A 66,283-nucleotide genomic window follows, 5' to 3' on the forward strand; every position below is an offset into this window, starting at 1 on the left:
ATGACATAAGCGTAATCTAATTTACGGAATTACTGGTAAACTTCCATCAGCCTGCAGTGAGTTACTATTATAAGATCAAGGTCAATATTATACATATATTGTATATATCTTCAGTTTATATGCGTGTGTACTACTCAATTTTTTTTTAATTGCCCCCTTCAGGGTGATCTATGACTGTTTTTTGTTTTGTGGTGGTTGTTCATGAGACCCTTGTTTGTTCTGAACAGTTAAACTGAGCACTGTTCTGCAGAAAAATCCTACAGGTCCTGCAGATTCTTCAGTTTTCCAGAATCTTTTGCATATTTGAACCCTATCCAGCAGTGACTGTATGATTTTGAGATCCATCTTTTTACAGAGGTCAATTGAGGGACTCAAACACGATGCATTAAGAGCCAGAGGGTGCAAATGTTTTGAATTTAAAGATCAAGGTCAATTGTACTTAATTTGTCTTCTGGGATACATGCAAGTATCTTCTGTTGCTTCCAAAGGGCAGTACTAAATGGAAAAAAAACGATTTCAACAAAATAGGAAACATTTGGACATTTTCATCCTGTTCAAAAGTTTTCACCCCCAGCTCTAAATGCATTGTGCTTTTCTTTCTGGAGCATCACTAAATGTTTGAACCTTTTTAATAGCTGTGTCTGAGTCCCTCAATTGTCCTCAGTGTGAAAAGATGGATCTTAAAATCATATAGTCACTGCTGGAGAGGGTTCAAATATGCAAAAGATGCTGGAAAACTGAAGAATCTGCAGGACCTGGAGAATTTTTCTAAAGAACAGTGCTGTTTAACTGTTCAAAACAAACAAGAGACTCATGAACAACCATTACAAAACAATAAAAAAAACCAGTCGTAGATCATCTAGGTATCCACATAAAGTATTAAGAACCAAGTGTTCCCAAACTTTTGAAGGGTGTTGTTTTTTTGTCTTGTGGACTTTATTTTATGTAAAATATCTTACTCAGGACAGTATTAAATAAAAAAATAACATGCATTTTGTATGATCTCTCTTATTTTTGCACAGATTCTGCAATGGGTTCCCAAACTTTCGCATTCCACTGTATATGATTAAGTTATATATAAAGTTAATCTCACCAAATACTTCACTATCTATCTCAAAACGGACAAATATTACCTGTCACCTGATAAATTGGTTGGTCCTCCAGAAAATTAAGTTAGTGGAGGATACAAATAAATCTCTACCTGCTATGGTTATACAATGCCATGGCTGATCAGCTGAAATTTTAACATAGCATAGAGGATACAAATTCAGTGCACGGACATATTCAGTCTGAGCCATTTCTGGCCTCTCTCTATCGCTCTCTCCCACACACAGGCACATTCTCTTTTAGTACTCACCTTGCTGTGGGAGCAGGACTGATTGAGCAGGGTGATAGACTTGTTGAGTTTCTCTTGCTGTTGGGAGAGGTACTGCTGATAGAGTCCCAGCAGCTCCTGACACTCTCGGTACTGCTGCTGCAGGCCTGTGCTGCGGGTCAAGGGTCAACACGCACTGAATAACTCTCCGCTTTTCCCACTTAGACTAAAACTCTCCCCTCTACAGCCAGACATGGTAATCCATTTCCCCCAATGTAGTGTTGCCAACCTAATGCTGAGTAGGCAGGAGACATTATAGAGAAGGAACAAAATGAAAGAACCTTCCTCAGAGAAGTGCCTCAAAGGTAACCAGTAACAGTAAAACCAAGCTGTATGTCGAGTTAAATACAAAAATATTTTGTGAAATGCCAGCGTTATCCAGCTAGATTTCAGAGGTCTGGGAGTTGACTGGGTGCTTTAAAAATAAATACATAAATAAAATAAAAACTCAAAAAGATACAAATGCAACCGGCCAGATACAAACCTAAACATGCTTAAATAAAAATTTCAAATGAATAAGTATGGTATAACAGTAAAAGCTACAAAGAGAACTTGCATTAAAAATGTCCCCCACTGAAAGCTCAGTCGCCCAGTGTCCTTATATCAAAACCAGACCAGTTGGACTTCTTCTCTGGCTCCTGACATTTGAGTCTCTCTGGCTGAATCCCAGCCACCAATACCTGGAGTCATGTTTGCGACTTTCTGAAAAAGTGCACAGACAGAGAAGAAAGCGAGAAGAGACAGCAGCACTGCTGAGAAGAGATAGAAGTGTTTCTTCGGGGCGAGGGCTTCACACACTCCTCCATCTGGGTCTGGCTGGGCAGGGGTGGGCAGGATGCCAGGCTGTGAGACAGAGAGAGCTGGCACACATGCAGGATTGGGCAGAACTCAACTGATCTGGAGCAGAACCACAGGCACGGCGACTGCGCCGACTGATGACAGCGTGACGTACGCTCGCTTACTCTCCCACGCTCTGCAGAAATCCATTCGGTAGATCTAATTTTCCAACGCGGAAAGCAATAATGGAAAGCGACTTTTTTTGGTCTTTCTTCTTAATAATCAGCCTGGCTGTAGAGGACAAGCGCTAAGCGATCATCATAATACCTCAAGGCCCAGGAACTCGAGAGGGGCAACACAGATCAAACCGACTGAAAGTTAGAACGTTATAGAGATTATTTATAGTCCTCATATCTCCGTTATTACAATGTCAATATGCACTAAATCCAGCCTCTGCTCAACAGCCTCTCAATCCAATACCCATAAGATAAGCGTGGTAAATCTTACCTTAAAACAAAGGCTAGTATTAAACTCTCCAGAACACTGCACAATGGAAAAAGAAATCGGAACTTCACAAATACAAAACTAAGCCACAAGAGGCCATGCTCTAGTGATTTGTACTATGATAAAAGTCGGTCAATGTGAAGTTGTATAATTACAGTGGTTTAATGGTTTAAAAGGGACCCATGATTTCTGCGATGCGGAAAAAGTGACGGAATCGAGGAATCCAGTGATAAAAATGGAATTTACTGTATAACGGGGAATGTCACGGAATTTGCCAAGCTTTGGATGAATAAATCAAAAGTATGTCTAGTAGGACTAGTGTCTGAATGTTAAGCCACAGAAATTCTACATGTTTTGCGTTTCTCTGTGTGAATGAATGGCGCAGACCGTTTCGTTTACTACACACATACTGAAGCACACGTGCCGCTTGCAGTGTTTTTAGCCTCTGCTGCCTCAAAACACGAGTACATGAACACAAACAATCTCCAAAACTGCTCTGAGAGTCACTTGGTGTGCATTTTACCATTTCTTTCGTCATATCATATATAATCAGAAACTTGCAAGTCTTTACAGCAGCCCGTCAAAATAAAAGTTTGGTTTAACTTGAAGAAACTGTTACAGAAATATATTAGTTAATGCAATGATAGCACTACTACTAATAAAATTTAAAATTTAAGGAATATTTACCAAAATTACCAAATAAAATGTAAATGCATAACAGTATTTCTTGAAAATAATATTAATAATAATAATAATAATAATAATAATAATAATAATATATACTGTATATGTGTGTGTGTGTATATATATATAAATTAAAGAGATGCTTTTGATTAATAAAATTGAATAAAATCATTAAAATGGAAACAGAATTTGGTAAAAATAAAACTGAATTTAATAAAATTAATTTCATAGGGTCTTAAAATTTTTATTTGTTAAACTTTTAATAAATTGTTGTTAAATTGTGTACGTTTTATGATTTCGCTTAATTACACATGCTTTTTCATTAATATTTTTTATTCAACCATTAAAACAGAGTCTAGAAAAATTTAAAAGGGGAAAAAAATGAATTTGGGAAAAAACTAAACGGATTTCATAGGGCCCTAGTTTAAAGTGGTCATCGGGTGCAAACCTAACTTTTCCATGTTGTTTGAACATTAATGTGTGTTGGTAGTTTGTGTACACAACCACCCTACAATGATAAAAAAAAATCCACCCAGTAGTATTTTTAAATTTTTTTAAAGTAATATCCCTTTTTTAAAATCAGGTCATTCTCAGCTTCTTGTCGTTGTGACGAAAGTCACGTAACATTTAATTGATTTGTATTTATAGTATTCATAATAAAAAAATGAATAATTTACTACCATTTACTCGCCCATGTTATTTCAGACCTGCATGAACACTAAATATTTTATTTTGTTTTGATGCATGTCACAGCTTGCATCTTAAATTGGTAACATTTTGCTAAATTACACACTACATTCAGTATTCACACATACATGTGAATTTGTATTATTTAAAAAAAAAAAAGATTGACTGATACCACCAATTCAATGCTGTCAGTTTGAATGAGAAGCAAGTCTGTAATTACAATTAGCCATACAATTACTACAAATAACTAACTCTATGTTAATGTTCAGTTTCAGATTATTGAAGTATTAAATATATCCGACTATAAAAAATAAGTTAAGAGCCAAGAGAGTGCGTGGTTCTAATATCACCCAATAAACAGTTTCATATGGTAATTAGAAATGCAATATAAAGGCCTCTGGTGAATTAAATTGGCAAATTCCATCTGATTTTGTTTTACCCTGATATTGGTAACTGAAGCAGTAAAGTTGATTCTGCGCTCTAAACATAAATACACTACCATTCAAATGTTTTAGTTCAGTAAGATTTTTTTTAAAGAACTTTCTATTTTTATTCAGCAAGGATGCATTAAATTGATCTTAAGTAAAGTCATTTATCATTTTCACTTCAAAATAAATGCTGCTTTTTCAAACAACATAAAAAACTAAAATGTTCTTCTAAAATGTCTTTCTTTCTTCAGTCGTAAGGAAATTGTTTTTTGAGGAAAACATTTCAGGATTTCTCTCCATATAATGGGCTTCTATGCAGCTTCAAATGTCTCTAAACGATCGCAGCCAAGGATAGAAGGGTCTTACCTAGCAAAACGATCGGTTATTTTCTAAAAAAAAAAATTACAATTTATATACTTTTTAACCTCAAATGCTCGCCTTGTCTAGCTCTGTGTGTACTCTGTGTAATGATTAAAAAGTATATAAATTGTAAATGTTTTTTTTAGAAAATAACCCATTGTTTCGCTAGATAAGACCCTTCTTCCTCAGCTGGGATCATTTAGAGCCCTGTGAAGCTGCATTTAAACTGCATTTTGGAAGTTCAAACTCGGGGGCACCATAAAAGTCCATTATATGGAGAGAAATCCTAAAATGTTTTCCTCAAAAAACAATTTCTTTACGACTGAAGAAAGAAAGACATGAACATCTTTGATGACAAGGGGGTGAGTACATTATCTGTAAATTTTTGAACAGTAAACAGATCTTTTAAATTCTATTCATATTCGATAACACTACTGTTTTTAATGTATTTTTGATCAAATAAACGCGGCCTATGTAGGTGGAAACATCTAACTTAAATTCATCGGGTTTATTATTGTAGCTTATTCAAGAGCTTGACTGTCCAAAATGAAATGATTCAAGGGGATCTCAAATCCTGAGCTGCCAACAAACACTGTCCTTCATGACAGCTGGATGTCAAAGCACTGTGTAATAGCAGGTATGAAATGAGTAACTGTTCAACAAGAACTCTTACCATAAATAGGCCTCTCATTTGTAATGAGAACGGAGAGCCCGTCTCATAGATAGAGCGCATCGCACGCAGGCATCTACCTCGCAGCTGACGAGAGGCTTCTGATACTCCGATAGACAGGTTGGGCGTAAACACACATATTAATACATTAACAGAAGGGCGTGCGGGAACGCTCAGCGCCTGGTAATCTGGAGCGACTGGAGCGGGACTGATAAGATTCTCTCCCGCTTCCCGCGGCGCAGGCACCTCTGTTGGCTGCCGGCCAATCGGAGCTCATTCCGAGGGCCTACATCAGGAGAAAAGAAAGCTGCAGGCACGGTGTGTCTCCACCCCCCCGTCCAAAAATACACAAAATCAGAGTTTGCATTCGATATTTCAGACAGCCGCTGTCAACATGATTCACTCCCCTGTCAGCCGGCGCAGAAATAAAATAATGAAATCCACCTCGAGGTAGAACAAAATTGCGCCGAGGAGAATATTTTACGGGGCCTCTCGGCCGGATGGTCTGCGTGTGTAGGTTGAGATGTAAATCGATAGGAGGACAGTTCACACGACCGCACGCTTCGATTTAAATAGCAGCCAAAGTGACTCACCAAGCCGCTGATGATTTGATTATTTATATATCGTGAGACTTCATTTGCTGCGAGCATGTGGTTTATTACTTCCAATTATTAGTGTGTCTACAAAACTAATTGGTCATAAACAATACGCGAGCGGCGGGTTTGTGATTAAGTGGCATTTCTGTGAGGGTTTAAACCCTACCTAAGCTCATCCCGCTGGGATGTGCGGATTCGGAACTAGTCAAACAAACTATTACAAAAGGACTCATGCTCCTCTGATCCATCCACGGCGTTCGGAAAAGCGTCCATGCAAACTTCAATAAGATTAATGATACTGATGAATGCATTCAACTTCTCCTTTGTGTCTTCCATGCGTCTTGATGTAAATTCCTTGTGAAGAACAAAGATTGCGAGCTTCTCTGTAATAGAATCTACCGCTCGGAGACGTGGTGTAGAATGCCAAAGACAGGCTTGAGAAAATTCTAATTTCATTCCGTACACGAGCTTCAAATTCTTCCTACGCACAGAATGTAACTTATAATTTTTTCCCCCTCCCACGGAGATATTTCCTCCTGATAATCGCGATTCTGACAGATGAGATGGAGACGATGCGAGCAATTATTCTACGCAGACCCTCGTAACTCAGTTTGTCTTTTTGCGTCCCCCTTAACCTTTAAGAACAGTGGGCCAGCATCTGTCTGATACCTTTAGAGACCTTCCCGTCTCTGCAGGGGGCTTTCATAGAGTTTATCTTGCACTACAATCTCTTTTTAATGGAGTTTTGAATTTTAGTGGAAATGCCAGGCCGTGGAGCCAAAGTGCATTTAATTGAGTTGAGCCCGCCTAATTTCTGAGCTCGCCTGCCAAATCTGCAATTTAGCAGCCTGCGATTGCTCTTCGTATTTCACAGAGTTGCGCGAAACTGATGGTCCGCCATGTCTTTTGACCAGAGCAAGATCACCAAAGCTGGCAGAACCGCAAAGAAAAAAAGGCAGCATCAGAACTGTGCGAAGTTTGTGATGTGCCAGCCGGATGACAGGTTGGCACAAGAAGAAACCCACGCCGTTCCCAGTGGTTCTGCGATTGGTGCCAGCTCTTTCAATTTCAAATGAAAATTAAAAGCAGTTCAACCCAAACCAAGGACGGGTCTGATCCCTGAGCTGGAAAACTGGCATCTAAAAGGGTAAATATTAAACGTAACACAGTGTGAACTGTGAATGCTCTTTGTTGTTTGTCTGTTACATTTCACACCATCATGCTGCAAATAAAGCTTATTTTATCTTCAATGAAAACATTCAACATTAGTATCGCCCAATGTGACACATAACGCCAAAGGAAGTGAATGTTCCCCCTGAATGTAATTCAAAAATCGTCTCAATGACGTCCTGTGGTTATGTTGCCCCTACAGCAGTCACGACGAGGCTGAACACAGATCCAAAGCTTAGGCAACACTGCCCCCTGTCAGTCTAATTTACCAAATAGTCCTTCACTTATCTTGGCCTGTGATATGAGTCAACACTTTAAATTACTCTACCTTTCAAATTACACTACCATTCAAAAGCAGTAGTAAGATTAAAAAAAAAAAAAAAAGAAATTAATAATTTTATCCAAAAAGGATGCATTGAACTGATCAAATGTGACAGCAAAGACATTTATAATGTTACAAAAGATTTCCATTTCAAATAAATGCTGCTCTTTTTAACAATTTTTTATTTATCAAAACATCTTAAAAAAATAATTTAAGGTTTCGACCAAAATGGGACTTATTATACTGAAAATAATAAGAAATGTTTCTCGAGCAGCAAACCAACAATCATTACATTTATTTTAAATTCTAATAATGTTTCATAATAATAATCAAAAAATTGCAGCATTGGTGAACATAAAATGACTTTTGAACAGTAGTTTAATAATCAAATAATTTAAAATACATATGAGCATACTCACATACATGAGTATTATAAACTGAAAAGTTTTTGGACAGTAAGATTTTTAATGTTTTCTGCTCACCAAGCCTGCATCTATTTGAACAAAAACCATAAATATTTTTACTATTTAAAATGACGGTTTTCTATTTAAATATATTTTAAAATGTAATTTATTCCTGTGATTTCAAAACTATTTTTTTAGAATAATTACTCCAGTCACATGATCCTTCAGAAATCATTCTAATATTTGGATTTGCTGCTCAAAAAAACAATTATTATTATGTGGAGCAATAGTAGATTTTTTTTTCAGGTTTCTTTGATGAATAGAGAGTTCAGAAGAACAGCATTTATCTGAAATAGAAATCTTTTGTAACATTATAAATGTCTTTATCATCACTTTTGATCAATTTAAAGCATCCATGCTAAATAAAAGTATTAATTTCAATCATTTCTACAAAATGTACTCAACTGTTTTTTAATATTGATAATAATTATTAAAATTGTTTCTTGAACAGCAAAATCAGCATATTAGAATGATTTCTAAAGGATCATGTCACACTCAAGAGTGGAGTAATGATGCTGAAAATTTAGCTTTGATCACAGGAATAAATTACATTTTAAAATATATTCAAATAGAAAACAGCTATTTCAAATAGTAAAAATATTTCACAATATTAATGCTTTTGCTGTATTTTGGATCAAATAAATGCAGGCTTGCTAAGCAGAAGAGACTTCTTTACAAAAAAAAAAAAACATTTAAAATCTTACTGTCCAAACACTTTTTTTTGACAGAAAAAAAAAAAAGGATTTAATTTACACAAAAGCAAAGCATAAAATTGAAATTCGCCCAAAACATTCTTACCACTTCCTTGCTTGTCATAAAAGGATACCTTCTCTCTCCTGTACAATGAGTTGGTTTTGTTGCTCTAGCTGTTGGATTTTTTTCTCAAACGTCTCCTGTTCATTCCTAAGTTTCTGTACAGATTCCTCTTTTTCTTCACTAACTCTGAAAAGAAACACAAACAAAACAGATCAGATACACAGCTGTATCACCATGCACAGAAAATCACATTGGCTTGAGGGCTACTGTAATCATTCATTCAGTCTAAAAAGTATCAGATCACCATAATGAGAGGGCTTTACCTGGCCAGCTCCTGGATGAGATTGGCAATCCGACGCTTGTCCTCTGGGCAGAGATCCTTCAATGATGGCTTACTTTTGGCTTGAGCAGTGCTGAAGAGAGACTACAGTCCAGAACAGACACTTTTACATTTTATTTCTGCACATCTACAGAACACAAATTTCTGAATATTTTATGTACCTTGTTAGATTCCCAGTACATCCTAAAGAATAACCTTGTGAATTTATGACTGCCAAAAATAATTTGATTTGCATTTCCTTAAGGAAATTTCAGTTCATGCAAGGTGATGTTAGATAGGGACAAATGCATTATACACTATACTATTCAAAAGCTTGGAATCAGTATATTTAACAAAAGTTCAAATAGAAAACTGTATATTTTACTGTTTTGCTGTACTTTGAATCAAATAAATGCAGGCTTGGGGAGCAGAAGAGACTTAAAAAACATTACAAATTTTACTGTTCAAAATACTGTTAGTGTATTTTGGTCACTACATAATTTTCATACTTTCTATTTTACATCATAGTTTTGATAACTTTTGACTGTAGTATACACTATATTGCCAAAAGTATTGGGACACCGCGTTCTAATGAGCAGGTTTGACTACTGTAGTAATTTCCATGGGTTCAAATCCTAATGTTTAAGAATATGATGATATTCTAGGGGATTATGTTGTTCTAATTTGATAGCAACAGCTTTGACAGGATCCTTTTCTATTCTAACATGACAATGCCTCTGTGTATAAGGCAAGGTTAAAAAGAAATTTGATTGATTGATTCTGTCATTGTGGAAGAACTTGACTGGTCTGCAGAAAGCCAAGTCCTAATCCCAGCTGAACATCTCTGGAGTGACTTTAAATGCAGACTTTGAGCGAAAAACTCATCACCAAACACCAGTTGCTTGTAACTATGGGTAAAGCAATTTTTGACACTTCCAAAACAGTTGCAACAGAGATGGAAATACAATTTATAAATACATGAATTGTTTCCATCTTTGTTCCCACAGTTTTGGAAGTGCCTTTTTCTGTTCTAAAGAAGGGGTGTCCCAATATTTTTGTCCATATAGTGAATGTTCAAGACATTGGTGTTTGGTGATGAGTTTTTGGCTCAAGGTCTGCATTTAAAGTCAGATGAGATTAGGCTTTGCTTTCTGCAGTCCAGTCAAATTCTTTAACACTGACTGAATCAATAATTTCTTTTTGAACCTTGCCTTATACACAAAGGCATTGTCATGTCAGAATTGAAGAGGGTCCTGCCATAACTGTTGCTGTAAAAGTAAAAGCACACAATACCCTAGAATATCATTATATGCTTAAACATTAAGATTTGTACCCATAGAAATTAGTAAATTAGTCAAACCTGTTCATTAGAAGGGGGTGTCCCAATACTTTCGGCAATATAGTGTATGTTAAATGATTAGACTTGAATTAACTGCAGACACAGGGATGCAATCTCATCTGGGGTAAAAAAAGATGACAAAGACACAACCACTGTAGAGGGATAGAATTTTTTTTTAAAAATATGGATTTTCATTCAATTTTAGCATGAGTATACAAAAATTCTCTACTTAAGCTGTGTCATACATTAAAGTAGTTGTTTTTATGAAACTTAATCAATATGACCATAGAATAATGACAATGATGATACTGATATTGATAAAAATAATAATGTGTTGGTTGATGGCAGAATCACACCAATTACACATTTTTTTTATTAAAAAATATGATTGAATTGAATTTGTCAATGCTCACCTGAGCTGACGTGAAAGAAGGCAGTTCTGGTTCTGGTGCAAGTGTAGTGATTTTGGATCTGGATACAACCGAAGGTATCTTCTGATCTGAAGCTATACCCACCGCCATCTCAGCACTTTGCATGGCTGAATGCAATCCTGTTTTTTTCCTACTTTTATCCATGCCGCTAGACCTCCTTTTTATCTTTTCCTCAGTATTATTTGCAGACCCAACCTTCAGACCGGCATTCTTGCTCATCCCTAAGAGAGGATGGGAGTGACAGTTTTCAAATGTCAAACATGAGTTGTCAGAATGATGAACAAGTCATGATATTTTAGTACTTGACAGTATCAGTCAAAAACATTAAAACTGACATAAATCCAAATCTCACCTGTAACAAAAACCATGGGCTGCTCTTCATCTGACTCTATGCAAGTTAAAGAGCCTAGCATAAAAATAAAAGGTCTACAATACTAACAGTATTGTGATGCTGATGCAATGCACTGTAATGTAGTTGTATGCCTTCTACTGTAGTACTGAAGCAATATATTGTACTACTTGTCCATTTCAAAACAGTTACAGTTCACTGCAGTCTGTTTTATTTCTAATAACATGAATTGAAATTCAGTACAGCACATGTATTGTCACGACAACTGCAGCTTTGTGTACTAAAACTAACGTTAGAGTTCAATTAAGCTGACAATGAAAATCCGCTAATAAGCTATTAGCCTCCCTTCTCTCATAAACACCGACAACTCACCGTGGCTAACCTTTATGCTTGCTAAATCATAAAAATATATCTCATTGAAACAGACTCGTTGATTAAAAACACGACAAAATGTAAGGATACTGTCATGAATCCAGTAAAATCCACTGCCATGTTTGCCCTCAGCAACAGACGCCATACTGAAACAACCGCCACTTCCAGATTACGCGCAGAAGCTCCTCCTCTTTTTCACCTCTGGCGAGCGTGATTGGATAACGTTCGCTTGCTGCACCCGCCTCTCTAGAATACTATTGGTCAATTCACTCATCTGTCATGTTCTCAACCAATCGGAGCGGAGAACTACAGTGTTTTGGTTCTGAGTGCTTGGTAACCTCAGCATCCTTCGGTGTTACTGCAGCAAGGGAATCTATGACATAGATGTGTTTTATGTTATTTTGGAATGGAGGAGGTGAAAGATGACAACACATACAAGGGGTTTGTAGATAGACTTACCCTCGGTATTACTCGGGTTTTAGGTGAGTGGACAATGTTTCATATTAATACGTATAAACCGCATCCTACAATAGGCTGCATGCTCTTCTGGGTTGCTTTGGTTTTAGGTGGTCGACCAGCTTGGCCAGACTGGGAAACCAATTTAAGGAATTTGAAGTGGATTAAAATGTTTGTTTTTCTTCATTAAGGTTGCTGTCTAAGCACTAATGGAAACCAGTCAATTATCAACGCCCAAATTGAGATTAATTTCTTATTTAATGATTGGTTACATGTATATATGTGACCCTGGACCACAAAACCTTAAGTCTTAAGTAGCACAGGTATATTTGTAGCAATAGCCATAAATACATTGTATGGGTCAAAATGATCGATTTTATGCCAAAATATTTAGGATATTAAGTAAAGACCATGTTCCATGAAGATATTATGTAAATTTTCTAACATAAATATATCAAAATTAATTTTTTGATTAGTAATATGCATTACTAAGATCTTCATTTGGACATCTTTACAGGCAATTTTCTCAATATTTAGATTGTTTTTACCCCCCTTTAGATTCCAGATTTTCAAATAGTTGCATCTCAGCCAAATATTGTTATATCCTATCAATCATCCATTATGACATTAGCTAAGAAAATTGTTTATTTATTCACCATTCAGATAATGCATAAATCTCAATTTAAAAAAAAATTGACCTTTATGACTGGTTTTGTGGTCCAGGGTCACATATGTGCATTGCATTCATGTGTTTGACAGAGAACCTCCCAGGTGTGCTGGATGTACGATTCGTAGAGAAACCCCCTGCGGAAAAGCGATGCCTTCTCTCCTGGGAGCAGGTATGGAGGAATTTGAGTTTAACAAAGAACATTCTCAAAGCAAAGCTTTAATGTGGGTATGTTTACATCAGATGTGCTTTTCCCATGTTTTCCAGAAAAGCAACTGCGCTCTGCCAGAAGATCTAAGAGATTTCTATCTCACAACAGATGGCTTCATGCTCGCCTGGAACACCAAGCTGGAAAGTGAGCCCCGTGAAACATGCACTGATCTCTTAAACCCATTATAATTTGGAAAAACTGTAACGATGCCTTCAATGTACCCCTATTATGCTGCTTTTTTAAATCTGATGTTTTCCTGCACTGAACTTTTCAATTCAGTGTTATGTTTAATCGTTAATTCTAAAAATGCATGCTTTTCAAGTTAATTTATATGCTTTGTGTCTTGCAGATGAAGTTGTTCCAGTGGGTTGCATGATGATCAACAATGTTGCTCAGTTACGCCCTTTAATTCAGTCAAATGTATATTCCCTCCCCAATGCACCTACTTTAGCTGATCTTGACTTTGATGATGACTTGGATGGTGAGATTTCGTAGCTATAGCGTGATTTCATTGCCTCCCTTTTGATTCAGTAAAATTTGCATGGATTATATATCAGCTTTTCAAAATGTTTTTAGAATCTGATGGCCCGGAAAAGCCTCATTTTGATTCTCGTAGTCGCATCTTTGAGCTGGACCCCTGCAATGGCAATGGCAAAGTTTGTCTTGTTTACAAGAACTGCACTCTAGGTGATTATGCATCCCACATTTAATCCAGAAATAGATAGAATACAGAAAGGTTCATGTCATTTTAATCTACCATCTGGCCCTGTGTCTGCTGGACTGTTCTGTGTAGGTGTAATGGCCCAGCAGTGTGAGGTGTGGTTCTTGGACAGATCACTTTTCTGGCACTATCTCACCCCTTCCTTCACTGCCTACTACCGGCTTATGATCACTCATCTGGGGCTGCCCGAGTGGCAGTATAATTTCACTCCGTATGGCCCCAGCCCACAAGCTAAGGTCAGTATTATCTATTCAGGTCTATCTAATTTGAAGACACATCTATTCGTTTCAAAACATTTATATATTTAAACATTTACACTACCAGTCAAAAGTTTTTGAACAGTAAGATTTTTTTTCTGCTCACCAAGCCTGCATTAATTTAATCCAAAGTACAGCAAAAACAGTAAAATGTTGAAATATTTGTACTATTTAAAATCACTTTTCTATTTTAATATATTTTAAAATATAATTTATTCCTGTGATTTCAAAGCTATCATTACTCCAGTCACACGATCCTTCAGAAATCATTCTAATATTCTGATCTGCTGCTCAAAAAAACATTTATTATTATTGTTGAAAACATAATTTTATTTTTCAAGTTTCTTTGACCAATAGAAAGTTTAGAAGAACAGCGTTCATCTGAAATAAAAAATCTTTTGTAACAATATGTCTTTAGCATCAGTTTTGATCAATTTAAAGCATCCTTGCTAAATAAAACTATTAATTTCTGTAATTTTTTTTTTTTGAAAATGTACTCAACTGTTTTAAATATTGATGATAATAATAAATATTTCCTGAACAGCAAATTAGCATATTAAAATGATTTCTGAAGGATCGTGTGACACTGAATACTGGAGTAATAATGCTGAAAATTTTTCTTTGAAATCACAGGAATAATTTACATTTTAAAACATATTCAAATAGAAAGCAGTAATTTTAAATAATACAAATATTAAAGTATTTTACTGTTTTTGCTGTACTTTGGATCAAATAAATGCAGGATTGGGGGTCATTATAAATTACATACATTACATAAATGAAAAACATTATAAATTTTACTGTTCAAAAACTTTTGACTGGTAGTGAATATTAAAAACATTTATATTGAAACCATATGCAGGCACATTCAGGATCTTCTGCAGACATTTATATGAAAACCATGAAAATAACAGCATTTATTTAAAATGGAAATGTTTTGTAACCATAAAAATGTCTTTACTGTCACTTTTGATCAATTTTAAAGTGTCCTTGCTGAATAAAAATATTAATTCTTTTGAGGAAAAAAAACTTAAACCTTTTAAATAGTGTGTTCACAGTTTCAGTATGTAATCCACCACAAACTAATTTTAAATTCTCTTTTGATTTCTTAATACAGCAATGGGCCGCCCTTTACCAACCCCTGACATTCCACTGCGACTCCCATCCTGACACAGCTGGTGAACCTCTACTGAACAAACTGGACCCAGCCAAGGCATTCCGTGGCAAGGCCAAGCCACCCACTCCCAAGAAGAAGCAGGCAGCACAGGCCCCATCAAGTGGCGGGACCACAGCCAAAGCGCAGGGAGTCTCGGGAAGACACAGTGCGACTAAACGATAACCCCAGGAATGGAATGTTCTCATGCAAGCATTTTGACTGTATGTTATGCTCATGCTGGGCATGTATCCTTACTCGAGCAGCTTAATTTCATCCATTGATGTCTATGAGAGGAGTCTGTGTATGTTCACAATATTTATTAAAAATAAAAGATGGACGATCCTGAGTCCTGAGATTTCTCAATAGCTTATTCTTCTATATCTCAAAAGGTAGTAATACACACTAAACTGAGAAAGCTGGCTTGAGAAATGGACCCCATAGGCATCTCGGCTGGCATCCATGTCTCATATTAGGCATGTAAACATCTAGTGTCCCCAATGGAAATGTCTCTTTTTTTTCTCTCTCTTTGGTCCCTGTATCATTCTTGGTCTGTGACTTCAGCAGGTTTGTGAGTGAAACTCTCACACAGATATATCTGCACTGCCATTCTTGTACTTTTCCAGAGGAACACATTCAGGATCCTCTGCAGACTGTATTTTAGTGATCCTAGGATCAGGGTGGTGTAGCTCTATAAGTGCTTTGTAGATTGAAGCCCCAGTTATTCCACCAATTAAGGGGGCCACCACAGGTACCCACCACCAGCCATTGCCTGCCCTGTTAATAAGTTGAGAAATACAATACTTTAATTATATTCAGTATTTAATATTTAATTATATTCAAATCAAATTATGCTGTTGTGTCACTATAATTCACATTAAATCGATTAAAGTCCATTAAAATAATAAATTAAAATATAAAATTAAAATAATAAATAGTTCCTAAATAATTGTATTTTTACATTAAATTGTAGCAATAGTAAATCATTCATCAAAATCAAGCGTACTACTTAAAATATTTTAAATACAAATTTTACAAATAATTTATTATTTTAATTTTATATTTATTTTGGCATTTTTCTTCTTAATGAATAATACTGTAAAAATAATAGATCTTGATAAATGATAAACAATTTTTATTCTAATTGAATTACTATTTTTAAATAAGTATTATTATCAATTATTATTAGATCAAGTTTCTAAATAATAATAAAAATAGTTTTTACATTAAATTGTAGCAGTAGTAAACCATTCATCAAATTCACGCACACTACTTAAAATAATTTAAATAAAAATATAAATAAATAATTTTTTTAATATGTATTTTGCCATTTTTCTTTATAATGAATACTATAAAATAATAGATCATGATAAATGTTAAATATTTTTTATTCTAGATAAATTACTATTTTTAAATATGTATTATCAATTATTATTAGAGTTCTCAAATAATTAAAATAATTGTATCTTTACAATAAATTGTAGCGATAATAAATCATTCATCAAAATCAAGCATACTACTTAAAATATTTTAAATAAAAATATAAAATTGAAATAATAAATACATTTTAAAATGCATTTTGGCATTTTTCTTTTTAATGAATAATGCTGTAAAATAATAGATCATGATAAATCAAATATAAAATTAAAATAATATTAATAAGATTTTTCTTTAATAAATAACACTGTAATAATAATAATAGATCTTGATAAATGATAAATAGTTTTATTCTAATTGAATAACTAATGTATTATCAATTATTATTAGATAAAGTTCCTAAATGATTAAAATAACTGTATTTTTACATTAAATTGTAGCAATACTAAATCATTCATCAAAATCAAGCATACTGCTTAAAATATTTTAAATAAAAATAAAAAATAAAAATATATATTTTTAATATGTATTTTGGCAGTTTTCTTTTTAATGAATAATACTGTAAAAATAACAGATCTTGATAAATGCTAAATAATTTATATTCTAATTGAATTACTATTTTGAATATGTATTATTATCAATTATTATTAGATCAAGTTCTAAATAATAATAATAAAGAAATATTTTTTACATTAAATTATAGCAGTAGTAAATCATTCATCAACATCAAGCACACTACTTAAAATATTTTAAATAAAAATATTAAATAAAAATAATAAATTATTTTGTAATATGTATTTTGCCATTTTTCTTTTAATGAATAATACTGTAAAAATAATAGATCATGATGAATGATAAATATTTTTTTCTAAATAAATTACTGATAAACGTGTATTATTATCAATTATTATTAGACCAAGTTCCTAAATAATTAAAAATATATATTTTAAACATTTTTACATTAAATGTTTTTTTTCCTGTCACAGATCTGATCTGATAATTATGATTTTTTTTCTATCATCAGCTTTAGAGCAAAATCATAATGAATGGTTTCAAGTCTTAATCAATGCATGATTAAATAAAAAAAAATAGTATTTGTTATTCTTACATTATCATTTATTTGTAATCAATGCTATTTATTTTAATAAACAATCAAATACAATAATACATTAATATCTTTATATATTTTATTTTATTTATTATTTTAAAATATTTATTATTATTAAAGATCCTAAAATAACTTTATTTTGACAATTTCAGTCATACAGAACTACAGTTCAGTCATACTAAAAATATTTTCCTGTTACAGATCGGATTAGATAATTGTGACTGTTCCTGTTGTCAACATTTCAGCAAAACATAATAAATGGTTGTAGGTTATGCATATCAGAAATTCAAACCACAAGTTTAGTGGCCAAATAAGCGTAATATCAATAATTCACCCTGATTCAAATGCACACATTAAAGAGTGTTTCATAGCTTGATATTTGTATTTATTCACCTGAAAACCTCCGTGCCCCAACCTGCCATCATTGTGAAGACTCTTGGCCCCAGATCTCGTGTAGGATTGATAGGATAGCCGCTGTTGCTCCCCAGAGAGAGACCAATGAGCACCACCACAAGCCCCACACCCACAGGCTCACCTCCAGGAACAACGGGCTGGTTTCTCTGGTCTGCCAGAGCCATCAGACACAGCAACAGCAAGGCAGTGCCCAGAACCTGATTCAGAGATTTTGAAAAATAAAGAGTGCTTAAAAAGGAGTAGATGTGGATTATTGTTATGTTTTAATCAGCTGTTTGAAATACCTGGTCGAAGAATCCGGTGTAGATTGAGATGTAAGGTGCTGGATATGTAGCGAAGATCCCAGCTGTTGCTTTGGGGCCCGACACAGTGAAATTGCCCCCACAATAATGATATATAGCATCTATAAAGCACAGTACAGACGTGAGCGAAGAAACCTTGTGGGAATTTATTTGGCCCACTCCAACACTAAGAACAAAATAGTATTTGCTCACCATAATAAATTAAATAAATGGTCCCAGCAGCAAGGAAGGAACCCAGAAACTGGGCGAAAACATACAGTGGGAGCATCTTCCAGCGTAAATTGCCAAACACGCACATTGTCAACGAAACAGCTGCATTCATATGAGCTCCTACGTGATGGAGAAAAACGAACTGCGTGAGTATTTGTCATTTTGGAAAACGGCAATTGAAGTGAACTCTGACCTGGCGTTTGTGGTCAAGAGGGCCTCACCTGACACTTTTCCACCAACGTGCACACCCATAGCCACACTGAGCCCAAAGCCTACATTAATGCTGAAAAAATCTCCAAAAAAGCCATTTCCTGTGATTACTTGCGCAACACAGCCAAGGCCAAACACCTGGAATTCAAAAACAGTCTGTCAGAGAAACTAGATAATTCACAGATTATGTGCAGCCAGTCATTATAGGAAAATTAGGAGCCTGAATTTGAAGATCAAGGTGAATTTAACTTTTTTGTCTTCTGGGAAACATGTAAGATCTTCTGTAGCTTCTGAAGCGCAATACTAAATGAAAAAATATGATATTTAGGCAAAATAAGAAAAATGTACACGTCTTCATTATGTTCAAAAGTTTTCACCCCCCGGCTCTTAATGCATTGTGATTCCTTTTAAAGTATCAGTGAGTGTTTGAACCTTCTGCAATAGTTGCATATAAGTCCCTCAGTGTGAAAATATGGATCTTAAAATCATACAGGCATTGTTGGAAAGGGTTCAAATACACAAAAATGCTGAAAAACCAAAGAATTTGTGGGATCTAAAGGATTTTTTTTAAGAACAAGGGACTCATGAACAACTATCACTGAACAAACAAACAAAAAACAAAAAAACACAGCTGTGGATCATTCAGGTAACAACACAGCATTAAGAATCAAGTGTATGTAAACTTTTGAACGGGTAATTTTTATAAATTCTACAATTACTTTCTCTTGTGGACTATTATGTAAATGTCTTTTATTCGAAATATCATATTCAGGTCAGTACTAAATAAAAAAAAAATAAGATGCATGTATGATCCCTCTTATTTTGATCAAATAATTAACACTTTGCAGATTCTGCAAGGTGTATGTAAACTTTTGGCCTCAACTGTAAATACTAAGCATAAAAACTTAAATAATATCCCCCATAGTAATGGACGTTTTTAACACATTCAGGTGTGGAAGAGAATATCCCTAACTGGGAAACTTTTGGGAAACATGATTAGAAATAATAAACAAAATAGACAATTCATGAAATGAAAAACTTAAATTAAATGAAAATTAAAAATGTTGCTTTGGCAACTAACTGAAATAAGTTTATGTTGAAGCACTAAAATGACTAACTGAAAATAAATAAAAACTAAAACCCTGAAATAAAAAATTAATATAAATGAGCATTCAACTGGCTGAGGGCGGAGATATGCTAATTTGGGACATCATGGGCAGAGCTTGAGGAATATGACACCATACTCCTCAGAAAACCAAAAAGGCTTGATAAGAAAACCAAAAAGGCTTGATAAGTAAGACTGTCTAGGTTTTTTGGGGATTAAAAAAAAAGTATAGATTTTTTATCAGTGTAATATTGTGTCCACATATTTATATGCAAACACCATATAAAAGTGGCAAAAAAATTACTTAAAATGGAATTAAAATTAAAATATAAACTAAAGCTAATTCATAATGTTAATAAAAAGACTAATAGTATATACATATTACTAAAATAACATTACAGCTACTGAATGATAAAACAGAATTAGGTTTACACAGCATTGCTATTGGCCAAGTTTATTGCATTCGATATGGTCACATTGATTTCACCTGACAATCATGGAAAAAGTATGTCTAGCCAATCCTTCTAAGAATAGAATTTATGTAGCACATGGTCTGACCCCAGTCACCAATGCAGTGCCGGGCTACTGACCGCTCATGCAAACTGTGGGCATGTGATCGAAAGCATTACAATGACAAGTACACAATGCTCTATGAAGACTTCATGAATGAATGTCTCAATGAAACTCAATGAACTATAAAGAAATCATCAATAAAATACCAAACAGTAACATTCAATTCAACTTATTTTGTCTTTTGGGAAACATGTAAGTATCTTCTGTAGTTTCTGAAGTGCAGTACTAAATGGAAAAAATAAGGTATTTAGGCAAAATAAGAAAAAATTACACATCCTTATTCTGTTCAAAAGTTTTCACGCCCCAGCTCTTAATGCATCATTTTTCCTTCTGAAGCATCAGTGAGCGTTTGAACCTTCTGTAATAGTTGCATATGAGTCCCTCAGTTGTCCTCAGTGTGAAAAGATGGATCTCAAAATCATACAGTTATTGTTGGAAAGGGTTCAGATACACAAAAATGCTGAAAAAAACAAAGAATTTCTGAAACTGTTCAGGACAAACAAGGGACTCATGAACAACTATCACTAAACAAACAAAAAAAACAGCTGTGGATCATTCAGGTAACAAAAAAGTATTAAGAATCAAGCGTATGTAAACTTTTGAACAGGGTCATTTTTATATTTATCAGCTTTCCTTTATCAGCTATCCTATTCAGATCATTACTAAATACACAAATAACATGCATTTTGGAGTAACATTCAATTCTACTGCCTTCCAAGCTTGGCATCATTACATGATGACAATTATTCACTATTAAGCAGAATAATAAATTCTCACAAAAGAAACAACCTCTTACCATCATGATGAACGTGCAGAGGGTCTCTGCCAGGACCACTCGAACGCATTCATTTTTGATCTTCAACTTGGAAACTAAAGTAGGTGCCATATGGCCTCGAATATTACCATCCTCCATTCTGCTAACTTCCTGTTTGATTTCCTCTCACTCTTTTTTTGCAGAAATAAGCTATGTTTGTCAGTTTGCCAATTCAGATTCTTTGCATGGTTGTCATTGGGTTTGAATGGATTGTACTGTAATGTTTGTCAGGTGGTCAGCAGTGTCTATTTATATGACGTCTTCGCCCCTCCCATTACTCACGCGAACACCCTCTGGTAACCTTGGGTAATGGGAGGAGGACAGGAAATAGACAAGCACCACATGCTGACAGCAGTATCACGAGTTGTTCAAACTTTTTAAAATGTTCCATCAGTATCAATTATAGATTAGATTATCCTGCAATATATCACACATATGAACTGATATGCATGTTTTTACAGTCAAAATGAATAATTTTCATAGCAGTTTAACTTTTGTGCATGCAAACTGTGATTGTAAACATGCAATTTCTCAAATGTGGTACAAGGTCTTATTAGTTAATGTATTAATTAACATGAACAGACAATGAATAAAAATTCAGTTGTTTATTGTTTGTTCATGTTAGTTCACAGTGCATTAACTAATGTTTTAGTTTTAACAGATGTGTAGATATTAATAAACTTGAACAATCACATAATTCAATAAGTAGGCTAATTAATGAATGATTCACTCTTCTTTGTACTCTGTACTCTGATAATACGCTAATAATACACTATCAGCAGTATTTACTATAAGTTTTAAAGATTTTCTAATGTTTATCTCTTACTAAAGAATGTAGGAACTTGTGCTATAGATAAATAGATAATAGCTGACCAAAGTACATGCTTATAATATATAGACCTATATACAGAATGATAGTTTTATCATACAATAATATGTGAACCTGGACCACAAAACCAGTCTTAAGTAGCACAGGTATATTTGTAGCAATAGCCAAAAGTACATTGTATGGGTCAAAAGAATACATTTTTCTTTTATGGCAAAAATCATTAGGATATAAAATAAAGTTTATGTTCCATTAAGATATTTTGTAAATTTCATATCATAAATTTCAAAACTTAATTTTAGATTAGTAATATGCATTGCTAAGAACTTCATTTGGACAACTTTAAAGGCTATTTTTTGCACACACAGATTGCAGATTTTCAAATACTTGTATCTCAGCCAATTATTGTCCTATCCTAACAAACCATACATCTATAAATTTCAATTTTTTTAAAAATTACCCTTGTGACCAGGGTCACATATAATAATTTGTAATGTTTAGAATTTTTAATTGTAGTTTGATTTTTTTATTAAGTTTTATTTTTGTTGTTTTTTCTTAAGTTTTAGTTTTTAAACTATTTTTAAATCAGTTTTGCAGTCTAACGCTGACTAGGTGGTATGCCAGTTGCAATATGGAATACAGTGAAAATTAAGATAAAGTGTGTCATTTCTGTGCCAAGAAGTGATACAAGAAAGTTTCCCATTAGGATGAGAAATACTCTTCTCCACACCTGAATGGGTTAAAAATGTATTTACGCCTATTACTAAAAATGAGAAAGATATTAATTAGGTTATCTGTGGTCATAAGGACTCGTTCTGCATCTGGTGCACTGAGATAGTGACCCTCTTAGACACAAACACACCACACACACTCTACAAGGTCACCCAACACGGCCCAAGGTTTGTTTTATTACATCAATAATATGTTGTTGCTTTTTTTTTGGACAGTTATGGACCTGGCAGAGACCCTCTGCACATTCATCATGATGGTAAGAGTTATGGACTTTGTTGACTAATTATGGACTTGAGAAAAGTCATTTATATCATATTTAGCATTATACTGTGGAAAATCATTTTTTCTGTATTTTTAATATTACATGATTTGGTGAGTAATTTGACCTAAGAACTAAAACACTAAAAGGAATCTGTATAATTTACTCAGCAAAGATAAGGTGCCATTAAGCCATGTGATAACAGGCCGCTGGCCTTTGCTCCTGCATATGCGGGTAAATGATTTTAAAAATGTTTTTAAAAAAGCAACATGAATGAATTTTTTAAGAGTGCAGGAGAAACATTGTAATAAAATAAAATTTGTTTTATTTTTATTTTTTAATATGGTCACAATATACTCTTCTTAATAGGGATAGTTCACCCAAAAAAAATAAAATTTCTGTCAAGATTATATTTTTAAGATTGCGGGAAACCTTATTGACTTCCATAATGTGAAGAAAAAAATACTATGGAAGTCAATGGGAACCAGCAACATTCTTCAAAATATCTTCTTTTGTTTTTAGAAGAAATAAACCCATGCAGGTTTGGAACAACTTGATGGTGAGTAAATAAAAAATTAAGTTTTCATTTGTATTTTTGGATGAATTATCCCCTTAACGATCAAAATTACGGCAAATGTTTGTGTCTGTGCCAAGACTAGAACCTGCTGTGGAGGAAAAGTGACAATGATATCAGCTTATCTTTGCTTTGTGTATTTCATTAGGTCAGGAGCATTGGAAGTTTCTACATTGTGTGTAAATGGGGATAAATATTTTTTCACAGCTTCCTTAGCTTCCTGATCATCAGTCCTAAGTTTTGGCCTTGACCTGGAGCATATCATACAATATTTCAAAGGAAGTGCTATATAGGCCAGCAGCCAGTTATTTTTCCTAGGTGCTATTGTGCTATGCTGTTTGCTCAAAAAGAATGAAAAGGAAATCTGAGGTGCAACAAATCACCTAAGGTAACTTGACCTCAGGATTTTCCTAATAAACGCTTAGAAAGAATGCAGTAGTTCACTCGCATTGTTTCTTAGTTTTCACAAACGTATCACTTTCTGCAGGTTACATCATTCTGCCAAATAATTCAGCAATTTGTTCGAAATGCAGATTCAAATTCGAACAAACAAAATCGATTCAAACAAAACACAAATGAATCATTAAGTCATTCATTCATTCACTTCTTGACTTCACTGAATTCTTGTATGTATAAAAAGACATTACAGACTCCTTCCTGAAATAACATCTTACAATGGTCCGAGCCTTATTTTGTAACATGATGTTATTAGTAATCAAAGTAGACAAAATCTTTTTCAATTATTTAGGTATTCAGGTCACTAGTTGGTGTTTCCTTACTTTGTGAAGCCCACTTGTCCATAAATTGTTGTAGAAAAACAACATCACTTTCTTGCTTGTGTGTTGTTTCTTTATAATATAATCATTCATAAATTATTAATAATTTTAAAAATATAGTTTTCTAGGGGATTTAAGCTATTTGGGTCACACAAGTACACTAAATATTACATTTATTTAAACAACAACAACAACATTATATTATTGTTCCAATCCACCTTATTTCTCCCATAAGAGTGGGCACGGCCATTTGTAAATTTCATGGGTCTGGCTTCTTGTCTCATCCGCTTCCAGCTATTTTTAGCTGTACAAAACAGCTTGTTTTGCTGCTTGATATTTTTTTGCTGCTTGACTGGTGTGTATTTCCATATCATATTAATGCATTATCTTAAGTATAAACACACGGGTTTGTAATGCAAACAGTTTTACAGTTGTATTTATGAAATATGGGTTTACTTTGAGGTGTTTGCAGCACTTGGTTCAAATATGAATGCACTGTGAATGTGAGTTCTCATAAAATCAACATTTTATGGTTTGACCTTTACAAACACAAAAGTATCCTTTCAGAACATAAATATATTTGTGTATTCATATTTTTGAATACTAAACCATTTCAACATGCTAAAACATAATATTTTAGCATTTTGCCACAGTTAAAGTCTGTTTTAAATGTAATCGTCGTCAGAAGAGTAATATGCTAAACTTGTTCGGCTTTACAACAAAAAATAGTTTTGCTATCTTTCAATCGACCGTCCGTCTATTTGTTTGTCCTTTAGCTGCTTCTACCCGTGTACTGGCGTTTAACTGACGGTCTATGATTAGTAAATCGCAACGTTAAGACCCAGAGAAGTTTGAAGTGTTTGCTCTAAGTGGATGACTGCAATAGTCTCGAGTTATGCCTTTACGGTCTTTGCCCCGTGCGCGCGCATAGTGCGTAGTCGTGCCAGGGTGACACGGATAATGCTCAGCACATTGCCACTCTTAAACAAACCGAGGATTTCAACGGAGGCACGCAGACTTGATAAATGAACTGGGAGTGGAGTGACATATATTCCCATCCGTTATGGATGGTTTCGACGGTGATCCTGGCCATCATAGTGCGCGCGCAGCGGAAAGCGTCGTGGAACCCGCGCGCCTGTCCAGTGAAGTTAAACGGAAAGACTGCGATTGTCACTGGGGCCAACACGGGTGAGAATCAAACTTTTACTATTTAAAATATACATTAATGATATTTTAATGTAAGGTGGTGAGCACAAACGCTTTGATTTGCATATTTTCTTTTACACAGAAGTCCAATGACACCAAAATTATAAGTTCAAGACGTGTTTCACGTAACGCTATATAAATCCTAAACTTGTCATGGAACACCTCTGCCCTGCTAAAACTGGTTAAACTTGCAAACAGGCGCCAATCTTTACCAGATGTTTCACATAGTTGTGTCTGGAGTGACCGGTTTGTGTCACGGTGTGCACAGACAAAAAATGTAATTGTTAAGCGGTTGAATGTTTAGGTAATTTGTCTCAGATGTTCCCTGAGAGCATTTTTTTAAATAAAAATAGAGAATAGAGAATACACAGTTAAACTAAAAATTATTCAGACACCAGATGTCATTTTTGATATATTGAGGATATTTTGATAAATTGTGACATATTATACCCAAATATTCTTCATACAGTGGACTACCAGTACAGTAGAATTTTGAACCATGTTTTGTTACATACCTTTCTATTAAAGTTATCTGACTTTGTTATTATGAATCTGACACAGTTTAACTTGAGTTATTGTCATGTTTTATTAACATTTTCTAAACTATAGCAAAAAAACTGTGATAATGAGAGAAATGTTGAAGGTATCTGAATATATTTTGGTTTGACTGCAGAATACATAAACAGAAACGAATGAGACAGGGTGAATTCAGGTGAAGTGGGACTCTTTTGCAACTGAGATGACTGAGGGAAATGTAACAAATAGAAATGAGTATACAAGTATTATAAAAATGTGACCCTGGACCACAAAACCTATTGTTCTATTAATGTATGGTTTGTTAAGATAGGACAATATTTGGCCGATCTACAGCTATTTGAACATCTGGAATCAATTTTCTCAAAATATTGAGAAAATTGACTTTAAAGTTGTCCAAATGAAGTTCTTAGCAATGCATATTACTAATTAAAAATTAAGTTTTGTTACATTTAAGGTAGTAAATTTACAATACATCTTCATGGAACATGATCTTTACTTAATAACCTAATGATTTTCGACAATTTTGACCCATACAATGTATGACTATTGCTACAAATATACCCGTGCTACTTAAGACTGGTTTTGTGGTCCATTGTCACAAATGATTCTGAATACTGATTATTGCTCAAATAATATACAGTCTTGAAGAAATTCAATGAAAAAATGTTTGAGGTTATATAGAAATCTATTTTGTTATTGTGATATACAGACATTGCATATAAGTAGGAGCTTAATCTAATTTTGAAATGATGATGATAAAACATAACGTATTTTTATATCCAAAACAGTTTTGGCATGTGCTGTTGTGTTGCATAAAGTCATACGTAATTCTTTTAATAGTAATATTTACTTACTTTCTTATTCCCTACAACTGCTGTGTCATTCACCTCTTATCTTATAGGTATTGGGAAGTTCATTGCCCTGGACTTTGCCCGCCGTGGGGCGCGGGTGATCCTGGCATGCCGTAGCGAGGCTCGCGGAAATGCAGCGCTGCAAGAAATCAGAGAAAGTACTGGGAACCAAAACGTACATCTGCGTCTACTTGACACCTCGTCGCTCGACTCTGTCCGGAAGTTTGCGGCACAGATCTTGGAGGAAGAGAAGGAATTACATATCCTCGTCAATAACGCAGGGGCCTCAGGTAGAACGACCATCTATCTATCTCTCAAACATTTATTTCATAAATGAGTGTCCATAATTGTCCATACAAACAATGGTTTGTTCACGCCTACAGGCCTACCCAGTAAGATCACTGCAGATGGGTTGGAAATCACTTTTGCAACCAACCACATTGGACCATTTCTGCTCACCAGTTTGCTTTTAGGTCAGACAACATTCCCACTGTTATGCTTTCTTAAAGAAACAGTTCACCCAAAAATGACAACCCTTGTGCCATCCAGGATTGCTTCATCAGAACAGATTTGGAGAAATTTAGCATCAGGTGGAACCTCTGCAGAGAATGCATGTCATTAGAATAAAAGTTCAAACATAAAAACACGATAAAAACATCACAACAATTCACAAGTAATCCACACAACTTCAGTTCATCAATTAATCTTGGGAAGTGAAAAACCTGTGAGTTTGTAAGAAACAAATTCATTATTAAGGCATTTAACTTTCAACCAAAGTATCAGTTATCTACCTATAATATTTCTTTTTCTAGTGAAAAAGTTTATCACCTGTTGTCCTCTCACACAAAAATCCACCAACATGTGTGACCCTGGACCACAAAACCAGTCATAAGGGGCAATTTTTTTTAAATTAAGATTTATACATCATGTAATCTGAATAAATAAGCATTGATGTATGGTTTGTCAGGATAGGACAATATTTGGCCGAGATACAACTATTTGAAAATCAGGGTGAAAATCACCTTTAGTTGTCCAAATGAAGTTCTTAGCAATGCGTATTACTAAGCATAAAATTAAGTTTTGATAATTTTACGGTAGGAAATTTTAACATGGAACATGATCCTTACTTAATATCCTAATGATTTTGACCCATACAATGTATTTTTGGCTATTGCTACAAATATACCTGTGCTACTTAAGTTTTGGTCAAATATTTGTTAAGAACTTAAAGGAACACTCCACTTTTTTTGGAAATAGGCTAATTCTCCAACTCACCCCCCCCCCCCCCCAACTTTACCGTTTTGAAATCCATTCAGCTGTTATCTTGTTCTGGCTATATCACTTTTAGCATAGCTTAGCATAGATCATTGAATCCTATTAGACCAATATAGCATCGCGTTCAAAAATGACCAACGAGTTTCGGTATTTGACTCTTTTGAAAACTTGACTCTTCTGCAGTTATATCGTGTACTTAGGCCGGCGGAAAATGTAAAGATGCGATTTTCTGACGGATAAGATTAGGAACTACACTCCCATTCCAGCATAATAGTCAAGGAAGTTTGCTCAGTAATATCATGCAGCACATCGCAGCACAACGTGACCAACTGCATGCACAGGGAGCGTTCTTTGTTGGAAGTTACCTAGCTAAGAACTAATTTTAGGCACTGCGTGATATTACTCTGCCTGCTGCATCCGGCAGCAAACTTCCTTGACTATTACACCGGAATGGGAGTGTAGTTCCTAATCTTATCGGCCTAGAAAATCGCAGCTTTACATTTTCCGCCGGTCTTAGTACACAATATAACTGCAGAAGAGTCAAGTTTTAAATAGGACAAATATCGAAACTCGTTTCTCATTTTTGAACGCGATGCTATTGGTCTAATAGGATTCAATGATCTATGCTAAGCTATGCTAAAAGTGATATCGCCAGAACAGGAGAACGGCTGAATGGATTTCAAAACGGTAAAACTCAATTTATTAACTCGGGGGAGTTGGAGAATGAGCCTATTTCCAAAAAAAAGTGGAGTGTTCCTTTAATATGTCTGCATATTTCTCTCCTGGTTCAGACGAGTTGTTTTCACTGGAAAAATCAATATTATACACAGAGGACTTGTATTTCAGCCAGTAGCAATGATTTTATTTTGTTAATTGATGGTCTGGAGCCTTGTGGATTATTGTGTTGTTTTTATCAGCTGTTTGGACTCTCATTCTGATGGTACCCATTCACTCCAGAGGATCCATAGGCTAACAAGTGATGTAATGCAAATTTTTCCAAATCTGTTTGGATGAAGAAACTAACTCATTTACATCTTGGCTGGCCTGAGTAAACTACTCATTTGAAAAGACACTGAAAGTAACGCCTCTTTTTATTCTCACACAGACCTTTTGAAGAAATCAGCTCCAGCTCGAATTGTAAATGTTTCGTCTATGAATCACTGGAGGGGTGAGGTAAACTTTGATCATTTTCGCGGGCAAAATCTTAAGCATGTGATGGACGCTACGTATAATCACACTAAGCTGCACAACATCATCTGGACCAACGAGTTGGCACGCAGGCTTCAGGGCACAGGTACACGTCCAAACCACAACTCATTATACTGACTGCCTGCTGCTGCCATTAGAAAATGAACAGAAAGTCCTAATTAGATTTTGATAATTAGATTTGACATTGCTTGATGATTTAGTAATGTGTGTAATGCACACTCTTTAAACTCTCTATATAAATTGTGAGCAAAGAAAAATAAGACATCAAAGACTTGGCAAGCTGTGTTCAGATTTGCCAAGATACCAAAATATGTAATTATAAGAATGAATAATAATAAACTTAACATTTCTACTCATGCCAAAAAAAATCCAGTTTTTCTGTTTTGGTATAGTTGACAATTCAGTCAAATTTGAATCAATTTCCATTAAAGAAATTTCCTGATAATGTACTCCCCCCCATGTCATCCAAGATGTTCATGTCTTTCTTTCTTCAGTCGAAAAGAAACTATGTTTTTTGAGGAAAACATTCCAGGATTTTTCTTCATGTAATGGACTTCAATGGTGGCCAATGGGTTGAAGGTCCAAATTGCAGTTTCAATGCAGCTTCAAAGGGCTCTACACAATCCCAGCTGAGGAATAAGTGTCTTATCTAGTGAAACGATCTGTCATTTTCAAAAAAAAAAAAAAAAAAAAAAAAAAAATATATATATATTTATATATAGATACTAATTTATATACTTTTTAACCACAAATGCTCGTCTTGCACTAGCTCGTAGGTGGAAGTACTGACCCAGGGTTTACAAAGCGAATGTGCAAAGAAAGTCAAACACCCTTTACAAAAAAAGGTAAAACAACGATGTTGGACAATACTGTTAAATTTTTAAATGTGTTTGAAATCGTGTTAATTTTGTTAGCTATTTTCAATTTTAGTCTTAGTCCCGTGTTAAATATCCTTTTTAGTTTTTATCATATATAGTCAACCTTATCCTATTTAGTATTAGTCAAGTTTTAGTCGACTAAAATTCTAAACATTTTAGTCTAGTTTTAGTCGAAGAAAACCTTAAGTATTTTAGTTTTAGTCAATGAAATTTGACAATTTAGCAATAAGATTAATTTAATTAACCATTAGTTAATAATTCATTTATTCGTTTTGGCATTCATTTTGTATTTAATCGTACCTTGTCCTGTTTTTGTTTAGTCAAGTTTAAGTCAACGAAATGTATGAGCATTTTAGTCAAGTTTTAGTCAAAGAAATTACTTTTTCTTCATGCTGTATGATGGTTAAGATAACAATCATTGTTTCTCAAAATTATAATCGTGTAATCGCATTTTAGGTATTGCACTTTTACCAGTAAGAACAAAGCAATAGAATGTGCACTCATACACATGGTTTATTTGACCTAATCTAGTGTACTGATTTATTATAGGCTTTTTATTAAATAAATTAATACAAAGACGTATGCACTCTCTCTGTCTACATAATGAAAACTGGTAAAACAAGTGAAAAATATTATAATAGTGAAATTCCTAATAGTAATACCATTAATTACAAATTGCAATAGCCCATGTTTCTCTAATAAAACATCCGCGGTCGAGTAAATTAATTTATTTGTAACCATAATCGCAAACAATGTAGTCGAGATCTCATGACAAAACACTGACCGGCTGAATGAAGCTTTCATTTAGTTCGCTAAACTCCAGCTTGTTTGTCGGTGTTTTCATATCAGCGGCGGCGGCGCTTCCGCAATGAGGAGCGAGCTCGTGCGCGTGGTTGCCAGATTGATTAAAATAAGCAAAACACCGGGCAGAAAATGTATACACAAGCTTCGGGGGACGCTACTGTAAAAAAAAACCTGGGTACAACTTCCGGTGAGGCGGCGGACGTAATATACCAGTGGTATTTTGTCTGCTAATTAGCGAAGAGGCTAAGTGTTTTTCGGACCATTGTTTACTTTGTAAACACCCTTATGAGAGATGTCATTACGGTCCTTAGGGACATATGCTGTTCGAATTTGTGTTTCCACATCGTTAGCAAGTTTGGATCGAATCCTTAATGACTGTCAACTAGTGAACCGAGGCATCAGAGCTTGTGTTAAAGGGCATGCCAGATGAAGCCTTGATTCTAGGCTTGTGTTGTTAACATAGAAATCACTTTACCAATTACAATTAAATGTTTAAATGCCCAGTCATACAAGTAATTTGAAGAATACAATGTATTTCCAGAAAATTAAATATTTGCAATACGCAATTCATATACATTATTCTTCTATTACATCATATTGAGATTCGTACTGGCATTTAACAAACACACGGTTAGGCTTTTATTTGTGCATGTATCATGAGTCGATCGTGGTGAATGCTTCTTTTTGCTGATTTATTTTTTACTAACCACCAGATAGCGCTGTTTTCGACACTCTCGAAGCTTTGAATTGTTTCCCGAAACAGTTAGAGGAAAGTCTCGGTGCTTCACGAGGCTTCATTTGCCCATCCTGTCCATCCGCTTTTGGAAACTTGTGGATACTTGTAGCAGAAGCTCTAATTCTGGGATTTTAACTCTTGTTATCTGGCAACCACACAGGAAAGCTCGTGTAGTAGAGGCGTGTGAAGCAGTCCACAATAAAATTTCGTCTCCTTTTCTTTGACGAATGTTTTTTTTATTTTTTGGGTACATTTTAGAATAAGTGTCATCTTATTTCGTCAACAAAATTGCACGTTGATATAGTCTTCGTTTTCGTTTATTGACCTTATTGTCGTCTCGTCTTAGTCATGGGAAAGCTCGTCAACAAACATTTTTCGTCATAGTTTTCGTTGACGAAGTAAACACTGGTTTGAAATGAGTTTTTCGTCCTATCCTACCCTTCTTAACCGAAGTACACAAAGAGCTAACCACGTGTGACTTTTTAAACGTGATAAAGCGCGCATCACAGGGCTAGTGCAAGACCAGCACATTTGTGGTTAAAAAGTATATACATTTTTATATATTTGGAAAGTTACCGATCGTTTCGCTAGATTAGACCCTTATTCCTCAACTGGGATTGTGTAGAGCCCTTTGAAGCTGCATTGAAACTGCAGTTTGGACCTTCAACCCATTGGCTCCAATTGAATTCCACTAAATGGGGAAAAATCCTGATATGTTTTTCTTAAAAACCTTTATTTCTTTTCGACTGAAGAAATAAAGACATGAACATCTTGGATGACATAGGGGTGAGTAAATGCTCAGGATTTTTTTATTCTGAAATTGAACTAATGACTAACTAACTTCTCACTCCACTGACAAAAAAGAGAAGTGCTTTACTTTTTTCCCTTTAAACCATGTTTTTTGGTATGTTTTAGGCGTGACGGCAAACTCTCTGCATCCGGGTGTGGTTATGACTGATGTAATGAGAAACTACAACTACATAGTGCGATTCCTCTTTAACTTAGTCGGCTTTTTCTTCTTCAAAGTGAGTCAACTATCAGTCCAATCACTTAAAACAAACACACACCATTTCCCATCAGCAGCCGCTTCCTGTCAACTCCTCAGGCTCCACTAGTGCACTAGTTTCCATAGTATGTGGATAAAATGTTTTAGTGCTTTACAAGCTAGTCTACATATTTATGCCTTTGTGCATAACACAGATGTTTAGTTGCCTTAAAGGCACAATAACAGGGATGCAAAAGAAAGAAGATAAAGTCAACAAGAGTAGCAATGCTTCACTGAGAAGCAGAAATGGCCTACTTTCCTAAAAAGGAGTTAAATTACATCTAATCTGGTAATCTGACCATTTGATTGTGCAATTCTTACTCATATCAGGACCAGTGACATAAGTTTTATTTAAACACCAGGAAGGACCCACAAGTTTACAACAGCAAATGAGATTTATGACCTGACAGAAATTGTTCATTATACACTGACTATATATGTTTATGCAATTTCTTTTCTACCATAGACTTCTGAAGAAGGGGCTTTCACTCCAATATACTGTGCCGTGTCGGAGGAAGCAGAAGGAATAACAGGAAAATACTTTAACAGTGATTGTTCCCTGGTCTTACCAGCCCCTCCTGCCCGAGATCCGGCTCTTGCAGTGAAGGAATATGAGTTTTGTGAGAGACTGACTGCTCACCCTCATGTCGTTCCGAACCCCTAAGACCTTTGTTCATCTTCGGAACACAAATTAAGATATTTTTGATGAAATCCAAGCGCTTTCTAACCCCTCACAGCAATGCAACTGAGACATTCAAGGTCTAGAAAGGTAGTCCATGTGACATCAGTAATTCAACCGTAATTTTATAAAGCTACGAGAATACTTTTTGTGCAAAAAGAAACAAAAATAACAACTTACACATTCAGGCCAAACTTGCCAAGTCCTCCAAGTCTTTTGAAGCTTTATGTGAGAAACTGACCGAAAGCCTACTTTTGCCTAATACTGATTGTTCCATAAGCTTTATCAGAGTCAAACACAGCTGTTACTGATTGTTATAACGTTAATCTTTTTTATAGAGCAAAACATGTTTGAAAACCTCTTTGAATGAAGAACATCATGAATGAAGACTCATTCTGTCCTTATGGCTGTCTTGTACACTCAGCTTTTAAAAGGAATTGTTCTTTCAGTTGTGATGTTTTTGATGTTAACTTCTGCAAAGTGATAGTTCTTTTGTCAAACTTATCACTAAGACACAGAATGAAGGCCGTTGAGGAAAAACTCTTAAAATGCAATGTGAATTCCTGCATTTCTACAATAAACACAACTAAATGTTTCAACATATGTTCTCGATTTGCTAAGAGAGTTTTGCATTAAAATTGCAACAAGCTAAAGCCTCTATAATTAAAAAAATATGTGTAAGCATGCATCCTATAGTTTACATTCCATATGCTGACTTCTAATCAACATATTGAAAAACCTATACATACACCTTGCAGAATCTGCAAAATGTTAATTATTTTAGCAAAATAGGAGGAAACATACAAAATGCATTTTATTTTTTATTTAGTACTTTAACATAAAAGATGTTTTCATATAGTCCACAAGAGAAAATAATAGCTGGATTTATAAAAATGACCCTGTTCAAAAGTTAACATACGCTTGATTCTTAATACTGTGTTGTTACCTGAATGATCCACAGCTGTGTTTTTTAGCTGTTCATGAGTCCCTTGTTTTCTCCTGAACAGTCTGCTTTTGTTCAGAAAAATCCTTCAGGTCCCACAAATTCTTTGTTTTTTTTAGCATGTTTGTGTATTTGAACCATTTCCAACCATGACTGTATGATTTTGAGTCTGAGGGACTCATGTAAGGATCTTCTTGTAGCTTCTGAGGGGCAGTACTAAATGGAAAAATATGATATTTAGGCAAAATAAGAAAAAATGCACGCAGCTTCATTCTGTTCAAAAGTTTTTACCCCCGGCTCTTAATGCATCTTTTTTTTTTTTTTGTCTGAAGCATCAGTGAGCCTTCAAACCTTCTCTAATAGTTGTATATGAGTCCCTCATTGTGAAAAGATGGATCTCAGTGTCATACAGTCATTGTTGGAAAGGGTTCAAATAGATAGAAATGCTGAAAAACCAAAGAATTAGTGGGACCTCAAGGATTTTTCTGAAGAACAGCGGGCAGTTTAACTGTTCAAGACGAACATGAACAACTATCACTAAACAAAAAAACACAGCTGTGGATCATTCAGGTAACAACACTGTTAAAAACGTCTTTTATGTGAAATATCTTATTCTAGTCAGTACTAAATAAAAAATACCATGGATTTGATCCCTCTTATTTTGGTAAAATAATTAACATTTTGCAGATTCCGTAAAGTCTATGTAAACTTTTGACCTCAACTGTAGATTTAGAGGTCTAAAAATTAATTTAGCATGACTAACATAACTATATATGACAAGAAACTGAAATTCCATGCAATTTTATTTAATTGTGTGTTATTTTACATTCATAGACAAAACATTCTTGCTTGCAACAAATGTTGAATTGTCAGTCTGTCATCAATTGAAACTGAATGCAGATTAAAATCCCAGTCTTATTTCACTGTCAAAACAGAGTACAAACATTAGAGTGGTCTGTATGTATATACAAAACACAGAAAGAGATTTCACCATATGGATATAAATGCTCCTTACCATTCTCTACCTCTTCCACGATGCTTTGCAGCATCTTACCGAAAGCAGATCCAATTTGGCCCTTTTTAGCAGTGAACTTCATCCCTATTTCCACAGGCTGGCCCTTTAGATGAATACAAACCATTTAGAAACTCAAAAACATAACAAAGTACATTAAAAGAGTTTCCTCACCGCTGCCTCTCCTCCATCTTCTTCCGGAGACATCTCGTCAATCAAAACCCCGTCCGCTCGCGTATCAGCATCCTTTCTTCCCTCCTTCTCCTGTTGAAGATGGTAAGAGAAATCCATTAAGTTGTTTTTAGCTTAATTAGAGGTTAAATGAATAGTTATTATGATGCTGAAGGCCTGTGGATCTCTCACCCTGAGCTCTCTCATCTCTTTAGGGCTGAAGAAGGCGATGTGTCCCTCTGCCTGCTTGGCCAGAAGAGCAACAACATACACCAGCAACAAACATCCTGTGACTGTTCCGCGCATCTTTGGGTGACATAAAAACACAAATCAGCAAGAATTAAACACAACATGGCTGATAAGATGGTCATGCTTCATTGATAAGTGAGTTCTAGTTGTGATGCACAGCTAAGAAAATGAAAGATAGGATCTTTTTTCATGACGAATGAGAGTTGTACCTTTGTACAGCATGCAGGTGGCCTCTATGTCGGGTGTTTATGTTTCTGTCAGTGGTCCGTGAGCAGAGCTTTATAGGAACCCTCGTATTTACTATCTCTGACGTATGTTTCCATAAACTCCTCTACCTTGGCCATGGAGACGCTACAAGGACTAGGTTGTACTCTTTCTAGACTTGGTGTGTGTTATAATATAGTTATATTTTTGTATATATGTTAGAGCAGAAGTGGTGTTAGTATTCCAGTATTCAATATTTTAAAACATTATTAGAGTTTTTTTTTCTTAAGTGTGTGTTTTGTTGTGTCTAGGTACTCTGCATTCCCCGCTGATGTGGGTTTATGGTCATAAATTCAGTTCTGTCTTTTTAAAGATAAATTCAACGCTGGTATTTATTGCTGTGGGTGGTACATTATGGCACATTTGTCTGATAATTAGTGGATGCAACCAGAACTGTTTCCAGTCATAACTCTTGAAATGTTTCCTGCGTCAGATATATTTTAGCAATTTGTCCCTCGTAAACACTCACAAGTCACATTTTATGGGCAAATGCTTGCAGCGTGAAGAAAATGGTGTAATCAGATTAGAAAGAGGCACATATTTAGCTTTTTGAGACATACAGGATATGCTTGAGAAGCTATTAATCTAACATAAAATTAACATAGAGTGAAAACAATCTTTATTTAAATACATAGTCTATTCCAATACGTCAACTCTCTCAAATGTACATAATAATAGACACAATCTTTTGAACTGACATTAAATTATTTAATTTTAATTAAAAAAAAATTTTTTTTTACCTTGCATCCAAGGTAATTTTCCTAAAACGAAACACCCCAATTCTTGGAACAACTACTAATTTTCTCAAACCCATACCTGTGGTTTACACCCTATTTGATGTTGGTACTTTTTGTCAATTATAATTATTTGATTATTATTTTCTTTTCAAATCAGCTATTATTCATTCATTTATTTATTCATACCAATTCTGATTTTTCAGATTATTCTCTAATGAATTGAATGCAAAGAAATTTGCCTAAAGCCAAACACCTCAAATCCTGGAAAAACCATCAATTTTTTCATCTGTTTCTTTCTCCCCCCCAAATGATTGCCCTTAATTTACACTCTATTAAGTGTTGGTACTTCTTGTAAGCAAGTATATAAATAAATAAATATTAATTTATAATTAACAAAAATATTATTATTATTATTATTTTTTTTTTTTTGCTACATAAAAATTTCATATCAATTCTGATTTTTCTCTAACGAATCGAATGCAAAGAAATTTGCCTACCACAATTTTTCTCTTTTTCTTTCTTTCTTTTTTCCAAAACGATTACTGTTGATTTATACACTATTAAGTGTTCTTTTTGTAAGTATAAATAAATAAGTAACATATAAATAACATAAATAAATATTGATTTCTATATTCATATTCATTTCTAATTTATAATTGACAATCTTTCTCTTTTTTTTTTTTTTTTTTATTACGGTAAAAAAAAAAAAATCCCTGCATCAAAACTTCATACCATTTGTGATTTTTCAACATTCTCTTTTGAACTGAATGCAAAGAAATTTGCCCAAAACCAAAAACCCACTTCCTGGAACAACCACTTTTTTCTTTATTTTCTTTTTCCTTTCAAAATGATTACCCTTGGCTTACACATAAGTGTTGGTACTTCTTGCAAGTAAGTATATAAATAAATAAATATTCATTTCTAATTTATAATTGACAAAAAATTGTTTTCTTTATATTCTTTAAATGATCAATTAATCAATTAATTGATTTACTTTTTTAAATTATTAATTTATTTCTTAATTTATTTTATTAGTAGTAGTATTTTTTTTTTTTTTTTTTTTTTTTTTACTTAATACAAAGTCTGATTTTTCAACATTCTCTACTGAACTAAATGCAAAGACATTTAAAAGACCTTAAAATTATTCTTGATTTACACACTATTAAGTGTTGGTACTTCTTGTAAGTAAATAAGTATATAAATAAATATTCAATCCTAATTTGTAATTGACAAAATAAATGTATTTATATAATAAAAATAATTAAATACAATAATTAATTACCCTACTTATTTTGTTTATTATTTATTGATGTTATTATGGTATTATTAATTAATTAATTAATTAATTTTCCTGCATCAAAACTTCATACCAATTCTGATTTTTCTACATTCTCTATTGAACTGAATGCAAAGAAATTTGCCCAAAACCAAACACCCCACATCCTGGAACAACCAACATTTTTTCTTTTTCTTTCTTTCTTCTTTAAAATGACTTATTGTTACCTTTGATTTACAAACAAGTGTTGGTAGTTCTTGTAAGTATATAAATAAATAAATATTCATAAATTATAATTTACATGTATTTATTTATTAAAAACTTCATACCAATTCTGATTTTTCAACATTTTCTAATGAATGTTTTTTTTCCCCCAAAACGATTACCCTTGGTTTACACATCAAGTGTTGGTACTTCTTGTAAGTATATAAATAAAAAAATGTTCATTTCAAATTTTTTGTTTGTTTGTTTGTTTAGTTTTTTTTTTTTTTTTGCTGCATCAAAATGTAATACCAAGTCTGATTTCTCAACATTGTCTATTGAACTAAATTCAAAGAAATTGGCTAAAACCAAACACCCCACATCCTGCAACAGCCACCTTTTTTTTTTTTTTCTTTCTTCTTTAAAAAAAAACCAATTACCCTTGATTTACACACTATTAAGTGTTGGTACTTCTTGCAAGTAAATAAGTATATAAATAAATATTCTATCCTAATTTATAATTGACAAAATAAATGTATTTATATAATAAAAATAAAGTATATAAATAAGTATATAAGTAAAAAAATCTAATTTATAATTGACAAAAACAAATTATTGATATATTTTTTAAATTAAGTAATCAATTTATTTACTTTTTAAATTATTTATTTCTTAATTTATTTTATTAGTAGAAGTAGGGGTTTGTTGTTGTTGTTTTGTTTCTTGTAAGTATATAAAAAAAAAAATCTAATTTATAATTGACAAAAAAAATACTTATTTATATATTTTTTAAATTAAGTAGTCAATTTATTTACTTTTTTAATTATTTATTTCTTAATTTATTTTATTAGCAGTAGTAGGATTTTGTTGTTGTTGTTTTATTTGTTTTTTGTTTTTTTGCTGCATCAAAACTTAATTCCAAGTCTGATTTTTCAACTAAATGCAAAGAAATTTGTCTAAAACCAAACACCCCACACCCTGGAACAACCACCATTTTTCTTCTTAAATTTTTTTTTTACCCTTGATTTACACACTGTTAGGTCAGGTACTTCTTGTAAATTAGTAAGTTAAGTAAGTATATAAATAAATAAATATTCATAATTTATCATTTACATGTATTTATTTATTTAAAACTACATGCCAATTCTGATTTTTCAACATTTTCTAATGAATTGAATGCAAAGAAGTTTGCCTAAAACCAAACACCCCAAATCCTGGAACAACCACCAATTATTTTTTTCTCAAAACAAGTACCCTTGATTTACACACTATTAAGTGTTGGTACCTTTTGTAAGTAAGTATAAAATGAATAAATAAATAATCATTTAGAATTTATAACTGACAAAAATAAATTTATTTATATAATTTTTTGTGTCTTTTTCATCAATACATTTCCTGCTCCACTGTGCCACGCATTTAGCATTTCCAAGCCTTTCCAAGAGGTGGCGCACACGTTCCCGCAAAAACGCAACTTGTAAACTCTCGCGATAGGGTGCGAGACTAAATCATGTGGGATTTCCTACTAGAGCGCATGCGGAGTTCTTTCCTTCTCAAGTGATCTGAAGAACCGAACGCTCCCTCGTGCGTGGCGCACGAGATCAGCAAACATGGTAAACAAATTGCATTATTTCTTTATACAATCTTAAGAAATTAACACATTTGTGTTTTGCAATATAGTTTAAATATCAACGGTGTTGTCTTTAAAATCAAACTATTTAATAACCAGTATGCGTGTTTGTACTATCATCTTATATTTGAGATATTTTCGCTTAATTGCAATAACAGACTTATTACAATTGTTTTGATCAGTCTATTATATTGCAATCGCACAATACAAGCTGCGTTTAATCAATAACTGCAGTCTGTTAGGAGAGGATAAAGGGTGAATCCCTTCACACGAGGCCTAAATGTAATATTAAAGGCCGTGGCAGCCGTTAAATCGAATCTAACGGGCTTCTGAAGTTTCACTCACCTTTCCGTAGTGTTTTGGATCGATGTTCCGTTACCGATCGCAGTGCTATAAGATGTTGATCAGTTTTAAAAGTGGCACGAGTATTTGATCCGCTGGAAGAACACGTGGTGTGTCAGTGCTAACCCATGCTAATGTGTACTGCAGCTTCAAGTTCTAATGCAATATAATCTAAACAGGGGTAGTTTATTAACGGCTGATGTTATCTTTTGCTTACGCAATGTTGTATAATCATATTAAATCCGTAAATTTGAACAACTGCTTTGTACCTGGAGGTGCCATCGCCATGTGGGCTACATACACGTGTTGGTGTTGATCTGCAACTCAATCAGATCAGATTCATGAGGTTATTTTGTAAAAATCGTTGCTTATAAATATAGGAATGATGCATTGGGGACTTTGTACTTTTTTGGTATATGTAGTGATTTATGGTATTAGGGGAAATCAATAACCTCGCCTTCTTTCTGTTTCTCTCAGGTGCTTTTACACGTGTTGTTCGAGCATGCCGCTGGATATGCTTTATTCGCGGTCAATGAAGTGGAAGAGATTGGAATGCTTCTACCTCAGGTTTGTATGTTGAAGAAATGCGGAAGGAAAAAAACAAGTTCAAATCCCACCTGTAAAAGTACAATTAAAATAATCTGCGTAACCTGTGTTAAGTCTAGGTTGCACAAAATATTGGATCTGTGAAAATATTTACAGAGAAATTCAATTCGCGAATAAAAATCTCCTGATAGTTTACTCACCCCAGATGTTGTCTGTAAATTTTTGTTCTGAAATTGAACTACTCTAAGTCTAGGTTGCACAAAATATTGAGAATCTTAGCATTTTTAAAGGACAAAATCACATCCAAGATGTCCATGGCTTTCTTCAGTTGAATAGAAATTTCGGTTTTGAGGAAAACATTCCAGGACTTTTCTCCTTATGGTAGACTTCAATGGGAGCCAATGGGTTGAAGGTCCAAATTGTAGTTTCAGTGCAGCTTCAAAGGGCTATACACAATCCCAGCAGAAGAATAAGGATCTTAAAGGAGTATTTCACTTTCAGAACAAGAATTTACAGATTATGTACTCACCCCTTGTCATCCAAGATGTTCATGTCTTTTTTTTATTTTATTCGTTTGTAAGGAAATGGTGTTTTGAGTAAAGCATTTCAGGATTTCTCTCCATATAATGGACTTCTATGGTGCCCTCGAGTTTGAACTTCCAAAATGCAGTTTAAATGCAGCTTCAAAGGGCTCTAAGTGATCCCAGCCGAGGAAGAAGGGTCTTATCTAGCAAAACAATCGGTTATTTTCTAAAAACATTTACAAGTTGTATACTTTTTAATCTCAGACAATACGAGCATTTGAGGTTAAAAAGTATATAAATTGTAATTTTTTTTTTTTTTGTTAGAAAATAACCCATTTTGCTAGATAAGACCCTTATTCCCCAATTGTAAGTCGCTTTGGATAAAAGCGTCTGCTAAATGAATAAATGTAAATGTAAATGTATTCCTCAAATGGGATTGCGTACAGCTCTTTGAAGCTGCATTGAAACTGCAATTTGGACCTTCAACTCATTGGCCACCATTAGTCCACTATATGGTGAAAAATCCAGGGATGTTTTCCTCAAACTTATTTCTTGGCAACTAAAGAAAGACATTAACATCTTGGATGACATTGGGTGAATTGGCAGGAAATTTATTCAGAAAGTGAATTACTTTTGTGCATATTATAGATGTTACTGTGAGTGACTTGCCTGCATAAAATTCGCAATATGGAAAATCATGACTGTTGCTAATTTCATTTAGTTATTTAAATGTTATCCTGCACCACAAAAACAGTCAAAGTTCAGTTTTTGAAACTGAGATCTGGTGAATAAATAAGCTTTCCATTGATGTATGGTTTGTTGCAATAGGACAATATTTGGCAGAGATACAAATGGAAATCTGAGGGTGCAAAATATTAAACTGTTTTAAAATTGTCAATTAATTTCTTAGCAATGCATATTACTAATCAAATGAAGTTGAGAGATTTGTTAGGAAATTATCTGTGAAGTATCTTCATGGAACATGATCTTTACTTAATATCCTAATGATTTATGGCATAAAAGAAAAATATAATTTTGACCCATACACTATATTTTTGGCTCTTGGTACAAATAATCTGGTGCTATTTAAGATTGGTTTTGTGGTCCAGGGAAACAAATGCATTTTTGATTTCAAATCTAAGAGCCTTCTAAATCACTTTTCTTTTGTCTTTTATAGGTGGAGCAGAGTGTCCTAACCCTTAGCAAATTCAGTGGCGTGCTCAAGCTGAGTGCTTTCTTCCCCTTTAAATCCGCCCAGGCTGCACTGGAAAACATCAATGCCATCTCAGAAGGTAAATGATACAGAGGTCTTATTTTAAACCGCTTCTTGGATGCAATGATGTACTTATAATCTGTCAATCCCCTGAATTACTGTGATGACAGCATACCTTAAAAACTGATCATCTGAGGCTGAAGTGTTAACTTACAAATCGTGGCCTGCAATTACTGACTCGTTTCTTCTAATCCGATCCTGACAGGAGTTGTCCACGCGGATCTCAAGTTGTTCTTGGAGACCAACCTTCCATCCGTAGGTAAAAAGACTATGTTGGGAGTGTCGGATGCTAAGCTTGGAGCAGCGCTTCAGGAAGAGCTCGGTCTGTCCATTCAGACTGGAGGCGTTGTAGCTGAAATTTTAAGGGGTGAGAAGAGAGCATGATTTAAATCGGGTTTTTCAGTCCTTTATATGCAAATTCATAGCCTGCTGTAATGATGTACTTAGATCGCCTGATTTCTGATGCTTTATTACTGAAAATCTGAACAGGCAGGCCATAAGAGTATCTTTTTATAATTCCTCATCAGTGATTTGTTTCTAATGCATGTGCTTGTGATTTGACAGGTGTGCGTCTGCACTTCCATTCCCTGGTCAAGGGACTCACTGCTCAGGCTGCGTCCAAAGCTCAGCTGGGTTTGGGTCACAGCTACTCCAGAGCCAAAGTCAAATTCAATGTCAACAGGGCAGACAACATGATCATCCAGTCAATCGCCCTCCTCGATCAGCTGGACAAGGATATCAACACGTTCTCCATGCGTGTGCGGTAAGATTTTCTCCAGGGATTTTACATTGTTTCCTGTAGTTTGATCTAATACAGCAGCCTCCTAATGCTTACCACAGACAGTGCCCACTATAGCACTGGCTGTACAGAAAATGGAGGGAGAGTAAAATCCTTCCTCAGGAGTGTTTGGTCCGTCACACTGGAATGAACACAACCTGAGGGGGAGACAGATCTTAAGTGAGAAGTTCTGTGCAACAAAAACGTACAGATAATGTACTCAACCCCCTTGTCATCCAATATGTTCATTCTTCAGTCATGATGAAATTATTTTTTTTTTTGAGGGAAACATCCCAGCATTTTTCTCCATATAGTTGTCTACTATGGTGCCCGAGTTTGAACTTCCAAAATGCAGTTTTAAACTATCCCAAATGCGGTTGTAAACTATCCCAGCTGAGCAAGAAGGGTCTTATCTAGTGTAACGATCATTTTTTATATATATATATATATATATTACACACACACACACAAATCGTTACGTTCCACACTGAAACGTAGGAAAATGTCAAATTCGCCTTACTGCGCATACGTAAAGCCTTCAATTATAATACGTTTTCACGCAATTCTGCCGGGATCATTTCCGGAAATATCTCATCGTTCACTGATGCATCTATGTCGCGCTCACTCATATTTTATCTGAAAAGCAGTTGTCGTCATGTTTTGCAGGACAGCAACTGTGAGTAAATGTTTTGCCATCATTTTAGGGAGTACAAGGTAAATCTCTTTACCAGCAGTGTGATGGTGAATAGCACAGGCACAATTACTGCTGTAAACATAGATATCTATTGGTACAATATGCGTCACATGACTAAATATGCGTCATCGTTTTCTGTTTATATAAAGACAAATCCTTAGTTTTATTCCCAAAAAAAAAAATTCTTACGACTGAAGAAAGACATGAACATCTTGGATGACATGGCAGTGAGTACATTATCTGTAAATTTGTTCTGGAAGTGAATTTCTCCTTTAAGACCAGTACCAGAAATTTGGAGGGTTATTTCCCCTAAAATGTGCGGCCTTGTCTGAACTTATCGGAACCTTTTTTTTTTTTTATCTTTGCAGTGAATGGTACGGCTACCACTTTCCAGAACTGATAAAGATAGTGAGCGATAACAGTACATATTGTAAGCTTGCCAAGCTGATTGGGAACAGGAAGGAGCTGTCTGAGGAGAGCCTGGAAGCTATAGAGGAGATCACAATGGACAGTGGCAAAGCTCAGGCCATCCTTGATGCGTCACGCAGCTCTATGGGTAAGATTAGCTCACTGATGTCTTTAAAGCTTAGTGTTTTTGGTCTTGGGTGTTATGATGTTATAATCTGTCAATCCACTGAATCGATGTGACGACAGCATATCCTATTAAACTGAACCAGCACACCTCAAGTCATTATAACTGAACCAGTTTAAGTGCTTCAGTGATTTAAGGAAGTTTATATGTATTTTGCTTTTTAAGGTATGGATATCTCTCCTATTGACTTGATCAACATTGAGAGCTTCTCCAGCCGTGTGGTGTCCCTCACTAACTACAGACAGGAACTGCAAGAATACTTGCGGTCTAAAATGGGCCAGGTGGCGCCAAATCTTGCAGCTCTCATTGGTGATGTGGTACGTGTTTGTCAACACTCTTGCAGTTTTTTTTTTTTTTTTGAAAATTTGTTTATAAGCAAGTATGTTGTACTAAGTTTAACTTGCGGTTTAAATTTAGAAAAATTTGGCTGATGATGGTATTTTGTTACACTGCATTGAAAATTTGAAGGGTACTTGTTTTTTTTTTTTTTTTTTTTTTTTTTTTTTTTTGAGGGTTCTTTCACATTTATAAATATTTAATTGTAGAATAAATTTACTCCATATAATTTAGAGTAAAAATTTTCTTTCTGTTAACTTTTTAATTTGCCTGGAAAAATCCAGACCCTAATCTGTTAAGATTAAGGGTCTGGCTTCGAGCAATGAAAAGTGTCTAACTCGAGGGGGCGGCACAAAGCATGCATTTGAAACTCTCACTGCATGCAGTTGGATAACGCCACGACCAATCACTAAGTTTTCACTAAGCCCCATAGGCTTAGCTACCAGCGGAGCTAACTGATGGATTAAACTCCTGCCGTATCCAGTCGGCAAAACAGCAAAAAAAAGTCCTTCTTACAAAGGAACGATTCGAGCGTGGTTTTCTGTTCCTCTTTTATATGAAAAGCCAAGTCTAACTCGTTCATTGTAGCGGCCAAAGCCGTTTCAAACAACTAGTGTTCATCTGTTTACTAAATGATTGCGGACGTCGGAGCGCTGTCGTCATCAGCTTAGCTCGCCTCTGGCCCGCTTATATCAGATACACCGATTTGATTGGTTCCCAGAACTGCTTACGTAATGCAGTAATGTGGATCATTGCTCGATGCCAGAGTGTCTTGCAGAGACAATTCAAATTGTGCTCTCGCGAGACCTCTGGATTTCCAGGGTACTTTTTAATTGCTTGTTAATGCAAATTCTAAAATTTTTCTTAAAGGGATAGTTCACCCAAAGACTAAAATTTACTCAACCTCATGTCGTTCCAAACCTGTAAGACTTAAGTTCATCAACACAAATTAAGATTTTTGATTAAATCCAAGAGCTGACCCTGCATAGACTGCAACACAACTCTTGTGAACACGTGTCAAAGACTGACATGGAAGATGGCATGACATAACTTGACATGAACATGTCAGTGGCGTTGCTGTTGCAGGGTCAGAAAGCTCTTGGATTTCATCAAAAAATATCTTAATTTGTGTTCCAAAAATGAATGAAGGTACAGCTTTGGAATGACATGAGAATAACTAATAATTTTCCTTTTTTTGGGTGAACTATTCCTTTAAATATTCTGGAAGTATTGTGTATAGATGTATTCTGACCTCTGTTTTCTTTTAATAGGTTGGTGCTCGTCTCATCTCTCATGCTGGCAGTCTGACAAACCTAGCCAAATATCCGGCCTCCACCGTGCAGATTCTGGGAGCAGAAAAGGCCCTGTTCAGGTACTGGGGCTCCCCTTCCCTGCTGGGGTTTCATACAGCTGCGGTGATGGCAGGGCCGGGGCGTAGCAGGAGTGGGTGATTTGGTGTGTCTCTGAACACACTGTAAAGTGATCCCACTCAATCTCACGTACCCCCCAGTCTGAGCAGCTGATAAGGGTTTTGAGAGGTAGATACATTTGAAGATGATGAGACTGGACAACCCAGAATTGTCATTTTTTCCATTGTTAACTAGACCCTAGGTTTCAAGTATAGCAGTAAACTTCTCACCAGAAGTTTAGCAACCAGAAATATTTAGTCAAGCAAAAAGGGAGTTTTTGGTTTTGTCTGAACATTAGAGCATCAAAATCACTGAAAAAGTGACATTTGAAGGGATAGTTCACCCAAAAATGAAAATCGTCAATTACCCTCATAACTCATAAGACCTTCATTCATCCTTCGAACAAACATTAAGATTTTTTTTTAATCCAAGAGCTTTCTGACCCTGTACAGACAGCAATACAAGTTTTTCTTTACACGCAAAATATTCGCGTAGCTTCATAATACGGTTGAACTGCTATTACATGGACTATTTAAGAGTGTACTTACTAGGCCTGTCACGGTTCTTCGATTCAAATAGAGTACTCAGTTTAAAAGAAAAATGTATTAAATCATTGACCATAAGTGCCAAATTCCACAGACATGAATTGATTAAACGCATTATTGGACTGTTTGCAAAAGATGCATGATATATTAAACCTGTTTAAAAATCATAAAGCAATGCTTTTTGTGAATTCACAAACACTACGATTCAATTAAATCAAATTGGATAAAATCAAAATGAGTTTAAATTTGATGTCCACATCTTCAAGAAATGACAGTGGCTGTAGCATTTCTGTCGTAAACAAATGACCAAATATTAAAGATTAAGTGGACATTTGAATTAAATGCTGTTCAGTTAATATTAAACAATGATCACGCAGTTAAGTGTAAAAACGATCGTTGGGCCTTCTGCTCCCTCTGCAGTCATTTGATATGCATAATGAACTTTGGTTGTACTGTTTAATACATTGCAGGGTGTCTGTTATTTTATAAAACCTTTTGATATTTTATTTAAACTATCGCCTCGTTGCTATTATCCATGTATTTTATGTAAGCATGACTATACTGAAGGCTGGACCTTTATGTGGACCTGTCTTATATCTGTCATGCTAAAGAAAAGCTCCTCCGACCATTGACAGGCCCCAATTCAGTGGGTTTGATCACTGAAGTGAGGAGGACATGATTATCTGTCAGAGTGCAGAAACTAATTATCGCCTTGTTGCTATCATGCATGTATTTTAAATAAACTTATATTGTTCGCTTGGGTCTATTTTTATTACGAGCTAAAAAATAATTTAATTCTGATTACTCTATTCTCCTTACTATCTCTCTCTGGGTCTTGAATGTGTTGCGTTGTCTATGGAGGGTCAGAAAGCTCTCGAATTTCAAATATCTTGTTCAGAAGATGAACGAAAGTCTTATGAGTTTGGAACAACATGAAGGTGAGTAATGACAATTTTCATTTTTGGGCGAACTGTCCCTTTAAATAACGCTCTTCTGTTGATGTATTTGAACTTAAAGTGAAAAGCCGTTAAGTGTTTGACAAAATGAGCCAGTTACCCAATTAATAAAACAGTTTTGGTATAAACCCTCACCAAAAAAAGTTTTGTAGATGGATTTTGTTTTTTAAATTAGGGCGCTGAAGACCAGAGGAAACACGCCGAAGTACGGTCTCATTTTCCATTCGACGTTCATCGGGCGTGCAGCTGCCAAAAACAAGGGTCGTATCTCTCGTTACCTGGCCAACAAGTGCACCATAGCATCACGCATCGACTGCTTTTCTGGTGAGTATGCAATCTCTATTTATTTCTTTAGCACCTGGATGCCCAAACTCTGTCTTGCAGAGTTTAGCTCCAACCCCAGTTAGAGACACCAGAACCAACTAATCAAGCTCTTACTAGGTATACTAGAAACTTCCCAGCAGGTGTGTTGAGGCAAGTTGGAGCTAAACTCTGCAGGACACCGGCCCTCCAGGACCGAGTTTGGGTACCCCTGCTTTAGAGTTACGTCTACATGGTTCTTGCTAGGTTTTTATTTTTCGTCAGCAGTAACCCACCTCAGTGGTTGAGATGACAATCCTCAGCAGAACTTTGGATCGAACACTTCAGTAGTTCTCGTTTGTCCTCATCTTGACATCTATCTTCTGTTTGCACAGAGGTTCCCACCAGCGTCTTTGGTGACAAGCTGCGTGACCAGGTTGAAGAACGTCTGGCTTTCTATGAGACCGGGGACGCACCGCGTAAGAACCTGGACGTCATGAAAGAGGCAGTTGCAGAGGTGAGAACTGATCATTAGTTTAGTACAGTAGTGCTGTGAGTGATGATTCTTTTCTCCTGACTCCAACATGGAGGCAAAAACTGATTTAATGAGTCTGACACAGCATTCCTAAGTTCATATTTTACTAAGCTTGCACAAATGCAAATACATGAACATTGTTCATCTTATAGGCTACTGAGGTAGCTGCTGAAATCAAGCGCCAACTTGCAAAGAAGGAAAAGAGGAAACTGCACCGTGAGAAGAAGAGACTAGAAGCTCTTGCTGCAGCAGAAGGAAATGAAGAAGCCAATGGCGAGGTATGTGTGAATAGCACTTTATCTGTGGTGTTTAGCACAAGTAGCATGAGCAGGGGTTGGGAACTTTTTTTTTTTCCTTCAATAACCTTTTTTAACCATTTGTCCATGTACAACTCAAAAATAAACAAGTCACCTTTATTTATATAGCGCTTTTAACAATACAGATTGTGTCAAAGCAACTGCACAGTATTTAAACAGCACAATAGTGTGTAAGTAACGCATTATTGTAAATAAATTTTCAGTTAAAGGCAGTTCATCAATGAATTCAGTGATATCATCATCCAGTTCAGTTCAAATAGTATACGATATCACTGGAAAGTGTCCCCAACTAAGCAAGCCAGAGGCAACAGCGGCAAGGAACAAACTCCACAGGTGACAAAAATGGAGAAAACAAGTATGAAGCATCACATGCTAAATGCATGAATAAAAAAAAGTGCACATTTTTAAATTCTGGTTAATATTTTTTTTTCACAAATACAATCAAAAATAAAAAAATTTAAAATGGCATTTACTTATTTTGGCTTTCACCCACGGGGTACTTTCTTTACACCCGGTCACTTCTGGTCTTTTCACCATCCGATAGATATCCGATCAGAGAAAACGCATGGTGTGAATGCCCTCTGAAATGCTTTAGAGATGAATTTAAATTCGATCGCTCAAAGCACTTCAGGAGGTAGTCTGGGTTGTATTCCAGACGAAACTGCATCTGGTTGGTGAAACCCAGTGTTGCCAGATTGGAAATGTCCAAGTATCGTACCAGAAGCTCAAAATTATCGTATTTGGGAGAAAATTATCGTATTTTAGTCAAACGTTCAAAATACAGCTATTAATCTAGATGTTACAGCTATTTATCCTTTTCAGCACTCATTTTTTATACTTTATTGTTAAACTAACAACCTCAGTTTTGAAACAACTGACCTAAGTACGACAGGAACGTTAACTTGTGCTTGTGAGAGAGAGCCATTCTCCACGATGATTGGTTGAGAAGACGTAAGATTGGATGAAAGGCATGCGTAACGCACGTTCACGTCTCCTCACAATCATGAAGGTAGACGTAGTATCCACACAGCTAGATCTTTGAGAATAGAAGCTCTTATAATTACAACGACCATGGTGTCACAAAATTCTGAAATTATCGTACATTGTGGTATTATTGATCGTACATCGTACAGAGGTCAAAATTATGGTACAAATACGATAATTATCGTACGTCTGGCAACACTGGTGAAACCACATATGCAAATTTTTCTCCTTCCAAAATATTAAAATAACAAACGTGTGAGCATTTTATATATTTATATTTTTTAAACTGGCGTTTGTCATTCTTGAAACGGTATACATGGACGATTGGTCCTCTTAGACAAACAAAACTTTTCTTCGATTGTGAATGGATTATGTAGAGAAAACGAACAAAGTACGCTCATATTACGGCACAGTACAGTTGACCGGATATGACTGAGCTGGCTTGTCTAAACAAGGAAGTATTTCGTGCATATGGTCAATTGATCTGAGCAAACCAGACAGAGCAGAGCACATTGCTTTTAATAAAAGCAAATGTCTGCCCGCTCATTTTGAAACTCGCTGGTCGATGCTCCTCTGAAAGTCTTCAACCACTCACGGTTGTTGCTTGAATCTGCGCGCTCAAGACGTTACGCTTTAACACAACACCGCATACTAATTCATATAAAATATTACGTTGTTCCGCATTGGTCGGAACAAACGTAATATTGTAAATCGACTCTTATCTTTGATTCACTGTACAACAAATGTACGAAGGGAGACCGCTGGTGAGCCACTTCATTTGTCAAAGCCATGTGTGGCTCACGAGCCATAGGTTCCTGTCCACTTAGCATGACTATACTGAAGGCTGGACCTTTATGTGGACCTGTCTTATATCTGTCATGCTAAAGCAAAGCTCCTCCGACCATTGACAGGCCCATATTCAGTGGGTTTGATCACTGAAGTGAGGAGGACATGATTATCTGTCAAGAGTGTTTTTCTTTTTTTTTTTTTTTTTGTTATTTCATACATGGTGTTAATGTTTTCCTCTGCTCTTCAGGAAAACGGACATGCTATAAAGAAAATCAAGAAGAAAAAGCAGAAAGACGAGGATGTCTTGTCAAATGGTGTTGATGAGGCCACAACGCCTTCCAAGAAGAAAAAGAAGAGGAAGATTGACGCCGTGGAGGCGGAGCCTGAGGTGGCAGAGGAGGAGGATGTGACGCAGGTGGTGGAGAAGAAAAAGAAGAAAAAGAAAAAGAAGGCTGAGGATGAATAAACCCATTCATTCTCTGAACTTCAGTATTGTACAGTTTTATTTTGAGTTTCAGTTATAAGTGTTGGACTCATGGTCAAGCATTGACGTTTGTGAGCAGAGCGCAAGAAAAGCGATGAGTTGAGAACCATCACATGTTTTTCTTTCATACAGTCTTGGTTTATTTCCTGTCATTCTCAAAGCACCTTCATTTATGTGCCTTGCTCTAATAAAGTGACGGTTCTTTGGCATCAATGTAAAGACTGAAGCTTGGCATCTACATTTACTTTAATGCTTCTTTGAAATGGTTTCACTTAACGAGTGCTAGTTTGGTTATTCATGGTAATGTCTGAGCTGGTTGTAATTATGCATATTTTTATACTTATAAATACTGAGATTAAACTCTTGCCATGATGAAAAATGTGAATTGATATGCATGTGGTGTCTGCTTCAAGCCGTTTTCCAAGTAATTCAGCTATTATGATTCATATTAGACGATGCATAAATGATTGGCCTTTCAATAAATTAGTATTCAGTTCTACATAATCTGTGTTCATGTCATGTTAATTTCTACTAAGAGTTTATGCATAATTAGTTTTTTCTTCTTAGTTGGACCATATCCAACTTTGTAGTTGATGTGTAATTTAAGGGAAATTAAACCATTTTGCATTAAGGCTATCACACATGTATAGGTAATTTATTTAAATTGCTGCCTTTTTAACACTAAAGTTGTCCATTACTGCAGGGGCTAACCTGATATAAGGAACAATACTTTAACAGCAGATATTTGTGATACTTAAGTTACAAAAGACAATGGTTTTCACCATTTACTATTTCTGTGTACTGAATAGGCAAAGAAATTTATAGCTCTATTAAATGTACACTTTTGTTCAAAACTTTGGGATCAGTAAGATTTTATGTTTCTTAAATGTATTATACTCATCAAGGCTGTATTTATTAGATAAAAAAAAAAAACGGGGAAAATTGTGTAATTATTGCAATTTAAAATAAGTTTTCTATTTTAATATACTTTAAAATGTAATTTATTCCTGTAAAGCAAAGCTGAATTTTCAGCATCACGTGATCTTTTTAGAAATTGAGTATTTTTTTTGGGACCTGTGATACTTTTTTTCAGGATTCTTTGTTAAAAAGTTAAAAAGGACAGTATTTATTCAAAATAGAAATGTTACAATAAACATTACTATTCAAAAGTTTGGGATCAGTAAATGTGTTTTTTTTAAAGAAATTAATTCAGCAAGAATTTGTTAAATAGATAAAGATTTCTATTTTGAATAAATGCTGTTCTTTTTGAGAAGATGAACAAAAGTCTTATGTAAAGTGTAAAAAAAAAAAGTGTTGTAGATGGATTTTGTTCTCTGATTTAGGGCGCTGAGGACCAGAGGAAACATGTATTTTTAAGTAAACATAATTGCTATTCAACTATATATTTCAACAAGACCAGATGAAACTTCTAACTTATCAAAGCTAACAGAGTGTGTTAAAAAAGTAAAAGACTGAATGACCAATAATTTTCTACTATTAAATTCAGGTAACACTGAGATATTACTTATTGGACCAAAAAACAGTACACAATGGCCTGGTTTCACAGACAGAGTTTAGACTAAGCCAGGATTAAAGATAAAGATAAATCTGTGCAAGTTTGTTTCAGTTGAAACAGCTCAGACTTAAATTTTAGTCTGGGACTAGGCTTAAGCCTTGTCTGTGAAACTGGGGGAGAATCTCTTAAATTGCAATTTGCAACTAGACGGATGTACTGTTAGTTCCTCTACAGTCAAACATCTGGGTGTTATATTAAACAGAAACCCGTTTTTGAAAATCATATTTCTCATGTTACAAAAACAGCATTCTTCCATCTTAGAAACATTGCCAAGCTACAGAATATGTTACCTGTTTCTGATGCAGAAAAATTACTTCATGCATTCATGACGTCTAGACTGGACTATTGTAATGCACTACTAGGTGGTTGTCCTGCAACTTCAATAAACAAGCTACAGGTAGTCCAAAATGCTGCTGCTAGAGTCCTTACCAGATCAAGAAAATAACTTATTACCTCAATCTTACAGTCTCTACACTGGCTACCTATTAGGTTCCATATCAGATACAAAATATTACTTCTTACCTACAAGGCCCTTAATGGTTTAGCTCCTGCATACCTAACTAGTCTCCTACCACGCTACAATCCAATCGCAAAACTCTGGATGTTTGGTAGTACCTAGTATAGCAAAGTCCACTAAAGGAGGGAGAGCTTTTTTCTTTCATATTTGGCTACCAAACTCTGGAATAGCCTCCCTGATAACAGGGGTTCAGACACACTGTCTATGTTTAAATCTAGATTAAATACTCATCTCTTTAGCCAAGCATTCATATAATGCATCTCATAACCTTGTACTTAAGTTACATCTGATCAAATACACATCAACATTCTTCAGTTTGGGTTAGACACATAATTTTTGTTTGGTTTGAACAGCAGCTACGGTAATTATTTGTTTCTCTTTTTCTGCCTATGAATTACATAAACTTCATTCTGGATTCAGAATACCTGAGAAGAGATGATGAATCCCTGAAACAACTTACAGCACTACGAAATTTTGCTACAAGTTTGATTGCAACACATAATCATTACTGTTAATAGTGTTCATTGGCTGTTTGATCACATCATTACTGATTCTACCATACATCTATGCCATATGTACATCAACTTGACATACAGTAGTCACCACTAGTAAGCTACTAAATATATTGTAGAAACCTACATTTTTAGCACAGCTGCTTTGCAACGATTTGTATCGCGAAAAGCGCTATACAAATAAACTCGAATTGAATTGAATTCATTTAGAATAAGACACTGAATCATTCGTGGAACTGATTCGATTCATTTTGAACGAAGCAAGTGACTCTTATGAATGAGTCATTGAATCACTGGCTGACTTGTTCAAAATCTCCATTCGTTCAGACCTATTCACACACGACTGTGTTTTAACTATTTTCATTGACGAAACCGAGCAAAAACAGTCAATGTTGTGTTACTTGCTGTGATATTAACTTATACGGTTATATTTTATATAACCGTTCAATAAACTTCCTATCGTGTTGATATACGAGAAAACCATTCTTGTTCGTGTAATAGTTCTTAACTATATTATGCTGCTATAAATACAAAACAAATACAAATTTTCGACCATCGCGAGTCACGACGCTGTTTTTCACCAACGCCTGACTAGCTTGCTTTATGGTAAGATTAACGGAAGGCTGCTTAAATGAGGCTGGTTGTGTTTTACAGAAGTGAGAAACAACGTCGAAATTAGAAACACTATTACCTGCTGACTGTCAACAATGAAGGTAAGTCGAAGATAATGATGCTGTTACCAGTGTTGCCAGATCGGGTTGACGATTTCCAGCCCAAAAGCTCACCAAAACCCGCCCACTTCAACAAAAACTGAGAATTTTATTGCCATGTCAAGGTTGATAAGGACCATTTTTTCTCTTTGAAAAAAGAATGACAAAATAAAATAAAGATAAATCAATTTCACAGGAATATGGATCAAAACAGTCCGAAAATATGCGTAAAATGTCCAAAAATCTTTTCAAAGTGGAAATTAACCGATGACTTTAACCCTTGGAAAAACACATGCATCATTTTCAATGTCCACAGTAAAAATATGCTAATTTCTGTGCAAAAAGTGCACAATAAAGTGATGAGAAACAAATTTAATGTAGCTGGCATTTACATTCATGCACACACCCACGTTTTCTTATTTCAGTTACAATTATATTTAGAAGTCTTCTATTCATCTCTCACCACGTGTAATTCACGTTGTGAGATTTGAGTCACTTAGACTTTTATCGTGTAACTTATATTTAGGCCACTTTGCCATCGCAATTACTTAAAATGAATAAATGAATAAGCTGAATATTCAAAATCTTGCCCGTTATCTCACATCTCACTAACGTTAAAGACATAAATTGATTGACAGGTCTCTGTTAAACTAAACCAGTAAGGGTTGCATTAAGCAAAAATGAGTTGATGACTGCACTACACATTATATTACTGTGATACTTTGAGCTCGAAGGTATTAAAATAACAATGACTAATGATAAAAGCGAAGAAAAAAGCAGCTGATTGGGCGGCTTTTATTTTTTTAAAGCAGCCCAAATTTTGTCTACCCGCCCAATGCGTTATTCTCCGGTCCAAGCCGATCAAAAGAAGCCCAATTGGGCGGAAACCATGGCTGGACTGGCCATCGGGCATACCGGGCATTTTCCCGGTGGGCCGATGGTGATTTTGTGGGCCGATGTTTTTTTTTTTTTTTTTTTTTTTTTAACGGTATAAACCAGGGCTATTCAATTGGCGGCCCGCCAATCATCTTCGTCCGGCCCGAGGGAGAAGAACGCGCAGGTGGCTTGAATTGTTTTTGCATTAATTAGTTTGTCCACTAGGCGGCAACACTGGCCCGGGCCAGCCAAAAAAGAAAAGCAAGAGAGCTAAAAACATCAACAATCTACCGGAGACCGCAACATCAATAGACGGGAGATTTGACAAGCGCTTGTAAGGCTCCAGACTGTGACCAAATGGTCGCATTTTTTCTGCCGGTGCGACTAAATTTTGTGAGCGGTTGCACTGGCGCGGCCACTGAGTTACTCAACTCATAAGCGCTGTTATTTCTATTTCATATGAGAAAAATAAAACGGCAAACAAAACGAAAGAGAAACCAAACGTTTATCAGCTCGGAGCGCAATGCAAACACACTTGTCCGAGCTCAGAACAGCCATTACTCGGGAACCAAAGTTAATTTCGTGACACTATTACTGCACAGTGCTTCGAGATCCAGTGAGAAGTGTTTAAATTCGCACAGAATGAATTAAGGTTGCTGCGAGATCCAGTGAGAATCATTCAGCTCAATTCTGCTCAGAATTCTGTTATAAACCGCGCTGAGATAGGCTATGTCAGACGCCAACGCCAACTTAATACAGTATTCATTTCAGGGTTTGTACAACCTTTTGAGAGAGAAATTCAAGCACTTTTCAATGATATTCAAGCATTTTGCACAAACATTTCTAGCACTTCAAAGCTCTTATAATCCAATTTGAATGTTATTTTGATGGCCAAAATATACTTTGTGGTAAACAAAGACTTGTGTAAAATTAAAAATACATCAAATCACAATTATAATCAGTGTATGGCAATCATAATTTATATAGTTTATGCATATACAATTTGTAGTTTATGTGAAGATTGTTTTAAAATCACCTAAATTAAAAGTTGTTATATATTTCAGAGCCTATTAAAATGGTGAAAATATTGGCTTTCAATACTACTGTAATGTTGAATTGACATAATATGTAAAACTGAGAAAATTAATTTAATAGAGACACTAGTAGCAGTATTGATATCAATATTTTATTAATAGGTTACTTGGTAAAAAAAAAAGGTGCCATTAAACATATTTAAAATATACTTTGTTGTTTCTACCTTAATTTGGAGGTTCAGTGTGAAATTATGACAATATGTATATGTAAATATGCGATTAATCATGATTAATTACGGAAAAATGTGTGATTTTTTTTTTTTCAAAAAATTTTTTAATTGATTGACAGACAGCACTAATGTTAACCTTTTATAGATGTTGGTGTTGGTAATATTAGTTCATTTTAGTGAATATGCATTTCAATTTAATTTTATAGGCTCCCCCAGAAAGAGATAGGGACGGCCCCCACGCCCTTGGCCCCCTTCAAATTTTCAGTTCGATAATCCGGCCGTCAAATGAATCTAATTGAATAGCCCTGGTATAAAATATTAAAAGGTGGTGGATTGGCCAATTGGTCATGATCGACTCTGGGCTGGACCAATTACAGCCGAGGAGGTCGGATGACCCCGCCCCCTTGCTTGGGCAACAATACCTAGTGGGCCGGTCTCTAGTCAAAATGCCCGGGCCGATTTTTTGTCCCAGTCCAGCCCTGGCGGAAACCCGCCCAATCTGGCAACACTGGCTGTTACGTCCTTCGAGCCCTCGATTTTTGCTTCAGGGTTGCCAAGTTTTCACAACAAAACCCGCCCAATTGCTACTCAAAACTAGACCAATCGCGTTTCGAGGCGGGTTCCCAGTTAAAAATCGCGTTCTGCTGGGTAAAACACGCTTTGGCGGGGTTCCTTGGTAAAATCGCATTACATGGGATAAATATCGAGAGGGTGCTCGCTGCAGAGCCATATGGGAGGAGCTGGAGCTCCAGCTCCCCCTCGCTGGAGGTAATGGGTGGAGATAGACACCTAACCACACCCTAACCCTACCCCATCCCTAACTCCACCCATTTGTTCACTCAGAGGTGGAGCTGGACATCAAGAGAAGCGGAGCTGGAGGCCATTTGGCTCTGCAGTGAGCAGTAACGTTACTTGTAAATATCACGTTTTTGGGGTCTGCTTCAACCCGCAGCAACAGTGTTAAAGTAGCCCATTCGCCGGGAATTTCGCAGACTTGGCAACACTGCTTGTGATTGACAAGCGACGTCGATGAAGGGGCGGAGCTCTTTTGCTCACGCAGAATTGAAGGCAGTTATCGAACATTTAATTAGGATTTAATGCCATGGGCATTACTTTTCAATGTCACATGATCCTTCAGATATAATTTTATTATGCTGATTTGGGGAAAACATTTATCAATGTTGAAAACTTATTTTTGTTCAGACCCTGATAGATTCTTTGACAAATAGAAAGTTCTAAAGAACAGTGAATAATCAGACTGAAACCAAGTAAACTGGACAGTTTTATTTTGACAACAAGGGTAAAACCAATGTTAAAATGAAATCTGATCTAAAATGCTACCATTTAGCCAATTTTGGTGGTTTGGGCGGGGGGAGAGGGACGGGGGTCACAAATGAAGGGCAGAGGGAACAAAATTAAGCACGGAAATTAAATCCCCCTCGATAGAAAAAAAGTTCACAGGTGAAGGGGGTGGGAGAGGAGCAAAAATACAAAAGTTAAAAAAAGGATTCACCATCAAGTGATCAAGCTTAGCAGTAATGTACATACATTATCGGGGTTATGTATACAAATAAAAACTCCCATGTTTGAATCATGATGCCTGCTCTTCTTCAAGTATATTCACCCTTCTGTTATGCTCTCATCAACTTCTCTGTCATCATATCCTCTTAGCCAGTTAAGCAATGAAATAAAATAAAAAAATAACCATCCTTCAAAAAAACAAAATGCAGAAAAACCACATTTCATATCCTACCAATACATATATACTGTATAAATACATACATAAATATACTTTACAAACAACAGCCAAAACTTTGAAAAGGGGAGATGAGAACGTGGGAGGAGGATGAGGATGATGGTAGTGTGTACAGGCATCCCTCTGCTCTGATCGCCGTGTCGTCGGGTGCGGGATGGCACCTGCGCTGTCGACTGCGCTCAGTTGCCCCAGTAAGGGGAGCTGCCATAGTTGGACTTGTTGACCTGGGTCTTCTGCTGCATGGTGCTTGGCTGGCTTCTCTGGCTTGGCCCACCCTACGTGAACAAAACACACCAGACAACTCAGCTTCCAAGGGTGAAATCTTGCCATTTTGACTGAAATTACATTAAAAGTAAAAGTTTTACATCTTAAAGGAACCCCGGGTATTAAGAACTGTATGGCTTAATGTAACTCAAATCATGTTTCTAACCGAAATATGTAACGTTTAAAGTTATTTAAAGAAATCCATCATTTTATACATATTTTGGACTATAAGGGGCGCCATTATTTCAATGACATGAAATGGTTAAACTGGATAAAGCTACTGGCACCTGTTGTTATTTTTAACTCAAAAAAGTAAAAAACTGATACGATGCCATATTGTGTGACTTTTGGTTGTAATTTTTACTCGAAGGGCAACAAAAGGAGCGATGCAAGTCTTGCACTGCTTTCCTAGTGATAAGAACAGGAAAAAAGAATGGGAAGATGCCAGTAGATCCAGCATCTTTGTTCTCTCCACTTCAGCACTGATGCCTTTCAGGCTTTAAGTAGACCACGGCTACTGAAAGAGCTTTCAATGGCAGAGACAAGAAAAGCTAAATCCCATCCTGACAGGATATAAAAATGTTGACGTTTTTATGGGGCATTTAGACTCCTTGCGGGTAAAATCGATGGTACGGCATTTGGTTTAAGCCTATGCTTATATCCATCACCACTTGTAAATTGTGGTAAAAATAGCACCAGTAGATCATTGTGTACAACCATCTCATGTCATTGCAATAATGGCGTCCCCCCTATAGTCCAAAACTATGTGGATATTTAAATATATATTCTACTATATATTTCAGTAAGAGACATTATTTAAATTGTATTGAGCCATATAAGCCTTAAAGGGTTACTCCACCCCAAAATGAAAATTTGTTGATCGTGTTGATTACATTGCCTTCTATGGAAGGGTCAACAAAAATATCTTAATTTGTGTTCCGAAGACAAACAAAGCTTTTATGGGTTTGGAACGACATGGGGGTAAGTAATTAATGACAAAATTTTAATTTTAAGGTGGAGTAAGCCTTCAATAGACGGGGACTGACCTGTCCATCCTGGGTGAGGTGATGATGGAGCAGCTGTGAATGGGGCTGCTGGTGGGCCGGCAGAATGTGAAGGAATGGAGCAGGAGCATAACCAGGTGCAGCACCAGGGGTCAAAGGTCCTGTGCCGCCCAGAGCCGAGGGGAGGTTGAAAGGAGGAGGTGTGCCAGCATGGAAACCCTGCTTATCGAACGGCTGCAGAAAAATGCAATACATACATCATGACATCAATTAAAATGATTCAATGTGTAAAAAGTAACAATATATTATGCAATATGTGTGCATACACAACCAGTCAAAAGTTTTCGAACAGAAAGATTATTCATGTTTTTTAAAGGCGTCTCTTCTGCTCACCAAGCCTGCATTTATTTGATCCAAAGAACAGCAAAAACAGTACAATTTTGAAGTACTTTTACTATTAAAAATAATTGTTTTCTGAATATATCTTAAAATGCAATTTATTCCTAATTTCTATCATTTCTTTATATTGATCTCAAGCTTATGAATGGTATCGTGTATAATATTACAAAAACTAATGTTATTTCAGATAAATGCTGATCTTTGGATCCTTCTATTCATCAAAAAATCCTGAATAAATATGCCAAACGGTTTTAAATATTAATGATGATGATAATAATAAATGTAGAATGATTTCTGGAGGATCATGTGACACTGAAGACTGGAGTAATGATGCTGAAAATTTAGCTTTGATCACAGGAATACATTACTTTTTAAAATATATTCAAATAGAAAGCAGTTATTTTAAAAAGTAAAAATATTTCACAATATTACTGCTTTTGCTGTATTTTGGATTAAATAAATGCAGGCTTGGTGAGCAGAAGAGACTTGGTTTAAAAAAAAACTAAATCTTACTGTTCAAAAACTTTTGACTAGTAGTCAGTGTTGGGCACATACCTTTAAAAAAGTAATTAGTTATAGTTACTAGTTACTTCTCACAAATAGTAACTGAGTTAGTAACTGAGTTACATCATTATAAAAGTAACTAATTACCAGTCAAAGTAATTATTGCGTTACTTAAAAAATCTAATTAGTATAACTGTAAAATAAATATAAAACATTGTACACTAATCTACACTAGTTTAATGTTGTTGTGGGACAACGTGAAAGACAACTATCAGATTCAACATATTATTATAAATATTATCATTACTATAGTGGAACAATAAAGCACAAATAAAGATGGTTTAGAACTTTAAATATCGTTATCACCTGCGTTCTAAGCCACTAATTTTGTGGAGGCATGTGACGATGTGAGGTGCTTCATTTTAGAATTACTTGTCAGACGCAGAGAGACTCTTTTTTTCCTGCATAAGTTGCACGTTACATAAATATTTTTGCCTTTCACCTCAGCGAGGGAAAAGTATGCTTATACTTCCAGTTTTCAAAAGCTACCTTTGAACTTGTTGGACTTGCCATCGTTGTGACTCCTGGATGTCGGTGTGTGCGACTAAACGTGCGCGTGCTTGTGTGTGAACACCCGCACTACTCTGCCTCTGATTGGCAAACAATGGAAATTTACTCAATGTAAGCCAATCATCGCGTTCTCAGTTACACCACGTTTACAGCCACACCAATCATCATCACTGGTTATGTGTCCCGCCTCAGCCCCGAACATACACAAACACCTCAGAGAAAGAGAGGTCCTATGGCTGAGAAAGACGCTACTCGCATGAAAACCGCTTCAGTGTTCTCAGTTATAGTAACGCGCATTTTATTGTCAGTAACGGTAACGGCGTTGTAACGGGAGAAAGAGTAATTCGTTTGATTACTCGTTACTGAAAAAAGTATCGCCGTTAGTAACGCCGTTTATTTATAGCGCCGTTATTCCCATCACTGCTAGTAGTGTATATAAATATAAAATACAAGTGTCTGTGTGAAATAAAAAAATATATACAAGTACCTGTGTTTTATTGTAAACAGTTCCACTGATGTCTGGCACCCCAGAATTGCTAGATGTCACAGAGACACCTGGGATACAAAGTGATGGATTATTTATTTTAATTTGGTAGACAGGATACATTTACACATAAGAATAAAAAGCAAAATGTGACCCTGGACCACAAAACCAGTCTTAAGTAGCACAGCTATATTTGTAGCAATAGCCAAAAATACATTGTATGGGTCAAAATGATCAATTTTTCTTTTATTCCAAAAATCATTATGATATTAAAGTGCCCCTATTATGCCATTTTAAAGGTAGCTAATATTGTTGTATTAGTCTCTTAAAACAGGTTTACATGTATGCAAGTTCAAAAAACACTTTAGTTTTCTCCAAAAATAGATTTAATTTTACCCCTTTTCTAAATGATTCGTAAACGACTCGTGTGAAGCAGTTCGAAGAATCAGTCTCTCTAAACCCCTCCTTTCCGTGAGCCCTCACTGCTGTGATTGGTCAGATGGCGCAGTCCTTTTAGATTGGTCTACCGCTTCAGCGCAAAAAACGCAACGCCCATTGCCATAACTGAATGACAGCTGTGGAGACCTGTCAATGCATAGAAAAGATAGCCTCGATTTTACCCTATCAATTCGAGCCGGAGTCTGACGATGAAACGGTTGAAGTGGCACATCGACAAGAAACTGTTTTGCAAGCACGACCGGAGCAGGACGTTTCTCAGTGGGTGTCATATGTTAACTGTGGAAAGTGCTTGCAATTTGCTTTTGTAAGCAAACCGGGCACACCTCTACGCTGTGAACTTCAACATTGTATAATGCATAACACTGCGTTAAGCCATCGTTTATCATTATCATTACTTAAACTAATAAGGCAGACAGACAGTCAAACTGCATCAATCACAATTTTTAGACTACATTGCACTCACAGCTGAACAACAGAACTACATAAACGCAAGTTAGCCGGTTACCAAGACATGTGCGGGGTTGTTACACACCATAACGTACACAAAGACGTATTTTGAACGATCGCTAGAAAATACAATCATCAATTATTAATCATACTTACAGGTAGAAGTTCAGAGGAGCAAGCCGGTCCAAATAAACTGGGCACTGATCCATTTTTTTTAAAAACCATGCCTGCGTTGGTTTAAAAAAAACAAAAAACAAAGCAGTGAATCCTGCGTTGTAACGTTACTCCCCAAGATTGGAAAAGCAGTCATCAGTAAAATGACGCGAACACAACACAAGATTGGAATTGTACTGCTGAGGTGTTGTTGTTGAAAAAATGAATGTTAACCACTCATTCTTTGTAGATTCATCTTTCGGAAGGACATATAAAACAAATTTAATCTCACAGCGCAGGATACAGCGTCTTCTTGACATGATGTAATCCACGTGAAAATTGTACTGTTTGTGGGCGGGCAAGTTGTTCGTGACATAGAACGTGGGCGGACATTACGCAAATGTGTTAGCTCGTGACGTGTGGCCGTAACAGAAAAAGATTCGAATTGCTGACGACTCGTTTAGGCGAATGTGAGCCGACTCTTTTTTTGATAGACAAAAACTTTATTTATCGTGCACTGTCGGCGTCACAACTTTGCAGATAGTTTATGTTCACATACAGCTACATGACACACTACATGAAATATCATATTTGAAAAGGCATAATAGGGGCACTTTAATTAAAGATCATGTTCCATGAAGATATTTTGTAAATTTCCTACCATAAATATATCAAAACGTAATTTTCGATTGGTAATAGCATTGCTAAGAACTTCATTTGGACAACTTTAAAGGTTGTATCAGCGATTTCAAGCCTGAAACATATAGTGTCACATTCAGCTGACCTTTCTTCACGATCCGCTCGCTGCCTGCCCCATAAATTGGCTGTAAAAAAAAACAAACAAAAAACGCGTCTCTGTGGTCAGCCTAGGGTCCGATTGTTTTTTTTTGGCATATCTCGGACCCTAGGCTGACCACAGAGACGCGGTTTTTTCACAGCCGATTTATGGGGCAGGCAGCGAGCGGATCGTGAAGAAAGGTCAGCTGAATGTGCACTTTATGTTTCAGATTTGAAATCGCTGATACAGCCTTTAAATGCAATTTTCTCAATATTCATATTTTTTGCTCCCTCAGATTCTAGAAGCTTATTTATTCAGCTTTCAGATGATGTATAAATCTCAATTAAAAAAAAAATTACCCTTATGACTGGTTTTGTGGTCCAGGGTCACAAATGTAAAGTCCAAGTATGTACCTTTCCCTGGGCCAGAGGCAGCAGATTTGGCCTGTGTTTGAGAAGAGTTACTGTAACCTTTATTGTACTCATTTCCTGCTGGGCCTTGCGTCAGGTCATCGTACCCTTGAAATATACAAAAAACAATACTTTAATACTCAAGAGCACAAAGTAGGCATGAGAATTTGTGTTTATGTTTAAATACAAACCTGAGCTAAAGGCGTGTTGGCCGTAGCCACTGGGCTGCTGGAATGGCGTTGTTGGGTTGCTTAGTCCCATGCCGTGCTGCTTGGCCGAAGCAGGGGGCACGAACATGGTAGGGCCATACTGGAACGCGCTGGGCACGCCAGGCACACCGGGGTAGTAGGGAAGGCCTGTGTAGCTGTATCCAGGGGGCAGGGCTGGGTTTAGGAAGGGTTGTTGTGTGTTGTGATGGCCCTGTGGCTGGGGCTGGTTCTGGGCTTGGCTCTGAGCCTGCGGAGGCTGTCCTGTCTGTGGGGCGTGAGCAGCAGACAGGCTGGTAGAGGGCGCTGGTGAGGTGGATTCACCTCTGCCAAACTTTGTGACATCACCTAAATGGAGAAAAATACACTAGTTTTAATTTATCCTTTTGTCTAGACTGGTGTTCATCATTATGAATCAATGATTACAGACCAATAAAAGCAAATGTAGTACCTGAGTAAGGGTTGCTGGCAAGGCTCCCATCTCTGCCAGACAGTGTAGCAGTCGGCCCTGGGAATGTGATTCCATAGTAATCCTACAGGGATCAGAAAAAGAGTGCAGAGTGATCATTTGGCCAGACTAGGGCTGTCAACCAACCGACTGCCATACGAATGATTAAGCGTAACGATTCAGTTTTCTTTCTGTTATGTACAGTAAATGTAGGATGTTTTTTTGTCACTTCATGTACATTTTACCATTTCTTGTAAAAAATAAATAAATAAAATTATATAAAATTCTTTTTAAAATAAAAACAAATCATTACTGATGCTTTTGGTTATTAAAATATAATTAAAACCTTAAAAAAAATGTAATCCAAAAAAAAAAAAAACACACTGGAAAACACATAATTTGGTAAAAATAAAACCGATTTTGTTTCCATATTTACCAGAAAATCATTTACCAGATGCAAAATGCAAATACACAGTATTTCAGTGTTTAAAAAATAAAACAGAATTGATAGAGCATCAAAAATTTAATTTGTCAAATTTTCAATAAATTCCTGTTAAATTGTGTACATTTCATGATTTCAAATAATTAGATATGCTTTTTTAATATTTCTTAATTTAACCATTAAAAAAATTAAAACCTAAAAAAAAAATTTAATAGAGCCCTATAAATATACCATGCATACACAGCAATTTATTGACACTGAATTTGATATCTATATGCGTTTTACTTTCAGGTCATGCGCACAAATAAAACAAAATAGATTTTAAAAAATATTTCTTTTTTTTGCCCATTTTGATTGTAATTGTAAAAGTCCAGTTTCATTAATGCTGTAATATTGTAGTAATATAATTATATTTATATTATATAATTATAGTTATATTATTAAAAAATAATTATTAGATTATAATCACATTGTACAAATTATAATAACAATATATATTTAATCAATATATAAAATTAATAAATAAAGCCATAATAATAACAACAATAATAAAATAATTTTTGCAACCAAAAGATTTTTTTTACTTACTAACCTGGATTTTATTAATTTTATAATCACATGAAGGAAGAGCTTTTTCTGCAGTTTTATATTTGCTTATATTCACCATTTTATTTTATTGGCAATTTTAAATTGACTGGAATCTACTGTACACAATGATCATGTTATCTCGATTATGTAATATTAACTACAAGCCTGTGTCAGACTGATTAGTCTTTGGCCTTTTTAGCAGTTTTGTTTATATGTCTCATATCATAGAACTACATCTGCCATTCTGCTCTCAAGACGTCTAATGCCAGTCAACTTATAGTCAAGAAAATATAAGCAGGCAAGTTTGAAAAGAAAACATGAAGCTCAGTAGCAGCTCTAAAGGGAATTTGAAGGGCTCAGACTCACCATTGGTAGTCTGGACTGGAGCATGTGGAGGTCTTCATAACCATAAATCTGCTGTATGACACAAACAAGAACTTTCAGCACTTTATAGACTATAAATG

At 35.4% G+C, this 66,283-nt stretch overlaps 7 protein-coding genes and 1 non-coding gene across 10 annotated transcripts in view; 4 read left to right on the forward strand and 4 right to left on the reverse strand.

Moving 5' to 3' along the window:
* Positions 1 to 11,408, reverse strand: part of kiaa1328 (KIAA1328 ortholog) — a 29,208-nt gene extending 17,800 nt beyond the window's left edge. The window contains exons 1-5 of one of the 2 annotated variants that reach the window (XM_073824167.1): positions 11,235 to 11,408; positions 10,865 to 11,103; positions 9,117 to 9,217; positions 8,864 to 8,979; positions 1,358 to 1,482 (exon numbers count right to left, since the gene is read on the reverse strand). In XM_073824167.1, the coding sequence (XP_073680268.1) occupies positions 1,358 to 1,482; positions 8,864 to 8,979; positions 9,117 to 9,217; positions 10,865 to 11,103; positions 11,235 to 11,295 (642 nt within the window). In that variant the 5' untranslated portion in view covers positions 11,296 to 11,408. The remainder of the gene's footprint in view (positions 1 to 1,357; positions 1,483 to 8,863; positions 8,980 to 9,116; positions 9,218 to 10,864; positions 11,104 to 11,234) is intronic. The other variant, XM_073824166.1, reaches the window with a different exon arrangement.
* Positions 11,409 to 11,774: 366 nt separating this feature from the next.
* tpgs2 (tubulin polyglutamylase complex subunit 2) lies at positions 11,775 to 15,417 on the forward strand. Its single transcript, XM_073824169.1, has 7 exons — positions 11,775 to 12,085; positions 12,819 to 12,898; positions 12,994 to 13,081; positions 13,287 to 13,418; positions 13,514 to 13,624; positions 13,731 to 13,894; positions 15,033 to 15,417. The coding sequence occupies exons 1-7, from the start codon at positions 12,010 to 12,012 to the stop codon at positions 15,252 to 15,254; spliced, it is 873 nt and encodes a 290-aa protein (XP_073680270.1). The 5' UTR covers positions 11,775 to 12,009; the 3' UTR covers positions 15,255 to 15,417.
* A 131-nt stretch (positions 15,418 to 15,548) lies between these two features.
* aqp7 (aquaporin 7) lies at positions 15,549 to 21,370 on the reverse strand. Its single transcript, XM_073824168.1, has 6 exons — positions 21,164 to 21,370; positions 18,701 to 18,827; positions 18,462 to 18,599; positions 18,252 to 18,370; positions 17,947 to 18,164; positions 15,549 to 15,845 (listed from the first exon to the last, which is right to left on the reverse strand). Exons 1-6 carry the CDS (start codon positions 21,278 to 21,280, stop codon positions 15,653 to 15,655), a joined length of 912 nt encoding a protein of 303 aa, XP_073680269.1. The 5' UTR covers positions 21,281 to 21,370; the 3' UTR covers positions 15,549 to 15,652.
* A 3,908-nt stretch (positions 21,371 to 25,278) lies between these two features.
* Positions 25,279 to 34,167, forward strand: LOC141293058 (retinol dehydrogenase 12). The gene is made up of 6 exons (XM_073825100.1): positions 25,279 to 25,536; positions 26,993 to 27,232; positions 27,326 to 27,415; positions 29,323 to 29,511; positions 32,760 to 32,869; positions 33,356 to 34,167. The coding sequence occupies exons 1-6, from the start codon at positions 25,374 to 25,376 to the stop codon at positions 33,551 to 33,553; spliced, it is 990 nt and encodes a 329-aa protein (XP_073681201.1). The 5' UTR covers positions 25,279 to 25,373; the 3' UTR covers positions 33,554 to 34,167.
* A 1,129-nt stretch (positions 34,168 to 35,296) lies between these two features.
* Positions 35,297 to 40,531, reverse strand: mlnl (motilin-like). Of its 2 annotated transcripts, none has more exons than XM_073825101.1 (5): positions 40,394 to 40,531; positions 35,887 to 36,000; positions 35,698 to 35,787; positions 35,527 to 35,629; positions 35,297 to 35,434 (listed from the first exon to the last, which is right to left on the reverse strand). In XM_073825101.1, the coding sequence occupies exons 2-5, from the start codon at positions 35,998 to 36,000 to the stop codon at positions 35,427 to 35,429; spliced, it is 315 nt and encodes a 104-aa protein (XP_073681202.1). In that variant the 5' UTR covers positions 40,394 to 40,531; the 3' UTR covers positions 35,297 to 35,426. The 2 variants fall into 2 exon arrangements, with proteins under 2 accessions (XP_073681202.1, XP_073681203.1); XM_073825102.1 differs by lacking the exon at positions 40,394 to 40,531 and adding an exon at positions 36,153 to 36,175.
* nop56 (NOP56 ribonucleoprotein homolog) lies at positions 39,966 to 51,956 on the forward strand. Its single transcript, XM_073825099.1, has 12 exons — positions 39,966 to 40,031; positions 40,868 to 40,957; positions 42,638 to 42,752; positions 42,939 to 43,100; positions 43,298 to 43,496; positions 44,574 to 44,761; positions 44,963 to 45,114; positions 46,405 to 46,505; positions 48,219 to 48,367; positions 48,739 to 48,860; positions 49,031 to 49,156; positions 51,216 to 51,956. The coding sequence occupies exons 1-12, from the start codon at positions 40,029 to 40,031 to the stop codon at positions 51,432 to 51,434; spliced, it is 1,626 nt and encodes a 541-aa protein (XP_073681200.1). The 5' UTR covers positions 39,966 to 40,028; the 3' UTR covers positions 51,435 to 51,956.
* On the forward strand, positions 48,895 to 48,961 carry LOC141293199 (small nucleolar RNA SNORD57). The gene has a single exon (XR_012340670.1). It is a non-coding gene; the product is annotated as a small nucleolar RNA SNORD57 (small nucleolar RNA).
* Positions 51,957 to 58,176: 6,220 nt separating the features above from the next.
* Positions 58,177 to 66,283, reverse strand: part of ubap2a (ubiquitin associated protein 2a) — a 25,156-nt gene continuing 17,049 nt past the window's right edge. The window contains exons 20-26 of the mRNA XM_073824027.1: positions 66,186 to 66,274; positions 64,793 to 64,874; positions 64,327 to 64,689; positions 64,139 to 64,243; positions 61,892 to 61,959; positions 59,974 to 60,165; positions 58,177 to 58,938 (exon numbers count right to left, since the gene is read on the reverse strand). Of these exons, the coding sequence (XP_073680128.1) occupies positions 58,843 to 58,938; positions 59,974 to 60,165; positions 61,892 to 61,959; positions 64,139 to 64,243; positions 64,327 to 64,689; positions 64,793 to 64,874; positions 66,186 to 66,274 (995 nt within the window). The 3' untranslated portion in view covers positions 58,177 to 58,842. The remainder of the gene's footprint in view (positions 58,939 to 59,973; positions 60,166 to 61,891; positions 61,960 to 64,138; positions 64,244 to 64,326; positions 64,690 to 64,792; positions 64,875 to 66,185; positions 66,275 to 66,283) is intronic.

Source organism: Garra rufa, chromosome 19 (genome assembly GCF_049309525.1).
Source record: "Garra rufa chromosome 19, GarRuf1.0, whole genome shotgun sequence".
Lineage (NCBI taxonomy): Eukaryota > Metazoa > Chordata > Actinopteri > Cypriniformes > Cyprinidae > Garra > Garra rufa.

Coding starts and splice junctions, on each gene's coding strand:
- tpgs2 (XM_073824169.1), top strand. CDS start 12,010: ATGGAGGAGGTGAAAGATGACAACACATACAAGGGGTTTGTAGATAGA. Junction 12,086..12,818: donor CGGTATTACTCGGGTTTTAG/GTGAGTGGACAA, acceptor TGTGTTTGACAG/AGAACCTCCCAGGTGTGCTG. Junction 13,419..13,513: donor CTTTGATGATGACTTGGATG/GTGAGATTTCGT, acceptor AAATGTTTTTAG/AATCTGATGGCCCGGAAAAG.
- aqp7 (XM_073824168.1), bottom strand. CDS start 21,280: ATGGAGGATGGTAATATTCGAGGCCATATGGCACCTACTTTAGTTTCC. Junction 18,165..18,251: donor ACACCGGATTCTTCGACCAG/GTATTTCAAACA, acceptor TCTCTGAATCAG/GTTCTGGGCACTGCCTTGCT. Junction 15,846..17,946: donor TGGGGCACGGAGGTTTTCAG/GTGAATAAATAC, acceptor ACTTATTAACAG/GGCAGGCAATGGCTGGTGGT.
- LOC141293058 (XM_073825100.1), top strand. CDS start 25,374: ATGAACTGGGAGTGGAGTGACATATATTCCCATCCGTTATGGATGGTT. Junction 25,537..26,992: donor TGTCACTGGGGCCAACACGG/GTGAGAATCAAA, acceptor CTTATCTTATAG/GTATTGGGAAGTTCATTGCC. Junction 27,233..27,325: donor CAATAACGCAGGGGCCTCAG/GTAGAACGACCA, acceptor TCACGCCTACAG/GCCTACCCAGTAAGATCACT.
- mlnl (XM_073825101.1), bottom strand. CDS start 36,000: ATGCGCGGAACAGTCACAGGATGTTTGTTGCTGGTGTATGTTGTTGCT. Junction 35,788..35,886: donor AAGAGATGAGAGAGCTCAGG/GTGAGAGATCCA, acceptor CATCTTCAACAG/GAGAAGGAGGGAAGAAAGGA. Junction 35,630..35,697: donor AAGATGGAGGAGAGGCAGCG/GTGAGGAAACTC, acceptor ATTCATCTAAAG/GGCCAGCCTGTGGAAATAGG.
- nop56 (XM_073825099.1), top strand. Junction 44,762..44,962: donor TGCGTCACGCAGCTCTATGG/GTAAGATTAGCT, acceptor TTGCTTTTTAAG/GTATGGATATCTCTCCTATT. Junction 46,506..48,218: donor GCAGAAAAGGCCCTGTTCAG/GTACTGGGGCTC, acceptor TTTTTAAATTAG/GGCGCTGAAGACCAGAGGAA.